General features: G+C 38.9%; 1 protein-coding gene and 1 pseudogene across 7 annotated transcripts; both read left to right on the top strand.

Moving 5' to 3' along the window:
- Window positions 1-6,100: 6,100 nt before the first annotated feature.
- LOC120105292 lies at window positions 6,101-6,198 on the top strand (annotated as a pseudogene).
- A 30,726-nt stretch (window positions 6,199-36,924) lies between these two features.
- On the top strand, window positions 36,925-48,063 carry LOC103698810 (cyclin-dependent kinase F-4-like). Of its 7 annotated transcripts, none has more exons than XM_039117625.1 (18): window positions 36,925-37,057; window positions 39,627-40,034; window positions 40,336-40,650; window positions 40,735-40,813; window positions 41,107-41,175; window positions 41,254-41,343; window positions 41,432-41,570; window positions 43,093-43,195; window positions 43,286-43,338; window positions 43,431-43,497; window positions 43,637-43,745; window positions 45,331-45,396; window positions 45,532-45,600; window positions 45,797-45,863; window positions 45,965-46,084; window positions 46,851-46,885; window positions 46,961-47,036; window positions 47,570-48,063. In XM_039117625.1, the coding sequence occupies exons 3-18, from the start codon at window positions 40,643-40,645 to the stop codon at window positions 47,818-47,820; spliced, it is 1,401 nt and encodes a 466-aa protein (XP_038973553.1). In that variant the 5' UTR covers window positions 36,925-37,057; window positions 39,627-40,034; window positions 40,336-40,642; the 3' UTR covers window positions 47,821-48,063. The 7 variants fall into 7 exon arrangements, with proteins under 7 accessions (XP_038973553.1, XP_038973552.1, XP_038973551.1 ...); XM_039117624.1 differs by having other exon boundaries at window positions 47,567-48,063; XM_039117623.1 differs by having other exon boundaries at window positions 40,553-40,650; window positions 46,851-47,036; window positions 47,567-48,063.
- The last annotated feature ends 24,026 nt before the right edge of the window (window positions 48,064-72,089 follow it).

Here is a 72,089-nt window from a genome sequence, read left to right as displayed (position 1 = left end):
GTCTCGTGAGGGTTTTCAGGGATGCTACCCACAAACATCATGAATGATATGACATGAGATTCTAATAGAAATATGAAATAAATCTTAAGCTAATACACATGTAATTAATTGATATATATTTTCAAGCATGGCAACTATCAAAGCAAGAAAATATAAAAGTGTAGTGTGCATCAAATCGCATGACTTTCTCAGAGTACTAATACCTCCACCACAATAGGGCACCGCCTGAGTTTTAGGTGCACTACTCAAGTTCACAAGTATTTTCTACAGTTTATTAGAACTTGATCCATCAAATTTTCAGAATATCACATGTTGTCTAAATTTGTCAAGAATGGTTCGCATGTAAAGAAAGAGCTATCAATCCCAACTAAATAACCCGGGTACATAGAGGTCCAAAACAATGGAGTCAAACCAGTCATTACCACATGTCACTAGGTTCAGTCCGACCAACCCTATTCATGCTTATTTTTATTTTGAAATACATATGACGATTACTATAGTCCAACCCCATTAGGCTCTAGTAAGATCCATGTAGCGAGCTTTCAGCCAATGACCCCCGATCCAGTTGGCTCAAGACATTAGGTGAAACACCCCTCGGGCTTAATTACTCGAACCAGACTATGCCACGAGGCCAGACTTGTCATCATAAGGATTTTTTTATATATATATATAATTATGCAAGAAAAGAGAAGATAGACTGAACCATATAGGTATATTTTTTTTTTTTATGTATATGTGACTGCATCGTGACTATAGGTCAACCAAAGTCGGATCATAAGGCACCTAAGTAATCTAACTGGGCTATTCAACCTCTATCTTTATGTGAAAACCAAATTCTGAACCTTATGGTATGAACAAGGATACTCGTACTTCTTTTATGGATAAGGCTAACAAAAATGCAGTTAACAAATGTGAACTCCTGAGGCTTTCCTATTATCATTAAGTACACGCGTGGGGATCTAATAATAGGTCTCTGATCAATCATAGTATGCATGTGTTCCTTGCCTTAATAGTTGCACAAACTCAATATGAAAATACATGTGCATTTGCTCAGAAAAGAAAGTAATAGAATAAATCAAATGCAAAACCAAGATTATTATTATTATTATTATTTTTATCAAAATATTTTCCTCCCCCCAACTTAAACATTGCATTGTCCTCAATGTAAAAGATGCAAGAAAACTATATATGAGAGACAATAGAGAAAATAATAGAGAGAAGAAGAATACCTTGAGCTGTTGATTTTCAGAAAAGAAGACCTACAAAATAAGAAGAAAACTAGAAATAAAAAAAAAAATTAATTCTAACTAATATACACATACCTTGGCCATCATGCTCGGTCATAAGAAGGCTCCCCCAAGAAAAAGGAGTCCTCTTCACCTGCAAAATTCTCAAGAAAAGGTTTTAATCTGTGTCCATTTACCTTAAAAATTGTGCCATCCTGTGGATTTTCAATTTCAACTGCCCCGTGTGGAAAAACAGTTTTTACAATGAAAGGGCCTGTCCATTTTGATCGTAACTTTCCAGGAAACAGATGTAAGCAAGAGTCAAAACAAAGAACTTTTTGTGCAGGTTCAAAAGATTTTCTTAGAATTGATTTATCATGCCTAATTTTCATTCGTTCTTTACAAAGTCTAGCATTGTCATACGCATCTCGTCGAATTTCATTCAACTCACTTAGTTGTAGTTTTCTGGCTAAACCAGCATCTGACAGTTCAAAGTTTAATTTTCTAATGGCCCAATACGATTTATGCTCTATTTCAACAGGTAGATGACATGCTTTTCCATAGACTAGCCGATACGGGGACATACCAAGAATAGTTTTATAAGCAGTACGGTAAGCCCACAATGCGTCAGAAAGTTTTAAAGACTAGTCTTTGCGTGATGGATTCACCATTTTCTCTAAAATTCGTTTAATCTCCCGATTGGCTAACTCTACTTGGCCACTAGTCTGCGGGTGATAAGGGGTTGCAATTCTATAGGTGATATCGTACTTTCGTAACAGAATCTCAAAAGGTTTATTACAGAAATGTTTTCCCCCATCACTAATTATAACCTTGGGCATCCCAAACCTAGAAAATATGTTTTCTTTCAGAAATTTCAAAACAGGTTTGTGATCATTAGTTCTACAGGCAACAGCTTCTACCCATTTTGACACATACTCAACACCAACTAAAATATACTCATGGCCAAAAGATGGTGGAAACGGACCCATGAAATCAATGCCCCACATGTCAAAAATTTCAATAGCAGTAATGGGCTGAAGAGGCATCATTTGCCTACGAGTTAGACTTCCAACACGTTGACATGGGTCACATGTCCTACAGAACTCGTGGGCATCTTTAAATAATGTAGGCCAATAAAAACCACATTGTAACACCTTAGCTGCTGTTTTCTTAGATGCAAAGAGTCCTCCGCAAGCACTGGCATGACAAAAAGAGAGTACACTTTGTATCTCATGATTCGGTATGCATCTTCTAAAGATTTGATCATTGCAATACTTGAACAAATAGGGGGCATCATAATAATAACTCCTTACTTCACGCAAGAAATTATTCTTATCATTCGATCCCCAATGCTCCGGCATCGGTTCGTGACAAGAAAGTTTACAATATCAGCATACCATGGCATAGTAGAAAGTGTAAACAATTGCTCTTCAGGGAACGAGTCCTTGATGGGCAACTGTGGCACCAAATCATGAACAACTAGCCGTGATAAATGGTCAGCAACCACATTCTCTACTCCATTTTTATCTTTGATAGTGATGTCAAATTCTTGGAGTAAAAGTATCCATCGTATTAAGCGTGGTTTGGCATCTTTCTTATCCAATAAATATTTTAGCGCTGCATGATCTGTAAAGATAACAATAGGAGCACCAAGGATATAAGAGCGAAATTTGTCTAATGCAAATACTACTGCAAGCAATTCCTTCTCGGTGGTGGTGTAATTCATTTGAGTATCGTTTAAAGTTTTGCTTGCATAGTAGATGACATATGGCTTATTATCCTTGCGTTGTCCTAGGACAGCTCCTATCGCATAGTCACTAGCATCGCACATGATCTCAAAAGGTAACGACCAATCAGGTGGTCGCACGATGGGTGCAGTGCTAAGTATAGCCTTCAACTTTTCGAATGCCTCTTGACATGTTTCAGTCCAATTAAATGGTGTATCAAGGGATAGGAGGTTACATAATGGTCGGGCTATGACACTAAAGTCCTTGATGAACCTCCTATAAAATCCGGCATGACCCAAAAATGATCTAACATCTCTAACCGTCTTGGGTGCAGGTAGCTTGGCGATTAGGTCAATCTTAGCTCTATCAACTTCCATGCCCTTCGATGAAACAATATGTCCTAGGACAATTCCCTTTGGCACCATGAAGTGGCATTTCTCCCAATTCAGTATCAGATTCTTTTCTATACACCGAGCTAAGATAGCTTGTAAATGTAATAAACAATCATCAAAAGAATCGCCAAAAACAGAGAAATCATCCATAAACACTTCTAAAAATTTCTCGTTCATATCTTCAAAAATACTGAACATGCATCTTTGGAATGTTGCAGGTGCATTACACAACCCGAATGGCATCCGACGGAAAGCGAATGTGCCAAAAGGACAAGTGAAAGTAGTCTTCTCTTGATCTTCTGGTGAAATCTCGATTTGGTAGTACCCGAAATAGCCATCGAGAAAACAATAGAATTTGTGTCCTGCAACTCTTTCCAAAACTTGGTCTAGGAAGGGTAGGGGAAAGTGATCCTTCCTAGTGACCAAATTCAATTTTCGGTAGTCAACACACATGCGCCAACTCGTCGGAACAGGAGTTGGGACTAGTTCACCCTGCTCATTTTTGACCACCGTCAGATCCGCTTTCTTGGGCACGACTTGAGTAGGACTCACCCACTTGCTATCGGAAATTGGGTAAATAATACCCACGTCAAGCAACTTGAGGACTTCTGCTTTAACCACATCTCTCATCGTAGGATTCAACCTGCGTTGCATTTGCCTTGTAGTTTTGGCGTTGTCCTCCAAATATATCCGGTGCGTGCAAATTAAAGGGCTAATCCCCTTCAAGTCGGCAATAGACCATCCTAAAGCTCCCTTATGATTCTTTAGAACACCAAGTAATTTTTTTTCTTGGGCATGATCCAGATCAGATGAGATGATTATAGGAAATGTGTCCTCGGGTCCAAGAAAGGCATACTTGAGTTCCTTCGGTAAAGGTTTCAACTCGAGCTTAGGTGTTTGTTCATGGGATGGTACTATCTTTGCTTTTCGAGGTGGCAACTGTTCAAATTCCTCTATTTTTGGTCTCCACCCATTGACCATCATGACATCCGAATTATCTAAAACAGGTGGGACCACATCATCAGCAGTACCTTCAGAACACCAATCTATCAAACTATTGTCGGCCGATTCAGTAAATGTTTCTTTTAACATATATTCTTCCGCAATGGTTTCAACCCATTCAACTTCTTTACTTTCTTCATGATCACTGGGTTGTTTACCTATACTAAAGACGTTCAGTTCCAAGGTCATATTGCCAAAAGAAAGCTTCATGACACCATTCCTACAATTGATCAATGCATTAGAAGTTGCAAGGAATGGACATCCTAAGATGACCGGAATCTGAGATGGTGAATTGGAAGCAGGATGTGTGTCCAGTACGATAAAGTCAACAGGAAAATAGAACTTGTCTACTTGGACCAACACATCTTCAATAATCCCTCTAGGGACTTTCACTGACCTGTCAGCTAATTGTAAGGTCACAGTTGTTGGCTTCAACTCACCCAAACCGAGTTGCTCATATACTGTATATGGCAACAAATTCACACTCGCTCCTAAATCTAGCAATGCTCGCTCAATCCTAAAATTGCCAATGATGCACGAGATAGTTGGGCAACCTGGATCCTTATATTTAGGAAGAATGTTATACTGTAAAATTGCACTCACATTTTCAGCCAGAAATGCCTTCTTCTTGACATTTAAACGACGCTTGACAGTGCACAAATCTTTTAAAAATTTTGCATAGGAAGGCACTTGTTTGATTGCATCAAGAAGAGGTACATTGATTTTTACTTGCTTAAAAAGCTCAAGAATTTCAGAGTTTGGTTCAAGCTTTTGCAAGGGCTTTAATTTTTGTGGAAATGGTGCAGGAAAAGGACATTCAATTTTTTCAGTAGATGTTGGTGCTTCAGTTTCTTCATTATCCTTTTCTTTTGTCTTGGGAGGGTCCGAATCAGGTATGACTTGTGTTTGTTCTGGGACTGGTCGGTCAATAATCTTTCCACTTCGCAAAGTTATTATACTCTTTGCTTGTTCTTTATGCGAAGTTAAAGATGATGCATTGCTACCGCCATAGACTTGAGGATTAGGTTGTGGTTGAGCTGGTAGCTTACCTTTCTCTTGAGCACTTAAAGCAGTGGTCAGCGTTGTCAGTTGATTTCTTAATTCATCATTGATTTTAGCTTGACCTTGCATGAAAGATTGCAAAGTTTCTTCGAGACTGGATTTTTGAGGGGGTGCATGTGCATAATGAGGGTGCGGAGGTGGAGGAGTTGGGTTATATACTTGTTGAGGTTGGTCATTCCTCCACCTGAAATTTGGATGGTTCTTCCAACCAGGGTTGTAAGTACCCGAAAAAGGATTATTGAAAGATTTTTGATAGGTATTCATAACATTGGCCTGATCGTGCAAGACCTCCTTAAATGCGGGTATTGTGGGGCAATCAGTGGTGAGATGGCCAGGCATCTCGCAAATCCTACAACACTCGCTATTATGTTCTACGGTCTTGACGGGTTCAATCCTTCTAAGTTCAATTTCCTCTACCTTCCTAGTAAGGGCTGCCATTTTAGCCTGAATATCATCCTGAGTATTAAGGTTGTAAAGGCCCCCGTGTGGAATGCTATTAGGCTTAGGCAAAGATTTATTCACTCTATCCCCTGTATCCCATAATTGTGCAGTCTCTGCGAGAGAGTCTAAATAGTCCCATGCCTCATCGGGTTGCTTTTCCAAAAATAGACCATTGCACATAGTCTCTATAAATTGTTTTAACTGTGGAGACAACCCTTCGTAAAAGAAACTAATGGTTCTCCATGTTTCAAACCCATGATGAGGACAAGAGAGAAGCAAATCTTTAAATCTCTCCCAGCATTCATAAAATGTTTCATGGTCTTTTTGTTGAAAATTACTAATGTGCCTTTTCAAAAAGTTAGTCCTTTGTGCGGGAAAGAATTTTTTCAAGAATTCTCTTTGCATATCATGCCATGTTCCTAGCGATCTAGGTCTCAAGGAGTTCAGCCATGTTTTGGCTTTATCCTTTAAGGAAAAAGAAAACAAGGTCAATTTAAGGACGTCTTCCGATACATTTGGCACTCTAAATGTGATACTAATTTCCTCAAAATCCTTAAGATGAAGATAAGGGTTCTCAGATTCCATCCCATGATACTTGGGCAGCAATTGAATTACTCCTGGTTTGATTTCAAAGTGTCCTACATTTTCAGGAATAATCATGCATGAAGGTTGACTAGTCCTAGTGGGATGTAAATATTGTCGAAGTGTCATAACTGGGGGTCTACCTTCATCACCATGGTGACTTCCTACATCATCAGAAAAATTTGCCATCTCACAAGGTGTGAGATACTGTGAAGGAATTTCAAGGATGTGTCCTAAGGGATGATCTAAAGTGGTACGACTTAATCGACCGGTGTCGTCCCTATTCCAACCTAGCATACAAAATTTAATTATTTTTTTTTATATTTTTTTTAAAAAAAATAAATATAAATATAAGTACCAACTAAAGATACCCTAAAACTACACCCTAAAACAAAAATCTATTCACAATCAAACATGCAACTAAACATTACACCTCAATTTCTAATGTTTTTCTTAAATTTCTAGACAGCTCCTAACTGGTTTGAAGAGGGCACCTAAGCCTCCAATCCGGTCTAATGAACCGAGTTGACCAGGTAAGCTCCCAGGTAAGTGGAGGGGTCACGATGCGTTCGCAAAGGTCCCACTTAAAACCCACTTGCCTCGAACAGATGAACTGTCTCCCTTATAGGGACAAAGCTTGCCTAGAACTCAACTAAGCCACAGAGCGAAATTGGTGCAACTTTCGGTGGTCTTCGTCCTATTGAGCTCGAATGTCCTTAGGGGCCAACGTCTAGTTGATTTTAGTTAAGCTTAGGATATTTATGCAATGGGGTGATTTTTGGGCTAAGGACGAGTGATGAAATCCCGACCTTATCTTTTTAAATGGGTTCAGCCCTTAGAATATTTTATGCTGATGCCTTATACTATATGCAACAATCAAGAGATTTTTTTTTTAATATTTTATGACATGACATTAAATTTCATTGAATAGGTGATCAAGCAAATTATTTATTTTTTTAAATTTTATGAATTGAAGTTTGAAATTTGAATTCTGAAATTTGAAATTTGAAATTTGAAATTTTAGGTTTTTTCCTTTTTTTTAATAATAATCACCCTTGATCTTATCTTAAAGTTTTTTTTTCTTAAATTTTCAATTAGCAACAAGGGTTAATGAGATATGATAACAATAAAATTCTGATTCTAAAACAATTAAATGCAGCAAATTCAAAACAGACAGCAGCAAGTTTTCGTATTAATCTGATAGTTTCAGAATGTCAATCAGACCGTTCAGATGAAAGAAACACAGGTCCTGCAGCTGACGACCAAATTGGAGTTCAATCAGACGGTGAATTACGTTGATATCAGAGTTTGATGCAGACTGTGCAGGGAAAAAAAACAGCAATAAAGATTTTTTTTTTTCGAAAGAAACAGACTAACTACTAAATTACTAATTAAATCTAAAATTATACTAATAAATCAGCCGTTCCCCGGCAACGGCGCCAAAAACTTGACGCGTTCGCAAAATTGCTTTCGCGAAACTAATCTCCCAAGTATAGGAGAATCGCACAAATAGTAAATTCTCGGGAGTCCGAGGTCGAATCCTCAGGGAACGAAATATGGATTATTAGCATAATTTTTAGATGTAATTTTCAGTTGATTTTCAGAAATTAAAAACAAAGAATGACATGCAAATAAATAAAGTTCAATAATCAGAGAAATGGTAGGGATCTGGAATCCCCCTTGATAATATTGCATTCAAGAATAAATCCTGCGATTCTTGATTAACGACGTAAAAGTAGAATAGATCAAAACATGGAATATATTTTATGGACATATGAACTCTATTTCTAAGCATTCATCGTGCCTATTACATCAACGACAAATCAAATACTAAAGCAGTCCATGTGCCAATAAACATAAACCATTAAAAATCTATCTACAAAATAGTTATGCAAGAACCCATAACACATCAAAAATATAAATCAATAAGAGCAAAGGTTCAGAATTTACTTCAAGAAAAGTAATACATCAAAGGTTCCTCCATCACCCTCCCTAAGTAATTAGCCCTCCATAAAAGACATTAGCCACTTTTCTCTTTTTTTTTTCCTTTTTCTTTTCGGAAACAGGGCATCCCCTGTTTCCTTTTTTTTCTCTCCTCTGTTTTTTTCTCTTTTTTTGAATAGCAGGGCCCTCTCCCCCAGCCGAGAAAGAAAGCTCCCTATATCTCCCGATGGACCCCTTGATCACACGGGATGCTCCTCTCGTGTTGGCTGCCGAGTATCCCGGACGCGGAGAGGCTCAACCATAGAAGATTGGAGAGGCGGAAGAAGCGGGCGGACGCATGTGACACGGGCTCGGCTGAAGCACGGATGGCTCAGAAATGGAAGGGGCCGATGGATTGCGCTGAAGATCGGACGCGTGGAGACGTGGATCGCTCGCGGACGGCCGGGATTGGGATTCGGATGACGCGTGTGACCTTTGCTGGGGGCTGAGACGCGGATCTGGAAGACCCCCGGATAAGAGCTGATCGCAGATGCGGAGGATCGATGCTAGGATTCGGATGATGCGCTGGATGGTCGCCGAAGGAAGCTGAGACGCTCGGGAGACTGCTGCGAACTGGGACTCGGATGCAGGATCCACGCGGGCGGACGCGTGGGATGAAATCGTAGACGATTGCATCGCGGGAGGGAGCTGATCGCGTGTGGAGAGGAAGCTGGGAGCTGATCACATGCGGAGATGCTCACGGGATGTTGGGCTGCACGCGGACGCTGGATGAACACGTGGACCCCTTTGAAATGAGGAAAGAGGGGAACGCGGGATGCTATGAATTCGGAAACTGGCTGCAGAATTAGATTCGGACGCACTGGATGCGGACGTGGAAATGCTCGGGATGCATTGCGGACGGCTGAATCTGGGCTCTGTTCTGCAGTTAGGAAGATGCATTCTTTTAAGATAAATTTATATAAAATAATGATAAAAATTATAATAAGTGCTAAGGATAAAATATTTAATCATGCAAATGTTAACACCTATTATTTATCATTATTTTGCTAGCATTAGGCTAAGTTAATGGGTACTTAGATCGCACTTTTGTGCTCTCATCAATGCACCTACATGGAATCTATCGACCTTGATAGATGAGGAGTGATCCTATGTGATTTACAAGACTGAGTTCTAAGACCTTGGCCAGAGCAGTATATACAGTGGAGAAAGAGTTTTCCACTCTCAAACTCAAGTCGAATAAATCTAGACATATGACAGACGACGGAATTTGACGAGTTATCCATGACCTCTGGTCTGTAGGGATTCACAATAGAAGGACTGTATCATACGATAACTGCACCTAGAGGTTTATCATTCTATTCTGCTAGGTAGCCACTACATACTGCTAGGTGTCACTGGTGGATGGTGAGACTCACAGGGATCATCTTAATGGTCGATAATTCCTGGTGAGTTGAGTTGAAATTGTTTCAACCCATTGAAATAAGTTTTCAATGATATTGTGATAGAGATTGCAGTATATCTCACTACCAGTCAGAATAGAACCTATGGGGTCACACGCATTAGAGGTATTGACCGATCCGATGGTTGAATTGTGATTAAGAATCACATATGATCAATTAGATTGATAAATGGATAACCCGCTAAGAGTTAGTGGTTAGAAGAAGGAATAATTGCAATCGGATTGCAATTTAATTTAATTAATTAGACTTGATCATGAGTCCTACTTGGAGTAGAATTCTTGAAGTCCTAATTGGATTAGGATTTTAAATTAAATTAGACTCCTACTTGGAGTAGGATTTCTAAAGTCCTAATTATCTTAGGGCTGAAATTTAAACAAGTCCTGATTAGATTAGGATTTTCTTAAGTCCTAATTAATTAATCTAATTAATCATAATTGGATTAGGATTGAAGAGTTCAATTGAGTCATGGTTCAATTAAATTCTAATTGGATTTGGATTTGGAGGAATTAAATTGGGTGCACTTAATCCTATTTTGAATAGGATTGGACCTAGAATTAGTCCTAACCCAATCCCCACTTAATTTGATTAAGTGGGGCCAACCATATGGGAGAAGAGGGAGGGGCCTACGCCCCCCCTTGACTGGTGGCGTGAAGGAAAAAGGAGGGGTCATGCCCCTCCTATTTTGAATTCACAAAGGGATAAAGATGAGCTCCTAAAATTTAGGAGCTTATCTCTATCCACACACCATAAAAGAGGGGTTCAAAGGGGCTCCGAATTTTTCATGATTTTTTTTGGAATTTTTGGCAGCAAGGAACCTCCTTCCATTCCTCCTTTCAGCCACAAGGAAACAAGGGAAAAGAAGCTCTTGGCGTGGTCTACTTCATCCCCTTCCTTGGTTCCAACGCGAAGAAAAAAGAAAAGGCTGAGGATTTTTGTTCTCCTTCCATTGAACCATCCTTCTTCTTCCTCCTCCCTTAGGCATTCAAGAGTTGATTGATAGGAAGGATATCAGCCATCAATAGCCTTCTCTGCAAGAGAGCTAGCACCCCGGAGAGATCCAAAGGCTTCGATCGACTCACTACTTCGTGTAGATATCCGTAGAGGCCGGACGCGTGTGCGGCTTCCACTGAACCCTCATCAAATACCACGTGAATCAGATTTGCGGAGACCATCTACCCGTACAAGGTGAAGATCTGATCTTCTTAATCATGATTTTAAAATGATTTAATAAGAATTTAATCCTAATCTATCTATAAATGGTTTTAAAATACGTTCATGCGATGAACGGAATATGCACATATCTTTCCGCTGCATATCTAAAAATTTTTGAATTTTCAGCGGCATGTGACAGATCCTAACAGTGTTATCAGAGCCAGGTTATGTAGATTAAGATTAGAATTAAATTTTTAAAGGCATTTTAGATCTGAAATTTAAGAGATTATGCTTGCTGAAATTTATGTATGCAGAATTTTCAGCTTGCTGATTTTTCTGCATACTAATTTTTAGATGCTTAGATTAATGATTCTAATGCTTTGATAATGTGATTACAAATATTTAGAGTCAAATCTAGTATGATCAGCAAGTCATGAGATGGAATAATCAATTAAATTACAGATCTGAAAAATAATTTTTATGAATGTGATGCGTATGGTGATGATCATGGATGGACCCTTTGAATGTGCTGAAATGTTCTGCGATGTTCTGTGATGCATGTAATTTTAATTTTTTAGATGCCCGCGTGCATCTTAAATTTATGTATTAGAGACCTGCGTGTCTCATGAAAAACGGTTGTAATTTTATTTTTATTTTTATTTAATTTTTAAAGCAATCTGGGATGTAATCTGTGATGTGTATTGCACGTCGATGGTTGATCGATATGTACATCAACAAGCTCAACATGCGCGGATCGAAATCAGGGGTTGATTGAAGATGGATCAAGGAGTTGATCACAATTGGACCTAGAGGATCAAGATCGAGTCAAGAGTTGAAGACGATCAAACCAATTGACGTGCATGTGCTTGTAAAATGATCCCATCTTGGATCCATAATCATCACCATTTAATTTTATTTTGATAAATGCCTGGATGTTTAATCTTATGTCTATGCGGGTAGACTTATATTTGCATGAGATATGAACACGCGATCAAGTGAGACCTAATTATAAACCTCCCTAATCAGTCGAGAGTGAACCAACATGAGTTAGTCATATTAGATTAATTGATCTAATTGGTGTCTAGGCAAGACTAAAAGGTGGTTACTTAATTAGTACCTTACTCTCCGAGTAAGAGGAGCCTCCCACCTGCTTACCTGGCCAATTGTTCGATTACCTCTTATAAAGAACTCAAGTTGCAAACACTAAGATACGATTATGCAATATTAAGTCCATAGGTCTTCCACCGTAGTAGAGCTGCTATGGTCTTTCCGGTGTTGATTTGTCTCGGCTGGACACAATGGGCAAGTTGCATCGGGGGACTGGACCTCTCTATTAGACATGAGATGTTGCGGGATAAAGGTGGGGTTGGGCACCAATAACTGTTAGGTGAGGACCCAATGACGACTTTATTTCTGCGGTTATACGGTGGGTCTAACTTAACTAAGTAATGGGGCCAATAACTGTTAGGTGAGGTCTTCATGACTTAGAGACCAAGTACCACTGCAATATGCTTGAGAAGCATTGTACAAGAGTTGTACACTCATCTATTTATACGTCATCAATAAGTGTTAGGTGAGGCGGCATGTAAATCGGTGAGATCGCAGTACCCACTAGAAATCCTAGTCGCGTAGAATTTTCATTTCTCCATCAGGGGAGTATGAGGGATTTGAGAAAATAGTGGGAGCATATTTGTTTTAAGAGACCCTAAAATAAATAGAGTTCAAGTACAAGTCTAACTAGAATCTTTACTCTCTACAGATCACAATGTCAGCTTCGAACCCTTTGACCCGTATCCTTGAGACCAACCAACTGACCGGAACCAATTACAAAGACTGGCTTAGAAACCTAAAAATTATTCTGAATTATGAGAAATTAGGGTATATGCTCGAGAATGACATCCCCAGATTACCAGCACATCCCACTGATGATCAGCGTGAGACGCATCAAAAGTGGACAGATGATGACATTAGGGTCAAGTGCTACATCATGGCATCCATGACTAATGAACTTCAATGCCAGCATGAGAACATGAAGACTGCTAGGAAAATACTGGCTCACCTGCAAGAGTTGTATGGTGAGCAGAGTCGCACAGCTCGCTTCGAAGTGTCCAAGAGGCTCTTGAAGGCAAAAATGCGCAAGGGGCAGTCTGTCCACGATCACTGTTTGACTATGATCAAGGACGTAGAGGAGCTTGAGAAGCTCGGTATGACCATGCACATCCCACTGATGATCAGCATGAGACGCATCAAAAGTGGACAGATGATGACATTAGGGTCAAGTGCTACATCATGGCATCCATGACTAATGAACTTCAATGCCAGCATGAGAACATGAAGACTGCTAGGAAAATACTGGCTCACCTGCAAGAGTTGTATGGTGAGCAGAGTCGCACAGCTCGCTTCGAAGTGTCCAAGAGGCTCTTGAAGGCAAAAATGCGCGAGGGGCAGTCTGTCCACGATCACTGTTTGACTATGATCAAGGACGTAGAGGAGCTTGAGAAGCTCGGTATGACCATGCATAAGGAACTGCAGATAGATCTGATGCTGCAATCCCTTCCTGATTTATTTGGGCAATTTATAGTAAACTACCATATGAATAAAATTGAATGAACTAAGACCAAACTATTGAATATGTTGGTAACTGCTGAGGGAGCCTTGAAAGGTTCAAGGGGCTCTGTTCTAGCTGCTGAGCTGACTTCTAGTTCCAAGAGAAAGTCTACTTGGAAGAAAAAGAAGCCTATAAAGAAGCAGAAGAAAGACAAGAAGCCTAAGAAGGAAGTTCATAAGAAAAAGGCTAGTGACAAGGAAAAATGTTTCCACTGCAATGTCGACGGCCACTGGAAAAGGAACTGCCCTTCATACCTCGAGAGCCTGAAGAACAAAAAGACAGACACACCTTCTGAAGGTGTGTTAGACTTGCTCGTAATTAAAACTAATCTTACGATTTCTTCTACTTCTAGTTGGGTTATAGATTCTGGTTCTAGTGCTCATTTGTGTACTACTATGCAGGATCTAAAGGAAAGTAGAAGGCCGGCGGAAGGTGCAGTGATCCTTCGGGTAGGCAACGGGGCAAGAGTTGCTGCTGTAGCTGTGGGCACCTATTCTCTGCGATTACCGTCTGGATTTAGTTTATTGCTTAGAGACTGTTATTATGTCCCTGCTGCTAGCAGAATTTGATTTCTATTTCGTGTTTAGCACAGGATGGTCATATTTTGACATTTGACAAAGTTTTATTTATTTCAGAAATTAATTAGTTGCACGTGGTTTCATGATTGACAGTCACTATCTCTTGCATGTTGATATGTCTGTGAATGTGTTTGAGCAAGTTGTGAGTGCCATAGGATCTAAAAGATCCAGAGATGAGATAAATCAGAAGTATTTGTGGCACCTCAGGCTTGGCCATATTGGAGAGGACAGAATGAACAAAATGAAGAAAGATGGGCTTCTCGGCCCATTGACTTCCGAGTCATATCCAGTATATGAGTCATGTCTTCAAGAAAAAATGGCTAGATTATCTTTTGTAGGACATGGGAGAGGACCACTGAAATACTTACCTTGGTACACACTGATGTGTGTGGCCCATTTGATGTGTCAACCAGGGGTCGTTATTCGTACTTCATTTCCTTTACCGATGACTATTCACGATATGGGTATATGTATCTTATGAGATACAAATCTGAGTCTTTTGAAAAGTTCAAAGAGTTCAAAAATGAAGTAGAAAAACAGACCGAAAAAATTCTTAAGGTTCTTCGATCAGATCGAGGAGGAGAATACCTTAGTAGAGAATTCCAGGACTATCTCAAGAAGAATGGCATAGTCTCACAATGGACGCCTCCGGGTACACCTCAACTCAACAGGATGTCAGAAAGGAGGAATCAGGCTCTATTGGATATGGTCCAATCCATGATGAGCTTCACTGATTTACCTATGTATCTTTGGGGACATGCCTTACTATCCGCGATTTATTTACTGAATAGAGTTCCCTCTAAATTCGTTCCTACCACACCGTATGAGATATGGCATGGTAAGAAACCAAGTCTTGGTCATGTCAAGATTTAGGGATGTCCGGCCCACGTCAAGCGACAATAGGCGGACCAGTTAGAGCCTAAGACCATAAGTGCTCGTTTTATAGGATATCCTAAAGAGTCATTATGATACAATTTTTACGTCTCAGAGGATCACAATGTGTTTGTGAGCCGACATGCCATCTTCTTGGAAAAACAGTTTATCCTTGATAGAGGCAGTGGGAGAAAAATTGAGCTTGAAGAGAGAGTCTCTGAAAAGCAACTAGTAATGGATCCTATAGAACCTATTCATACAGAGCCAGTACACGTATTACCTCCTCCACCTCGAAGATCAAGTAGGGTCTCTCATCCTCCTGATAGATACTTAGGTATGCTTATAGAAGATACCGAGAAAATGTTCGTCGTGGGAGATAGGAACATGTAAATGATCCCAATACCTACAACGAGGCGATATCTGATATCGATTCCGAGAAATAGCTGGAAGCCATGAAGTCAGAAATAGACTCCATGTATTCCAACCAAGTCTGGACCTTAGTAGATCCACCAGAAGATATAGTACCTATTGGATGCAAATGGATCTATAAAAGGAAGATAGGTTCGGATGGAAAGGTAGAGACCTATAAGGCAAGACTAGTGGCGAAAGAATATAGTCAGCGCGAATGCATTGACTATCAGGAGACCTTTTTACCTGTAGCCATGCTGAAATCCATTCGAACATTGCTTGCCATTGCAGCATTCCATGATTATGAAATATGGCAGATGGATGTGAAAACTGCTTTTCTGAATGGATATCTTGATGAAGATATCTATATGGAGCAGCCTCTGGGTTTCACTTCCAATGATGGAGATCACAAGGTCTGCAAGCTGCAAAGGTCCATCTATGGACTGAAGCAAGCATCTCGGAGTTGGAACACTCGTTTCAATGATGCGATCAAATCGTTTGATTTCATCAAGAACGAAGAGGAACCGTGTGTTTACAAGAAAGTTAGTGGGAGTGCTGTCGTGATCCTCGTACTGTACGTAGACGACATCCTCCTGATAGGGAATGATATTCCCATGCTAACCTCGGTCAAGGTCTGGTTATCAAAAGAGTTCTCCATAAAAGACCTTGGGGAAGCATCCTACATTTTGGGGATTAAGGTCTTATAGAGATAGATCTAAAAGGATACTTGGCCTTCACAGAAGATGTACATAGAGGAGGTACTGAAGAGGTTCAGTATGGAAAACTCCAAAAGGGGTCTATTACCCTTTAGGCATGGGATTCATCTCTCCAAGAAGATGTGCCCCAACACATCTGAAGAGATTCAACGCATGAGCAGGATTCCTTATGCTTCGGCAATAGAAAGCCTTATGTATGCCATGCTGTGTATGCGGCCTGATATAGCCCTTGCTGTGAGTGTCACCAGCAGATATCAGTCAAATCCAAGCGAAGAGTACTAGACTGCTGTGAAGAACATTCTTAAGTACTTAAGAAGAACTAAATATTTATTCTTGATTTTTGAAGGATCATCAGAGTTAAAGGTAGAAGGATACAAATATTCAGATTTCATGACTAATATTGATGATAGAAAGTCTACATCTAGATATGTGTTGTTGTGCAATGGGGGTACGGTAAATTGGAAGAGATCCAAACAACTGATCATTGCTGATTCTACCATGGAAGCTGAGTATATCGCCGCCTCTGTAGCTGTAGAGGAAGCCTTCTAGTTCAAGAAATTCATTGCAGAGCTAGATGTAATGCCATCACACTCTACTGCGATAATAATGGTGCCATAGCTCTTGCTAAGGAGCTAAGGTCTCATCAGAAGTCTAAGCATATAGAGCGGCGCTTTCACCTCATACGCGATTACCTCGAAAAGAAATATATCGAGGTGCAGAGAGTAGATTCCGCGGACAATGTGGCGGACCCGCTCACTAAGCAATTAAATCAGCAGAAGACTGAAGCCCACCTTGAGAAGATGGGACTTAGATATATGTCTGATTGGCTTTAGTGCAAGTGGAAGATTGTTAGATGTATGCCCTAGAAGCCAATATGGCGGACACATTATTAATTTTGGGACATAAATTTGTACTTGACTTTATTATTGTGGAGTGATTGATTAAAATCCTATTTGATTTTGATGAGACTGAAGCAATTGAGATCAAAGCAATTCGTTATTGTTCATATTGCCATTTATCTGCTTTTGAGAAGCTGTATTTTTCTGTTTGTCTCTTTTATCTACACCTTTGTCTTTGCTTGGTTCAATCGGGGCATTGAATCAAGAGTATTGAGGTTGGTTGGTGAGCCGAGTGTAAAACCAACGTGTAAGGGTTCGATTGTGATCCCGGGAAAACAATCGGGGTTGGTTCTAGTCGGTGAGCCTGGAAAAACCGACCGAGTTCGTTGTAAGCTCGTAAAACAACAAGTTTGGTTGTGAGCTTGGAAAACAACCGCTGTAATCCAAGGGGTTATAGTGAATTCCCAAGAGAGACTTGGGGAGTGGACGTAGGAGCAAGGGTTAGCTCCGAACTACTATAAAAGCTTTGTGTTTGTGATTGCTTGTCTCTTACCATTACTCTCATTTCATACACATCACAGCAACTAATTAATCATCTTGTAAAAAGCATTAATTAGTCACCCACAAACGCTTTAATAGTTAAAATTATTTTAAAACCCAATTCACCCCCCCCTCTTGGGTTGTCTATCTGGGCAACAAGTGGTATCAGAGCCTAAACTCTTCCACCCAAGAGTTAAAAGATCAAAATGACAACCCCATTTGGATCTTCCCACATTGAGGGTCAGTCCACCCAAAGACCCCCTTTCTTTAATGGATCCGACTACTCATACTGGAAGGCTAGGATGAGAATATTCATCCAAGCCCAAGACTATGAGATGTGGACCATTGAAGTAAATGGCCCATACATCCCATCCACATATGTAGAGGGTATCACGGTACCCAAATTAGAAAAGGATTGGGATGAACATGACATGAGAAAGGCACAACTAAATTCTAAAGCTATGAATGTGTTTTACTGTGCCTTAGACAGAAATGAATTCAATAGGGTCTCTACTTGCAACTCTGCAAAAGAGATCTGGAATAGACTTGAAGTGACCCATGAGGGCACAAATCAAGTTAAAGAATCCAAAATTAATATATTGGTTCATAAGTATGAACTATTTAAAATGGATTCTAATGAGACAATCACTAGCATGTTCACTAGGTTTACTGACATTGTCAATGGCCTAAAAAGCCTTGGCAAGAACTATACTAACAGTAAGCTTGTCAGAAAAATCCTTCGGTGTCTACCAAGGTCGTGGGAAGCTAAAGTGACGGCAATCCAAGAAGCCAAGGACTTGAACAAATTACCACTCGAGGAGCTTCTTGGATCCTTAATGACGCACGAGCTAACCATGAAGCAACACAACGAGGAAGAGTCCTCCCACAAGAAAAAGGTAATAGCTCTGAAATCTACTTCATCTAACAAGGAATTATCTTGCAGTAGCAGCAGTGAAGGAGAAGAACATGAGGAAGATGATGGTGAGGCACTTCTTGTGCGCAAGTTCAAAAAATTCATCAACCACAAGAAGGCTTATCATCAAAGGAGAGGCCCCTCAAATTCCTACCGCAAGGACAAAGGTAAGGAAAGGGAAAATGAGGGGATTGGATGCTATGAGTGCAAAAAGCCGGGACACATCAGAGCTGAGTGTCCCTTACTAAAGAAGGGCAGCAAGTACAAGAAGAAGAAAGCCCTTGTCACCACCCTATCGGACTCCGACACATCATCTTCATCATCGGATGAAGAACAAGAAGAGAAGGCCAATTTCTGCTTCATGGCCAATGAAAATGAGGTAACTTCCGAAACACAGCTTGATTTTACATTTGATGAACTTTATGATGCTTTTAATGAATTAATGATAGAATATAAGGCAATAAATCTTAAGAATAAAGAACTAAAAATAACTAATCAATCATACCTACATAAATACGATAAATTAGTTAAGGATAAGGATTTAATCACCAAAGAAAATATAGAACTTAAGACAAGCAACCAACTTTTAACTCAAAAGACTAATACCTTAACTAAAGATAATGAAAAACTAACTAAGGAATTTTCAGAATTTAAAAACCATAAACAAATCTTAAACAAGGATCTAACAAACAAAACTAAATGATCTAAAAACAGAAAATCAAACACTAACTAAAGAACTTAACAAATACAAACCCTTAGTTGAAAAATTTACATATAGTTCTAAAAAGTTAAATATGATACTCAATAGTCAACGAGCAGTATTTAATAAAGCGGGTTTAGGATATAAACCAAGAAATAAACAAAAACTTCTTAGTAACTTCTTTGTTAAAGCTGGAAAAACTAAAACTAAGAAAATAACCTGCTTTTGTTGTGGAACTATAGGTCATAAAGCAAATGTGTGTAATTTTAGGAAAGGTAAATCAAGAAGAAAAATTAAAAGGGTATGGGTTCCAAAAGGAACCAACTTGACTAACCATGAAGGACCCAAGAAAACTTGGGTACCTAAGTTGACATGATTTGCTTGTGTAGGAGTGTCTTGCAGCCAAGGTCAACAAAAACTGCTGGTATTTGGATAGTGGCTGCTCAAGGCACATGACGGGTGATAAGGATCAATTTTTCACCCTTGAAGCTAAGAAGGGAGGTGCTGTGACTTTTGGAGACAACAACCAAGGTCATATCATTGGTATTGGTAAAGTTCAAATCACCCCTTCAACTTTTATAGATAATGTTAGATATGTTGATGGTCTTAAGCATAACTTGTTAAGCATTAGTCAATTATGTGATAAAGGATATGATGTTATGTTTAAACCATCACTATGCATTATAACAAACCCTAATGACAGTAGTTTAGTTTTTAAAGGGATTAGACGTGGAAATGTATATGTTATTGACCTAGAAGATCTTGCAAAACATAACCAATGTTTAGTTGTTAATGAAACTAAAGATAATGATGCTAGTTGGTTATGGCACCGTAAGTTAGGTCATGCAAGCATGGACACAATAACTAAACTAGTTAAAAGAGATTCCGTGATAGGTTTGCCAAAATTAAAATTTGAAAAGAACAAAATATGTGAAGCATGTCAATTTGGCAAACAATCTAGGAACTCATTTAAATCCATAAAATGTGTCTCTACCTCTAGACCTCTAGAATTATTACACATGGACCTATTCGGACCAACTAGAACAACAAGCCTAGGTGGAAATAAATATGGTCTAGTTATTGTAGATGATTATTCTAGGTACACTTGGGTTATGTTCTTAGCACATAAAGATCAAGCTTTTTCAGTATTTAAAAAGTTTCATAAGGAAGTAACCAATGCTAGAGATACTTCAGTAATAGCCATTAGAAGTGACCATGGTACCGAATTTGAAAATCAGTTATTCAATGAGTTTTGTAGTAAAAAGGGAATAACTCATAATTTTTCTGCACCTAGGACACCACAACAAAATGGAGTTGTGGAAAGGAAAAATAGGACTCTAGAGGAAATGGCTAGAACTTTGTTATGTGAAAGTAATCTTCCTAAGTACTTTTAGGGAGAAGCCATTAATACTTCTTGTCATATATTAAATAGAGTTTTATTAAGACCCATTATAAAGAAAACACCTTATGAACTTTGGAAAAACAGAAAACCAAAGGTAAACTACTTTCATGTTTTTGGATGTAGGTGTTTTGTTCATAATAATGGAAAAGATAATCTAGGCAAATTTGACTCTAAATCTGATGAGGGCATATTCTTAGGTTACTCTACGACTAGTAAAGCCTATAGAGTCTTTAATAAAAGAACCCTAGTTATAGAAGAATCTATACATGTTGTATTTGATGATTCTAGTGACATCTCCTCTAGTAAGAAAGTTAACCTTGATGATGATGCTGAAATTCTTGAAGAAAAGATAGATGAAATGACATTACAAGATGATAATCAAAAATTGATTGAAGGAGCATCATCAAGCCAAGAGGCTATTGTGGATCATGGGCTAACTAAAGCTTGGAGGTATGCTCACGGGCATCCTAAGGAACTAATTCTAGATGACCCATCTCAACCGGTTAGGACTAGAGCATTCCTTAGGAATTTAAATAACCATCTAGCGTTTGTCTCACACTTTGAGCCCAAACATATAGAAGAAGCCGAAAATGATGTAAATTGGATAAATGCAATGCAAGAAGAATTAAACCAATTTACTAGAAATAAAGTGTGGAATCTAGTTGAGAGACCTTCTGAATATCCAATTATAGGTACAAAATGGATTTATAAAAATAAACTAGATGAAAATGGAATCGTAATAAGGAATAAGGCTAGACTAGTAGCAAAGGGGTATAATCAAGAAGAAGGTATAGATTTTGATGAAACCTTTGCTCCTGTAGCTAGACTTGAGGCTATTATATTATTATTAGCATATGCATGCTCTAAGAACTTCAAACTATTTCAAATGGATGTAAAAAGTGCATTTTTAAATGGGTATATTAATGAGGAGGTATATGTAGAACAACCTCCTGGTTTTGAAAATCATCAATACCCTAATCATGTTTATAAATTGAACAAAGCACTTTATGGTTTGAAACAAGCACCTAGAGCATGGTATGAGAGACTTAGCAAATTCCTATTAGAACATGAGTTCTTTAGGGGTAATGTAGATACAACTCTTTTTCTGAAAAAGAAAAACCAAGATATGCTGTTAGTACAGATTTATGTTGATGATATTATTTTCGGTGCTACTAACAATCGTCTCTGCGAAGAATTTGCTAACTTGATGCAGAGTGAATTTGAGATGAGCATGATGGGAGAGCTGACTTACTTCCTTGGACTCCAAATCAAACAATCTGAAGGAGGCATCTTCATCAATCAAGCCAAATATATCAAGGAGATGCTCAAGAAGTTTGATATGGAGGGAAACAAATCAATCAGCACCCCCATGAGTTCATCATGCAAATTAGACCAAGATGAATCAGGTAAATCTGTAGATCAGAAACTGTATCGAGGTATGATAGGATCCTTATTGTATCTTACTGCAAGTAGACCTGATATTATGTTTAGTGTTTGCATGTGTGCTAGATATCAGGCTAATCCTAAAGAATCACATATAGTTGCAGTTAAGAGAATTTTTAAATATTTAATAGGAACTAAGAATATAGGGCTATGGTACTCTAAAGAATCTAGCCTAAACTTAATAGGATACACAGATTCAGACTTCGCTGGATGTAAGCTTGATAGAAAAAGTACCAGCGGGTCGTGTCAATTTCTAGGAGAAAACCTTATCTCATGGTTTAGCAAGAAACAAAACTCGGTTGCATTATCTACTGCTGAAGCTGAATATGTTGCAGCCGGGAGTTGTTGTGCTCAAATCTTGTGGATTAAACAACAACTAGAAGATTATGGCATTAAACAAGATAAAATTCCCATTAATTGTGATAATACAAGTGCCATTAATCTAACTAAAAATCCAATTCAGCATTCAAGAACTAAACATATTGAGATAAGACATCACTTCATAAGAGATCATGTATTGAATGGTGATGTGACACTCCAATTTGTTTGTACTGATGATCAATTAGCAGACATTTTTACAAAACCCCCAAGTGAAGAGAGGTTTAGTGTGCTTAGGAGGGGATTAGGAGTGATTGATCCATTCTAGTGGTAGTTTCCACTAGATTCATTGATTTTGATGATTAGTTTGTGGTTAAAATAGAGTTTCTCTTCAATGATCATCAAATCAGATCCTAATTTAGTGATTTTCCCTCGTTTGGCACAAACGAAGCATGATTTTTAGGTGCGTGCCAAAGTTAGAGACGACTCGAGTAAGTTTCAGAGTCGGCTCCTAAGGGAGAGTCGACTCGCGCATTTGCGGGAGTCGACTCGCAAAGATGGCAGCAGAGGGGGAGACGACTCGCATATAGTCGGGAGTCGACTCGAGGTCTACAGGCGCATAAGAAGAGTCGACTCGCGCATATTCTGGAGTCGACTCGAGGTCGAGTCGACTCGCGACTCAGTGGAGTCGACTCGCAGTCGGGATCCGACTTTTTAACCCTAGCTTTGTCATTTCGAAAACACTTTCTTTCTCAGCCGCCACTGTTCACAAGCCCTAGAGCCGACTCCTAGGTCGTCCCCGATCGTCTCCAACCCCTTTTCCGTCGATCTTTCACCGGTTCTTCGGTTTTTTCATCCCTTCCTAGGTCGCCCCCGGTCGGTCCCAAGCCTCTTCCGTCGACCTTTCTCCGTCCTTTAGGTTTTTCATTCCGTCTAGGTCATAATGCCGCGTAAGACCGTTGTCCGGAAGAGGTCCCGACCCGAGGCCGGTCCCGAGCGGCGCTCCAAGGCGCGGCACGATCCCGCGAGGCAACCACCTCCGGCTCGTTCCCCGCCTAGGGCGGTTCCCGCGAGGCCATTGGCCGGGAAGGCCGTCACCACCAGGAGATATGTCGACTTCGACTATCTCTCCCGAGAAGGGTTCACCATAGGTGATAGGCTTAGGGCACAGGGATTAGAGTACTTCCTCACTTTAGATCTCCCCACTTATCCTGGCCTTGTTAGAGAGTTCTATAGTACCGTCCATCGGGGAGATGGGGGTATCGAGGGCACAGTAGCCGGTGTCCCTCTGTTTGTTACGGAGGATCTTATTGCCCACATCCTCCACCTTCCATTAGTAGGGGTGGCTCCCACACACCCTGAGGACAGGGTTGAGGCCCTTACGGCCGTTCTAGGGCATCCACCCCAGTCACCTCTAGACGAGGTTTCTGCTAGCTCACTTCCGATTGAGGTGAGAATCCTTTTGAGTATACTGTCTAGGTCCATCTTCCCTAAGACAGGGAGATTTGATTTTGTAAATGAGAGAGACCTAGCTCTTATGTTTTATATTCTTCAGGACACCCCGATCAACTTCCCCAAACTCATCTATAGGTATATGTGTGAGCCCCTAGATAGACCTAGGCTCACCCTCCCATACGGCATGATATTCACCCTTCTGTTTAGGGAGTACGAGATTCCCATTCCTGAGGGAGAGCCCTTTCGCGCATTGCGATGGACTGATCGCACGCGTGCAGGGACCCTACACAGGATGGGGTTTCGGAAGAGAGAGGGGATCTGGGTTAGGAAGTCGTCCCTCACCTCACAGACCACCAGACCTTCCCCCAGTCCTGAGCCCGATTCAGACTACCCAGACCTTCCAGACCATCCAGATCTTCCATCCACTCATGCTCCTACCACCTCAGCCGGACCCTCCTCCTCAGCCACTCAGCCTATGGAGGTCCGGATCTCGTCTGAGCAGCTCCGGGAGCTGCGGCAGGAGATAGTCCGAGATCTGCTCCAGGAGCTCCGGGGTGCGGTGCCTACTCCCTCTCCTGCGCCCACATCTTCCGCATTGGTCCCTTCCCTGACAGCCGTGACAGACATGACGGCTGAGGTGCGGCAAGAGATATACAACATGAGGACCTTGATACAGGCCCAGTTCCACAGCATGAGTGAGGTCACGAGCACCACTCGACAGATGCGGGATGACATCGGCCGTGACATGTCCACCACCACCGCAGGGGCCGAGCGTTTGTCGAATGTGCTCATCGACAAGCTGGACGGACTGCAGAAGTCAGTACTCGAGCTGGATATAACACAGAGCAGGGCCATCCAGGCCATCATTCGCCAGCTAGAGAACGTGACCAATGCGGTCCAATCACTCGTGGAGCGCATGCCTCGAGGAGATACATCCTCGAGAGGAGGAGCCACATCCTCGAGAGGAGGAGTCACATCCTCGAGAGGAGGAGATACATCCTCGAGAGGAGGACCTACATCCTCGAGGAGACCGTAGCTACTTTTTGTATTTTGCTTTGACATGTATTGCTTTACGTTACTTATTGTATTCTGAAATGTACTTACATACAAATTAATACAATGAGTAGCCGCATTTTTCTTCAATAATGTGCCTTTTGATCTATGTTTGATTGTGTATTCTGTTTACCTCCTTTTTGATATGATGACAAAAAGGGGGAGAAATATGTAAAAGGAAGAAAAATATGTATAAAATATGTAAAAGGAATCAATGGAAATCAATAAAAAGATAAAAAGATAAACTCTTAAAACACACAAATTTGTTCTAAGTGGATTCGGTACCCCGAGGCTCATTATCTCTCTTTTGGGGCTCCTAATGGAGTAATCTCCAGAATCTATTCAAGGGATATTCGGAGATTAGCTGAATCCTACTCAAGAACAAATTGACAGATTTTTCCTCTAAAAACCAAAAAAAATTCAGTTCAAAAACTTCAAAGCATTAAAAGAAAATTCAAAGAATCAAAACATAGTAGAATACATATGTTGAGGGGGAGAATCTGAATTTTAATCAAGCAAAATCATTAATGACATATAAGCCAAACAATTGATTGTATAATATGAAGGCTTATATAATTCCAAATAAAAGGGGGAGCTTTAACTCCGAAATTTATTGTTTCACTCCTTTCAAGCTTGGATAAATTGAATTACCAGACATTTGAATTCATTTATGGATTTTATTTCATTGTTTATTGTGCAATTCACTTTACATATACTCAGTTTTTTGTCATCATCAAAAAGGGGGAGATTGTGGAGTGATTGATTAAAACCCTATTTGATTTTGATGAGATCAAAGCAATTGAGTATATTTCTTGTTTACTAATGAATTCAATTAAGTGTTTCAGTGAAAATCTTGTCTAAGTGTCTCAAGACTTGGTTCATAATTTTTGGATAAGTTAAGAAGTCAGCTTGAACCAAAGTCTGAGACTCGAGTCGACTCCAGAGTATCACGAGTCGACTCCAAGCGTATCAAGTTCACTGGCACGGGCTCGAGTCGACTCCAGATCTGTACGAGTCGACTCCGACTGAGAACAGACAGAAGAACAGAAAGCTTCAACTCAGAACCTGTCAACGAGTCGACTCCCAAAGTGCGCGAGTCGACTCCGATGTTCACCGAATCGACTCCAGGATAGTAAGAGTCGACTCCAAGAGGAACACAGAAAAAGTCAGAGAGCAGTTTTCGGGTCTGAGATTCGAGTCGACTCCAGTGAAACGCGAGTCGACTCCGATGGATGGCAAGTCGACTTCAAAGAAGGTGAGAGTCGACTCTCAGAGGAACACAAGAAAAAGTCAGAGAGCAATTTTCGGACTCTGAGATTCGAGTCGACTCCCGCAATATGCGAGTCGACTCCAAGACTCCGCGACCATCAACAGACAGAAGACCAAGTTACTGCCTCTGAGATTCGAGTCGACTCCCAGACAGCTCGAGTCGACTCCAAGACAGCTTCACATCAAAAAGGCAGAAGACCAAGTTTCGGAAACTGAGAGCCGAGTCGACTCCGAGGAAGTTCGAGTCGACTCCAAGACTGGACGAGCCAAAAGACAGAGAATCGGGAGTTCGGACTCTGAGATTCGAGTCGACTCCCAGGATAGTCGAGTCGACTCGAGTGGATCAAATTCAAAATTGGATCCACGGACTTCAGTGGATGAGCCGACTCCGAAATTGCCAAGTCAGCTCCAGAAGTTGGCGAGTCGACTCCAGGTCAAGACGAGTCGACTCCCAGTCGTGAAGGCAACTTTAATTCAAATTTGGAACAGTTGCCGAGTCGACTCCGGAAAAGCTTGAGTCGACTCCCGCTACAGCCGAGTCGACTCCTGATCGCGCGAGTCGACTCTAACCCACCAACGGACACATTGTCAGGCTGCGCAGAGTGTGCAGAACGGGCAGAAAAAGCTCTCTAACGGCTAGTTTCCGTGGGGGTTGGTTTAAATAGCCACAGAAGACTGTAGCAAGGCAGAGAAGAACCATTCCACTCCAACTAATCAAGCATTCAAGCTCTGCAACGTGTTCTTCAACGAAAAAGAGGAAGATCTGCATTTACTGCATCCACCTACATCTTCCCAGCAATTAAAAGCCTTCTCCTCCTGCATTCAAGTCGACTACTCACTCAAGAGGAGACCAGAAGTTTAAGAAGCCCTTCCTCTTCTCCAACTTAAAAGCGTTTGAGGGCTCTTAACTTCGTTATTGTTCATATTGCCATTTATCTGCTTTTGAGAAGCTGTATTTTTCTGTTTGTCTCTTTTATCTACACCTTCATCTTTGCTTGGTTCAATCGGGGCATTGAATCAAGAGTATTGAGGTTGGTTGGTGAGCCGAGTGTAAAACCAACGTGTAAGGGTTCGATTGTGATCCCGGAAAAACAATCGGGGTTGGTTCTAGTCGGTGAGCCTGGAAAAACCGATCGAGTTCGTTGTGAGCTCGTAAAACAACAAGTTTGGTTGTGAGCTTGGAAAACAACCGGCTGTAATCCAAGGGGTTATAGTGAATTCCCAAGAGAGACTTGGGGAGTGGACGTAGGAGCAAGGGTTAGCTCCGAACCACTATAAAAGCTTTGTGTTTGTGATTGCTTGTCTCTTACCATTACTCTCATTTCATACACATCACAGCAACTAATTAATCATCTTGTAAAAAGCATTAATTAGTCACCCACAAACGCTTTAATAGTTAAAATTATTTTAAAACCCAATTCACCCCCCCTCTTGGGTTGTCTATCTGGGCAACAATTATTATTGAATAATAAATGAGCATCTTTTCATTCATATTGTTTATGTGTCTATGAATCGTCCAAGGACTTAATAAGATGATGATACATATTCTCAAGAGTTGAGAATTTGAGCCATGTATCATTGGTGATTAATTTCTAAATGGTCCTGATCAATGGATCATCATAAGGATGGTGATCGATCCGATCAGTGCACAGATCGCTTTTCTTATGGATAGACGAGACTCGAGTCCACAGTGTAGGGACACTGAAGTGATAGTGCAGGTGCTTGTTAAAGAACAAGAGTACTGAGCGTGACCAAGACAAGAAGTCACTTGGATGTTCATCTACTCGTCAGTGACTTGCTTGATGTTGCAGTAGTGTGACTGGTCCTTTGACCTGCGGTGCTTCGGCTACTCACAGTGAGGTTATTGTAGTTTGACTACACATATACATGGTCTCTAGTCATATGGGTCCTTGTAGTGTAGATTGGCTGAAGTAGGTTCACTATAGGAGTAGGGTATGCACCTACATGGAATCTATCGACCTTGATAGATGAGGAGTGATCCTATATGATTTACAAGACTGAGTTCTAAGACCTTGGCCAGGGCAGTATATACAGTGGAGAGAGAGTTTTGCACTCTCGAACTCAAGTCGAATAAATCTAGACATATGACAGACGACAGAATTTGACGAGTTATCCATGACCTCCGGTCTGTAGGGATTCACAATAGAAGGACTGCATCATACGATAACTGCACCTAAAGGTTCATCATTCTATTCTGCTAGGTAGCCACTACATACTGCTAGGTGTCACTGGTGGATGGTGAGACTCACAGGGATCATCTTGATGGTCGATAATTCCTTGTGAGTTGAGTTGAAATTATTTCAACCCATTGAAAGAAGTTTTCAATGATATTGTGATAGAGATTGCAATATATCTCACTACCAGTCAGAATAGAACCTATGGGGTCACACGCATTAGAAGTATTGATCGATCCGATGGTTGAATTATGATTAAGAATCACATATGATCAATTAGATTGATAAATGGATAACTCACTCAGAGTTAGTGGTTAGAAGAAGGAATAATTGCAATCGGATTGCAATTTAATTTATTTAATTGGACTCGATCATGAGTCCTACTTGGAGTAGGATTCTTGAAGTCCTACTTGGATTAGAATTTCAAATTAAATTAGAGTCCTACTTGGAGTAGGATTTCTAAAGTCCTAATTATCTTAGGGCTGAAATTTAAACAAGTTCTGATTAGATTAGATTTTTCTTAAGTCCTAATTAATTAATCTATTTAATTAAATGACTCCTAATTCGATTAGGATTGAAGAGTTTAATTGAGTCATGGCTCAATTAAATTCTAATTGGATTTGGATTTGGAGGAATTAAATTGGGTGCACTTAATCCTATTTTGAATAGGATTGGACCTAGAACTAGTCCTAACCCAATCCCCACTTAATTTGATTAAGTGGGGCCAACCATATGGGAGAAGAGGGAGGGGCCTACGCCCCTCCCTTGACTGGTGGCGTGAAGGAAAAAGGAGGGGCCATGTCCCTCCTATTTTGAATTCACAAAAGGATAAAGATGAGCTCTAAAATTTAGGAGCTCATCTCTATCCACACACCATAAAAGAGGGGTTCAAAGGGGCTCCGAATTTTTTTATGTTTTTTCTTGGGATTTTTGGCAGCAAGGAACCTCCTTCCATTCCTCCTTTTAGCCACAAGGAAGCAAGGGAAAAGAAGCTCTTGGCGTGGTCTACTTCATCCCCTTCCTTGGTTCCAACGCGAAGGAAAAAGAAAAGGCTGCGGGTTTTTGTTCTCCTTCTATTGAACCATCCTTCTTTTTCCTCCTCCCTTAGGCATTCAAGAGTTGATTGATAGGGAGGAAATCAGCCATCAATAGCCTTCTCTGCAAGGGAGCTAGCACCCCGGGAAGATCCAAAGGCTTCGACTCACTACTTCGTTACCCGTAGAGGCCGGACGCGTGTGCGGCTTTCACTGAACCCTCACAAATACCACGTGAATTAGATTTGCGGAGACCATCTACCCGCACAAGGTAAAGATCTGATCTTCTTAATCATGATTTTAAAATAATTTAATAAGAATTTAATCCTAATCTATCTATAAATGGTTTTAAAATACGTTCATGCGATGAACGGGATATGCACATGTCTTTCCGCTGCATATCTGAAAATTTTTGAATTTTCAGCGGCATGTGACAGATCCTAACAGGTGGAGCCCTCCGCAAGCTTTATAAGAGCTGCCAACCTCCTCTAATGTGTTCAGTTGGGGATTAGAAGGTGTTGGCTGCGCCTTTCGAAACTTCATAGTGGCAGAAAGATGAAACCTCCTAGGATGGTATGAGCCCTTCCTCTAACACCAATCTATTACCGCTGAGAATTGATTGGCCCTAGGCACTATGGTGAGAAGCACAACGCTAGAGAGCTCGATGGTCAGCTGCTTTAGTTGAAATTGGAGAAGGCCAATAACGCTCGGTCGCTACAGTCGAGATCCTCCTTGAATGGCAGTACTCCGACTTGAAACAGCATAGAGCAAAGAAGCCCTCTGGCCAAAACATATCCAGTGGGTAAGGCTGTAAATGGGTCGGGTTAACCCATGATCTGATCCAACTTGATCCGCTTAGACCCAAACCAACCCAAATTGGAGGACCCATGGGGCCGGGTCGGATCCTAAAATTGGACACATTCTACTTTTTAGGTCAAGTCTGGGTTTACTGAATCTCAACCCGACCCAATCCATTTTTTTGGATCAATTTTGGATTATTTTACCCAACGACTCGACCCAACCCGAATCTGAATTATCCGTTTAGGCCTGTAGCCTGCAGGCTCACAGTCTACTGGTAAAAACCAAGCTAAAAGTATTTTTTATTCAAAAAATAAAGAAAAGATGCAAAAGAAAAAGGGGGGAGTGGTACAGCAGTACTTACCTCGAGCCCTAGATCACGCCTTCCCGCTCCTAAGGCAATAGTTGATCGTCATATAATAGGTGGCAGAATGTCATGTCACCCTTAATGATGATGGGATGGCTATAGATACGGGCAACCCTTCTCGCCCCTTCCCATACGAAATTGGGGTGACCTTTTCTGTTCTCACCATGAAGTAAAAATAAAAAAATAATGGCTTAGCATATGACAGGTGGCGGAATGTCATGTCGCCCCTTAATGATGATGGGACAGTTATAGATACGGACGGCCCCTCTCCCCCCCATCCCATGCAAAATCGTGTGGCTTTTTTTGTTCTCACCACGAAGTAAAAAAAAAGATAATGGCTTAATATTTTCTTTGGGTCGTACCCGACCTAGATCCGACCCGGACCTGAATTTTTTGGGTTGAGTTTGGGTATACACGGACTCGACCCGATCCGAATAACTCGTTGGGTCAAAAATTATAGTCGTGGACCTGATCCGACCCGATCCTCAATTGGGTCGGGTCTCGGTTCAAAATTAGGACCCAAACAAGAAATCGGGTCGAGTTAGGGTCACTCAAGACCCGACCCAACCTGGCCCATTTGCACCCCTACCGGTGGGAGACTCTCTGATGCCTAAATTAGTGTGGTAATCAGAGAATAGGACGAGGTCGTTTTTTTAGTCTATTAGGGCATTCTTCTTTCTTACCTCCTCTGCCCCTCTCCCCCTTTTGTGTATGTCCGGCAGAGGATCCTACCTACCACAAAAAAATTAGGGCATGTGGGTCGACTATTAGAAGTGACTGGCTCAACGTGGACATCAGGCGTGAATGCTTCGCACGTAGATGACGTCTTACTTGTCACATCGGTGAGATCTTGATTATCACTAGATCCCTCGATTAGAATGTGGCCAACTATGGAGAGCCCTTATATGCAAGATTAACGGTATGACACTGGACCCGCCTAGTGGCCGCTCCCGATCCACCACATATTGGCATTGTGGCATGTTTTAATTGATTGGACCTTCTGATGAGCTGTAGTCAGTTTGGAGTGTATCAATACCTATGCTAGTTGTAACTCTAAAATGACTCACTACTTACACTAGACATAGATATTAATGTTATACTGTAAGAAACTCAACTGATTTGCAAGAAAAGTAGACCATATAGCAGCCGCTTTAGAATACTGATCATTATATTGTCTCATATACTTGTATGATAGGTACAACACTTAAGAGGACACATCATATCATAGATGAAAGGAATTAGAACATTAAAAAAAAAACAGAAACGATCAGCGTCGTATGGCTAAACAACACCATATATGCTCCAAAGACATGGTTTATATATCATGCAATCCTAAAGAAGAAAAAAAAACTAACTAGCAATCTTCAAACAATGATGCACAAACCAACATTTCGCTTCATATATAAGCCTTACAATATAATTTTCACTGAGGAATTCTCTGCAGCATACCTTTAGTGCCCTTGTGCCAAGTAGAATTTTAAGAATAAAGAAAAGGAATAGTTTTGTACATTAGAGGGGATTAAAGAATGGAGGAAAATGACAAGCGAGAAAGTAGAGGAAGAAGGGTTTTGACTTTTATATTTCAGCATGCGGAGCGCATCCTTAATTTTTATTGAAATATTAAAATGAGATAAAAGCATCATAATGACTAAAATACCCATACATAACTCATAACAAATGATGATCCTCCTTGTGTGCGATAATGCTGACCCAGCAATAAGAATAGAAGCATCAAAAACAATATAAAAAACAAGGCTCGCAAATGTAATCTTGAAGGAGAAAATGAGTTTTATTAATAAAACTTTGAAAATACAAACTTGACCTCTCTCATGCTCTATTCCAATTGAAGCCTCACCAAAACTCTCTCCCATATCAGACTATACTGTTCAACTATCACATATTATAGAAGAGTTTTCCTAAGATAAAGTTACCATCGCCTTGTATACATTTTTTAACAATTTATGAAAATTTAATATTGCAACTGAACTCGAACAATAGTTAGTAATCTTTGCTACATGTATTTTGGTAGTTTCTAATTAGTAATCATCAAAATATAGTGATTTTTTTAAACGTATTGCATGTTTTATAATATATAGATCATGATCTATAGAGTAGAGTTTCAATACCATATCATGTATATTACTACACTAGTAAAATTGATATTATTTATTTTTGTTCTACCTTGGTGTATAGGTTAGAGACCACCAAATATATTATTTATGAGTTTCAAATATTCTCTGCAGTATAGATAATATTCAATACTTTGGATCTTTAATTTGGATGGCTTGTCATTGATTTTTAAAATCATTAACTCCTTTTAGAAGGAGTTAACATAAACTATATAATCCAATTGTATATATGTCTATATGCATAATATGTATACAAACATATATGTGTGCATGCGTACATATATACATTACATACATCCATTTACATGGGGTTTTTGTTCTTCCTAAATGAAGCTAGAAGCTCTCATCTTGTATATTGTCTAAGAGCTCCATGGAAAGGAGAGAAAATAAAGTGAGAAAGTGTTGCCACCCTTTCCATCCTGTTGTGAGTAAGCCTGGAAACTTAGAATTTGGGGAAAACATAGTCAGTCAGGGCAAAAGACGCATCAAGTTTGCTTGGGCGAGGTCTAAATATGTGCGTGAGCGTGCCACTGACGTGGAGCTAGCCAAAAAGGTATAGATCAAAAAGGATAGAGAGTAGCATGGGTCCAAGTCCCTTAGCTTTCAAGGACTTTTCCTACCATCACGTCACCATTGGAATGAAAATGGATAGGGATGGAGCGTTAGGCTATGCTAAGGATGTAGTACCAGACTATGGTAAGAGTATAGTGATAGGCTACAGTAGGGATGCAGTGATGAGCTATGACAAATAATCTAAGTTGCCCCTACTTCTAGAATAAAAGACTAAAATAAAGATAAAAAAAATATAATTTTATTAAATTGATTGTGGAATGATCTTTTTACATAAACAATTTCACTATTTATTGTAATACATAACAACTACCCTCAAACACAATAACAGTCAATTCTAACGATTGCTTCCCATGTCTGGTCACTATTATTAGTTTTGGTAACTATTGCCAACCATCTTGCTATTATCCACATATACAAGCACAACTATTCTGCAACTATTAGACTGATAGTTGTCCCATCAGCTTTTATCTTATTCTAACATAACTTGTGTTAATCGTCTCCCCTTATTCGGCTTATAATATAATTATCTATTCTTGAGAATCTGGGATCAATATGATCTTCTCGATCTCTTACCAACCAACGGCTAAGACTTGATTTTTCGGCCTGTATATCTATATTATGGCCGAATTCTCTTTATTCGGCCTGAGTTAACATTCTTAGTATGATTTCACAATCGATCTCTATTCAGTCTCAGTAAGAGTCAAGCAATTTCCACATGTTTTGATTCTATCAAACTTAATCTACATGGTGCTTGTTTCTATCTGCCAGTTAGATTGTTGAGATCGATATGGTGTAAATAGAGAGAGAATAAGGTAAAGAGGAGGAGGAGGAGAAGATGAGACAAGGAAAAAGAGGCTTGTAAGCCCTTCTATTCCATATTAGATTCTTTGACTTAAATATTTTAATCTCTTTGAGATTGCTTTGTGATGGAAACTAATTAAGGCTTCTACATTAGAATATTGTGAGTTCTATATGCTGAAAATTGGAAAATAAAGCTAGAAGTCTGCTAATTAGAGTGTCTTTGGGAGTCAATACCTAGCCTCTAAGGCCTAAAAGCATATACTCTCTTTGAAAAAATATATATAATCTGTGTCCCACTGCCCACTCTTCCCCAGCCCCACTTTTTCCTAATAAATAAAAAAATATATATTTTTCTCACATGGCCTCTGCAGTAAATTCTTTCCTTGTAGAATCATAGGGCTCCATACATGCATGTGAAGCTTTCATGGGAAGTATAATGGGTAAATTGGTAAAAACATGAAAAACTCTTGTGAAGCTTTCATGAATGCTTCACATGAAATGCATAGACAAACATGATTAACCCATGAATTCATTATTGCCATGATTAGGAAGGAGTAAGTTTAAAATGTCGCAGCTAGCCGATGAATGAACTTATAGATATGATTTCCTTATATAGTGGAAGGCTTTAGTAATTATGATTATGTTATTAGATGGTAAGTATAAATTCTTTATATTTTGATGGTCATATAATTACAATTTTTTTATTTTATTGGAGAGTGAAAAATTGTTTTGCTTGAACTATTAAAGTTGAATGTTAGTTAATAATCACCTCTGATCTATATTTTATTGATAAAAATTTGTACATTATGTTCTTATCTGTTGTTTAAGATGCATGAATTCTTACTAGCAAAATCACTTTTCTTGGATGGATTTCATACCATTGGTTTCTTACATTTATGCCGCTTTACCACATCTCTTTCTTTATTCTTCTTCTAGATATTTTGTCATTCCTCAGGTTTAGTGGTCCTTGCTTGTGAACGGCATGTATCGACTTGTTATTGTCAACTCTATTGGTTACGTCAATGAGGCATGATCGAAGGATTTTTTTTCTTATCTTTTTGGTAGAATAGGTAAAGGAACTTGTCATAGTCATACAACCAAGTTGGTGATTATTTAACACAAGGCATTCTCACAACCAAAATTCACAAAGTTATCTCCGGGATAATTTCATCCCTTTGACGTTAGCTCCCATGATATGCTTTGCTTGCAAGGGTCCGGGTATCTTTAGTACGAAAGAATGACCGACCTTCTTTCACATCGGATAGCACTTCTCATAGATCTCAAAGCATTCCAAATATTTTCACTTATTAGGCTGCATAGATCTCGATGCGACCGTCGCAAGATCCAATGGTGGAATTATGCAAAGGAAGGCAAATCCTCTTTTGCGGCTAAAGATACAACCTCTATACTTCTTCCGAACCAACTTCATGCTAAATCTAAATCAAGAGACAGCAGACAACTGTGGTCGTAATTTATTCAGTACAATTTATTAAGCTCCATGTTGCAAGCCATCTCTTCATTCAAACATTTTACTACTGCCATCTTTTTCTTAGTGGCCTTTTATCTTTCTCCTATGTGACAACAAGATGAACAAACTCAAAAATATTCTATTCTTTTCAAGCCAAAACTCCTCTGTGATTTAGATAACTCCATGCAATACAAGTCTCTCTCTGTAGAAAGATACAATTTTGTTTTTGAATTGATATTGGATCAATAAACGACCTCAATATTGCCTATTGGGACTAAATTTTATGTTGGATTTTTCAAGCTAAGTCTGTAATTTTTCAAACTTAGTTAAGGAGAATTCCATTTCCATTCCAATTTCAGAAGAAAACGAAAATATTCAAATACTTCAAAATTCAATTCCAACACTTTTCTATTTTTCAAATTTACTTAATAAATTGATTTTTTGAAAACATCTTTCTATTTAATTTATTTTTAAATAAATATTTAAAATGTTCTAATTTTAATTTTATTTTTTATTTTAGTTATGAACTATATAGGTCGAAAAATATCACTATTCTCATATTTATTCCAACCCATTCCAGCCTATTCCGAACCAAACTTACCCTGAGCATGGCCTCTCTGCATCATCCTTCCACCGGTTTCGTTTTGGTTACCTAATCGTGTTCAGACCTTGCACAAGTTGGCTTTTGAGGATACAAAAAATATTCAGTGAACATTCTTCTAATCGCTGTCATGAGTTTTTTTTTTTTTTTTTTTTTTGCTAAAGTGAATATATCATACATTACTAATATGGTACGACTAAAAAATAAAAAATAAAAAATAATAGATTTCGAAGCGCACCGTCTCTCTCTCTTCCGCACCAAAAGAGTTTCTCGAATCTTAGTTTTGGCACGTTAATCGACGCATGCCTGATGAGGTCTCCCTCACATAGGTCTCCGGTAACCTCCGTCCGCATAAAATTACCACCTAAATATTGCACGGAAAGTTCTATGCGGATGCTAGATGGCCGTTCATCCTTCCCCCGGAAGGCATCCAATGGCACATCCAGCTTTCGCTTGGAATTGACATTTAAGACGTAACGTGAACGGGAAAAAATAACTAATCGTGGTAACTTGGGAACCGTCGTATTATTATAATTAAATGAAATAATAAAATAAAGAAGAACGATTTTGTTGCTAAAAAAAATAAAGAACAATAATTGTTCGGGGTTCTTATCCTACACCGCTCCCACCGCCCGGACTTCCCGAGGCTTATCCACACCCGCGAGGATTAAATAACGCCGCAGGAGAGTCCCCAAAGGAAAGCGTCCAAATCCACGTGCAATAGGACAATTTTTTTTATTCGGTGAGGTGCTCGATGACGTCACGTCGAGTACTTAGATAGCTAATACCACGGGTTCCATTTAAGCAGGACGTTCCGGTGGAACAGCATATTCAAGACCTAGGATATAAATAGAGTTCCTCGGCGACGAAGGATTGCTCCCCTTCCATTATTTCCCTCTGTTGTTGCGTTGGACGACCACGCTTCGGCCCTGGAGTCGGTCTGCGCTCGTGGCGGGAGGCGAGGGAGGTTATGCCGGAAGGCGTCAAGGTATCTCTCTCTCTCTCTCTCTCTCTTTCTGTCTTGTCGCTCCTCCTTTGGATCTTGTCTTCGTGTTTTGGATCTCGTATTCCTCTTTTTTTTTATCGGCGGTGCCGCCCCCTACGATTTCGTTGATTTCGAGGGTTTTGGGTGATGAATTTTGGAATTTGGGTTATTGTTAGATCCTAGGGTTTTGATCTGAGTGGGCATCGGGGCGGGTTTCAGGATTTAATTTGGTGCGAGGACTTTTTAACGATTCTAGGGTTTCTGATACATGAATTTGTTTTGTTTCTAATTCCTTTCTCTTTCAGTGTATTTTTGCTGATTCGTTGATCGATTTTATCTTGGTGTGTGGATTTGAAGGGGATTCGTGTTTGATGCAGTATTCTTTATTTTATTTTATTTTTTTTCTTTTTGGGGGGGATGACTAAGGGGTTTCAAGGATCGGACGATTAGGTTATCAAGCATGTGTAAATTATTAGGATTTGTGAAGATTATGCTTTAGATAAGCTTTGTGGATAAATAAATTTCATACCAGGATTATTATTACAGTTATCTGTGATTTTGAGTTATTTACTGTCTCTAGTTCTTTTAGTAATTGATTTTCTAATAATTTACTAATGCTAAATCGTTTTTATTGCTGATCGAAACCCAGCTTATTGTTTAATTGCTATGAAAGATGTGATGTAGTATTTATGGGTTTATGCTAGGTTGAACCTTATTGGATGACTCCAACTAATTATCGAGAAAGTTTTTGGGATATTTGATCATAATAATGGGAGAAATTTACATTCAACAACGGGTTGCAGATTATGGAACCCATTCCAAATCTGACCCTAGAACATGATTTTCAACAACAACGTGGACTTGGTCTCTTGTGACCAAAATCAGAAGCAATTTTTAGATACAACAACTTTTCAATCAGTCAATTTATAATGCCAAATACTTGCTGCAAGCATGCCCATCTACTAGTGGAAAAAAAAATCACTGACCATACATCTTAAAGAAGGATTTGTTGAGATAATGTACATCGGAATATAGCATCCCCATAAATTTGGGCTAGCCGCGCTTTGTTGATGGAAAACCATTCTAAAATTTGACAAGTTAGGCTGGAATTAAGTGTAATTCATTAGACGTCTCTGCATTATTTATGTAGATGTCGGATGTTATGCTGATAACACTTCCATAACATGATCAAGGACTGTCTAGGTCTGGAAGGATTGACACACTATAAGTATTGATGATGCTACTCTTATATATTTATATTCACTTTCCTATGATGAAAGTGAATCTTATGTTATTGCATTGGATGTTAAAAATCCTGTGCTAATTATTGCAGGGCTGGGGCAAGGCTTGCTTCTTACTGTCGTATAATTATAAAAGGAAAATATGAATTGGATGTTCCTATAAAAAATGGAGTGGAAATAATAATGTGAGGATGCTGATTATATCTTGTTCATATATAGAAATTTACCTACCTATGCTGATTTGAGGTTTATCAATGTCAAGCAATTTCACCCATAAAATGATTTTTAAATGCCTTTCTGATAAAATAATGTAATCCTATTAGGTAGTATTGATTACATGGATTGTATTTTGCATGTGCAATGCATATGGGAGGAAGCATGGTTGGGTTCTATCCATCTGATTAGAAATTTTTTCCCTATTATTAATGTAATTTGATAACCTCACTCACACTCTTGTTTCACACACCAGCCCAATGCACGAGGGTCCTAGCAATATAGGGTCTAGGAAGGGTCAAGTGTATGCAGCCTCACTCTCGTGTGCGTTGAGGCCATTCTATGTTTCGAATCCATGACACACATGTCACAACGGAGCAACCTTACCATTGCATGAAGGCTTGTCCTCATACACTATCTTGTCTTCCTCTTAAACAAAAAAAAGGAAGGAGAGAGAGAGAGAGAGAGAGAGAGAGAGTTAATCATGATGGATGCATTTAGTAGAGAAGCAACTATTTATAAAGTGCCTTGAGGAAGGCGGGAATAGTTGAATGTCCCATGAGAGTTTTCTTTCCATAATATAAAGTAGATCTTGGCATGTGCATTCCATGCGAGTGTAAGCTTGAGTGGCTGTAATCCCCTGTCTGATGAGAACTTTTCTACAGTTTATCTAACATAATAATGCAGTCCCACTTTGGCAGTATGCTACTATTATCTCTCTTAAAGAAAGAGAGAGAGTTCTACCAAGGTAAACAATATTTTCGGAAGAATGATGTAAAAAAGCAGTGAGGAGCTTGCTTGAGAGAGAGAGAGAGGGAGAGTCCAACTAAGGTTGTTGCTTTTAGCTTAAAAGGATGTATTTGTAAGAATGCCCTTGAGAAAGTGGCAAGGAGCTTACTTTTTAATGTAGCATGTGATGACAATAATGAATAAACATGCTTATTAACTGTGAAGGTATCATTCGCCAAGTTTTGGTAATTATGATGTTAAGCACATTTAAATCGATTTCTATTGGTCACTATTTGTATTGTATTTCCTTTTGTTCTTCTGACAGAAAGTTCAACCTGTGGCCTTATTATATCTGGATTTAGTAACATGTCTGTACCTTCCTTTGCCAGGTTGCACCTTTGTGTACTTGCGTGGGCTTAACTTTTGTACCTAAGATATGGAGCAAGTGCCCTTTTGGTCAAGTTGCTTTCAGTGCGGAGTCTTGTTTCTCCAGGAAGTTCTTGACTGGCGGTTCTTTGTTCTTGGAGACTTCCTTCTCATTTCCTTCGTTAACTGTACTTAGGGCCCAGCTACTGTTTTATGACCATCAAGGGCTGCCTGATGCAATTGTTTTCTGAAGTTGGTGTTGGATTTATAGTGTGGTTTTAGAAACCAACTTCACTCACTATGTTGAATATGATGTACTTGCTGCCATCATGCTCCAACATTTTTGGTGTTCGCAGTTCTTCTTCTGCATAGCTTCTGCTTGAAGTTTATGTGCAGTCTAAAGAGCTTGTTACGAAAGAATTATTTTGCAGGTGTGTCATTGACTTCTCATAAATTATTTGTTATTTGAATTGTGAAATTATCTGTTATTTGAATTCTGATCATTATGTTTTGGCTTTCTTATCCGTGGTTAAATTCTAATAGCTCCTATCTGTCTTCTCTGATTCTAGCTATTAGACTTGCTGCAGCTCCATCTATAGTTTTTCTTTTATGTTCTATATTCCTTCCTTGTGTCAAGTGTAGAGCAGGCTTGACAAGTTCTTGAGTGATTAAAAATCTTTTGAACAAGTTATATGGGGAACCCTAATCATGCTCAAACTTTGTTTTCTCCAGTAGTGTAGAGCAGTAGAGGGTTCATTTTCCTATTCTCCTGCTAAGATGAGTTGCATTATTTTGTCCGCTGTACTACTGAAGGCAGATGATCTCAGAAATGCAATTTGGAAGTTGTCAGAAATAACGAATTTGAAGTGCACCTGTTGGAATGATCTAGTGCTTGCGTACCTGGCTTGACGTTCCAGTTATTTTGTTCCCTGAATTTTATCTTTTCCAGATACACTTACAGTGGGATCTGCAGTATATTTTTTGCTTAAACATCCTTTTCTCAAATAAGCCGACTGTGGGTGTATTTTCAGCTGAAAACATGGAAAGGTATATTTTTGTAATTGTATTTCAGTTGATTTGTCATGCTGTAGTGTCTAATTATTCTGAATGGTACTTGTACCGCTGTTACAGGTACAACTTAATCAGAGAAGTTGGTGATGGAACCTTTGGGAGTGTTTGGCGAGCAATAAATAAACAGACTTGTGAAGTTGTAAGTATCCTGTTGTGCATGCAAAGACATTTCTTACTTCTCTGGGGCTTGCTTTCATGTAACTGGAGGTCAATCAGTTACTGCAGAGTCACATGTTAACAGTTTTAAGAAACCAAATGCTTCAGCTACATCAACTGCAAATTAAGTTGCTGAGGCCTTTGGGGCATCATTAGGGTCTCATTTGTCTTTGATGGAGTTGTTGTGAATCCTGCTCATCTTAAAGGACCATTGTCAAATATATTGTTTCTTTTGTCTCATGTTACTACATTTTGTAACTGTATTGAATTTGACAGGTTGCAATTAAGAAAATGAAGAGGAAATATTATTCCTGGGAAGAATGCATGAATCTCCGGGAAGTGAAGGTAATCAGAATATTATTACCATTTTTGTCCCTTTTTTGGGTTGTTCTTTTCTCACAAATGGAGTGCTTGTTTTTCCAGTCTTTGAGAAGGATGAACCATCCTAATATCGTGAAGCTTAAAGAGGTTATTAGAGAGAATGATATGTTATACTTTGTATTTGAGTACATGGTATGCCTCTGTCCTAATCATAATCAGATGGTTTTCTTCAGCATGAGCATGTTATGACATTAATTTTTGATTACTTTGGTAACTTCAGGAATGCAATCTTTATCAACTTATGAAAGATAGAGGGAAATCTTTTTCAGAGGCTGAAGTCAGGAATTGGTGCCTTCAGATATTCCGGGCTCTGGCTTACATGCACCAACGCGGTTATTTTCACCGTGACCTTAAACCTGGTACTGCTCATATCTGTTAAAATGTTATGTTTGATATCTGTTCAATTCTTGTTTCGCATAGTTGTGTCTATGTTGCAGTTGTAATAGTTCCTCATTCTTATTGTCGAGTGCTATAACTATCTAGATCACTTATTGTATGTTTGTATGACAAATTAGAGGCATAATTAGAATCTGGCAGTTGGAAACCATTTGCAATATTGCCAGGAAGTTAGGAGCACTGCTGCTTGGATTAGTTTGGGCCACATTGAGCTGAGTTTCTTGTTTGAACTTGTAATATATTCTGCATCTTTTTTCTGCCATTCATGTTTCCTGCACTAGCCTATATGAGCAAATGTTCATGAATATGGATGAATATTGACGCATCTGGTTGTTTTTGGTCCATGTTGGATTCAAGCTCCAGACCAAGGACTTGATAAATGTTTCTTGAAAGTTAACCCTGGACTAATGCAGCACATGTGCTTCCTTTAGCACTTGACTGTTAGTTATGATATGCACGAATTAGTTGTATCTGGTACTAGTACCAAACTGGTATGATATGGTACACTCCGTTCCGTCCGGTTCGGGCCGGTACCTTAATATAGAGTATATTGAAACAGTAGTTTTCAAATGGACCGCATATTGTAGTGCAATAGAAGTTATGTCCGTTTTATCGTTAGTATTTGTATTATGTAAAGAACATGTATTGCATGGAAGCAAATATTTTCCTCGTATGATCACTGAAGTAATCGGAGTATTGCTTGCTAAATGAAGTTTGTTGAATATGTATAAGACTCCCAAGTCCCCTTCTCATCCCAAAATTCTTTGTTCTTTTGAATTTTTAAGACCGGGGAATTCTATATATTCTGAAATCTTCCTGAAAAAACATGGATGTGGTGAATGTCTGTCTTCCTTTATCTAAAATATTAGACATCTCTTCTGTTACATATTCAACAACATTTATGGATCCTTTCTATATATAGATTTTTTCTGTTGCATATATTCCATGAAGCTGGCAACTGTTTAATATATAGATATTCCATGCTATGTAGATTTATTCTATATGCTATATATGTATATTGAATTTTTATATATATGTGATGCCATAATATATATAACAGAAAAAATGGAAGACAGAGAAAGATTTTTTATGTATATAACAGAAAACATGAAGTCCATAATCTATATATAGAATTCTATATGTTTCATGTTATATATGTTATATATATATATATATATATATATATATATATATATAATTTTAATATATGTTATATAGATGTATACGTAATATATATATATATTCTTCATAATATATGCATTTTTTATATATGATTACATTTATATATGTAACATATATATTCTATATATGGTGATATAGATTTTTTGTTTTTGATACATGGAGAAAACATGGAATATCTTTAACACCTCTTTCTGTTATATATATGTTTCATTCTCTTAATTCAAGACATGAAGAAGGCAATTGCTGAGCCATCTTTTCTTGTAAGTTATGCCAGTGGTTACATAATGTTGACATCCTTTGCAGAAAACTTATTGGTTACGAAAGACATCATCAAGATAGCAGATTTTGGCCTTGCTCGTGAGGTTTCTTCAGAGCCGCCATATACAGAATATGTCTCCACTCGCTGGTGAGTCTTGAACATGGTTGTTTTAATATGTATTCTGTTGGTTCACTTCGTACCATGACTGTCAATTTTCAATATATGTGGATTTTGTAGGTATCGAGCTCCAGAAGTTCTGCTTCAGTCTTCTGTTTATGGCTCCGCAGTTGGTGAGTTAAGAATGAATCTAATCATTACATGAGTACTTGGTCAAATGTGTTGCTGTTTGTATATATCATGATTCTCTTTATTTCAACTCTAGATATGTGGGCGATGGGTGCAATCATGGCTGAACTTTTCAGTCTCCGTCCTCTTTTTCCAGGCTCAAGGTACTTGTTTTACAGTGTTGTATTTTTCTGCCTTTAGAGCTTAACATTCGAGCATTGACATACACCGAAAACAATTTTTCAGTTTTCTGTTTTTCCTCTCCCTATATGTTCACATGTCTTATATATTCTTTTTATTCAGTGAAGTAGATGAGGTATACAAAATCTGTAGTATTATTGGTACTCCCAATCAATGTACCTGGGCTGAAGGACTGCAGCTTGCAGATGCTATCAAGTTCCGGTTTCCGCAGGTTTTTTTCTCCCTTTATTACTCATAGTGCTCCAAATGCTATGCCTTCTTTACTTCTACTGTAATCTATTTTGTTTACCCCTTCTGACTATATTTTGTTTTATAGTTGGAAAAAGGCATTAAATGTTGTGGATACCTGGACAGATCACTTGCATTTACCATTTGAATGTATATTGCCAGCACAAAAGTAGATCTGCAATGGAGTTGTTATTTTTTAAAATTTTTCTCCAGTATTTTTTTTGATATTATATCTTGTTGTCATACAAAAATGACAATTCATTTGAAGGTGCGGGACTCCTGAATTAACATTGTTACATTTTTGAATCTTCACATATCAAAATTCTTTCATTGCTGTAATTTATGCGCACTAACTTGTCTGGGAACCTTTTTAGTGTAATGCCAATATTTGTCTAAGTAGTTGCTGTCTTCATGACCATTAGACTTCTTTGGGGATTTTCATTTGCATCAGTTCTAGGCATTCTGTAAAAGGTCATATGCTACCTGTTTACAAATATAGGTCTTGGCATTTTTTTTTTCTATTCCTAATTTTCTTTTTATTGGGCCATCTTTTGGTTATAGTAAGTCTTGTTGTTGTTTTATCTCAATTTACTGTGAACCTGAACAGAGAGCATGCTAATATTGAAGGGAAAAGAATAAAAGAAATCCATGGTTGCTTCACTTTGTTGCTGTTCGCATGTGTTTTCTCTAAAGATATGTGGCAGCATCCAAGTACTTATCTTGTGCTTTGATGAGTGCGGAAAATCTTATGTATGTAGCTTCCAGATCATTTTTTAGAAATTTTGCCTGGCCTAAAGATTAGGTAGTCATCACCATCATCACCATAATAGTAATGCAGGTTTTTTCTCATCAAAATGTGTTTTCTATGATGGAAGACACTAACAAAGAAGGCTACAATGCCTTCACGAATGTTTTTAGTAGTCAGGTTTATTTATATGTCATGTATGCATTGGTGACCTTTTGTTGCTATGCTTTGCTATTCAAGTGGGTCTGAATAGGATATGGCAATGCTTGTGGGTTAAATAATGCTGGAACCCTCTAATTTCTGCACCTTCTTGAATCCATCCTGGAGAAAGATCTAAATTGTGCTCATGTTAGATCTAAATACAACTAGATAGAATTAGTAGTTATGCTGGGGTTCTGTGGATTCCCAATTGGTTGATGTATATGATGGTTGTATCGTTTCCAATATATACTCAAATGAATGGATAGCCGTTTATGCAGGCATTTGTTTTTTTGGTTCCACACTGTTTGGATTAATTAAGCCATCTTTGTTTTTTCACTGAGCTGAAAGAATTCTAGCACTGGGTAAGATATTTTTCACGTGTATGAACGTTTACACATGTAGCATTTAATTTCTTAGTTTGACCTTAAAGAGAGCATAAAACTAATGAAGTCTTTGGTGTTGCTGGTGGCGGCCATGTTTTTGTGCTGATTAAATGTGTCTTTATCTCCCTTATCATGAAGTGCTGCTGCTAGATATCCTGACATAGTTTCTGTTGTTTTTTAGTTATTTTTGGAATTAAAACTATTTAGTATTATTTTGTGTTCTTCTCCTTATTTTACAGTTTGCGAGTGTCAATCTTTCACTGCTAGTCCCATCAGCTAGCAAGGACGCAATCAACCTAATATCGGTAAGCCATGCATTTGTAGATAACTGGTTTAATTTTCAGATTGGATTTTCGTATGCTTGAGTAACTCAAAAGAGTTATCGTATTTTCCTGAAGTATTTTGTATGCTATAGTAATTGTTGTCTTTTACATATGCAGTGGCTTTGTTCTTGGGATCCCAGCAGAAGACCTACAGCAGCAGAGGCTCTTCAGCATTCTTTTTTCCAGGTGAGATTAATTGAACATGCATATGCACATTCAAAGATAGTCATATTCTTCTTCTTCTTCGCCGCCTTCTTCTTCTTCGCCGCCTTCTTCTTCTTCATCATCTTCGGCATTTCTTCTTCTTTGTCCGCTTCTTCGTCTTCTTTTTCGTCCTCTTGTTCTTTTGGTGATGATTGTTATCTTCACTCTGATATTGCAGCCCTGCTTTTACATCCCACCATCGGTTTGTCTGAGACCAGCAGGAATGCCAGCAACACCTCCATCTGGTTTGTTTCCTTTCTGCGACTTACTTTCCTACTTTTTTAAAAAAAATTTATTGGTAGCGTTGCGCGAACCTAAACTGGAATGTTGCTTTTCATTCTTTTAGTTGGGATGAAAGGAGCTTTTGAACAGAAAAACACTAGGAGATATTCTATAGGAGCTTTATCCAATACAAAGCCAGCAAGCAATTTGTCATCTGCAAATGTTAATGCTTACATGAGGACAGGTAATTGTTTATGTCTAGTTCTGCGTACATTTTGTCCTAGACCAGAACTAGGGGTGTAATTGAGCTGAGCTTTGATTAAACTTGGGTCTGATCAAGCTCGGTATGAAATTAATTTCAAGATCGAACTCTGAGGTCGAGCTTGATTTGTTTATTATTATTTCAAGCTCAAATTGAGCTTAATTTCATATTGAGCTGGACAAGAGCATATTTGATCAGCTTCCGATGATCCTAATCTGAGCTAAAATCAACTTGAGATTAAACAAAGCTTGGTTTTCATGCTTGAATGAAAGCTCAATTCTTGATTTCAAGTTTGGTTTAAGGTTTGGCCCTGACCTAAATTAACATTTAATCCAAAAAATTAACAAAATTGTACCAATTAAAATGTTAATCCAATGATCTGCTGTATTTATATATTTCTTTAATAAAAGCTGGGGGTCTTTTGCCCCTTCTATTTCTTCAAAAAAAATTATTTTAAATAACTCCAGCCTTTTCAAGCCTAACCTGATGGAGCTGAGTTAGTTTTTGGCTCCACTTGAAATCAACTTTCAGCCTATTTTTGCTGGTTCAAGCTTTTGGTTCATTTAGCTTCAAACCAAGCTTGATTTGAGCTCTTTAACCGAGTTCGATCTGCCCTGTTTATTTGACACCCCTAGCCAGTTTAAGGGCCATGTCATTGTGTCACCATTAATTCCTTTTTTTAAGGAATTTGAAAGATTATATGTCTACGAGTCTCACATGTATTGCTGTATGATTCTGTACATTGTAGGTGTGCAAAGGAAGCTGGAGATGGAGAATCATCAGGTAAGTTCTCCTATGCTGATACTCAATTGTCTCTGCGTGTGTTGTGAATGTCTTAGAGAAATTTACAATCTTCAGGAATCCAAGAATGAAAAATCCACCAAAATTGGTCCGAAACAATCTCGATACCGACCACCAGCAAGAAACAATCCAGGTGTGCTATAATTTTCCCGTGCTTTTAAAGGTTTCAATTAATGATGGTGTAACAAGGAGTTTCAAGGTTCTTTAAACTTGCAGTGGGTTGCTTTTGTGAAAGGATTTTTTATGTATTATCCCCCTACAGTATGTGCATATTCGAGCGTACTGTTTCTACTATTACGCTTGCAGGCAACAATTTCTAGAGTTCTGATCTAGTTGCAGGGGGAATGGAATCCTCAATCCTGCAATTTCTGGGGTCCTTTTAAACTCTAAATCACCTTTGAAACAGGTTTCCTTATACAAGAATTTCAGGATTGAAGGATCCAAAGTCCATCAATCAATTTGCTTGCTAAATTTGGGATCCTTAACAAGGATGCCTGGCAAGCATCTTCGAAATAATATCAAATATTTTAGGTGCTTTTTTTGTAGTTATTGCTGTTGCAACAGGCAATAGCAAATATTTTAGGTGCCATGTTGAAGTTATTGGTGCTATAATTGTTTGTCGATCTTGTCCTGATTTTGTTGCTGCTGTTTCTGCTTGAGTAGCAGGATATCTGGGTAGGGACTCGCGTAGAGTTTCTGACGTCACTGAGAAGTTGGCTTGCCTGAAAGTGAGCTCCAACAAAGTTTCAGATGCCTCTGAGAAGCTGCCACCCCTGAAGGCTGCCGATCCTCAGCCAGTGAGGCAGCAGCCACCTCGCATGAAGGCTGGTGGATGGCATAGCCATACTGATTTCCTCGCTAATCCTGATGAAGTACCCGCGCCCAGAAGCTACTATCCGAGGAAAGTTGCAGGCTAAAGAGAGCGGTCCCTTGGCCTTGCTTATGGAGACTCTTCACGTGATCCTTCTACCGTGTTGGTTTGATTGTTGGACCACCTACATCTATTAGTATGTTTGCTAAATAAAGGAGGGATTTGCTTGTTTATCTTCCTTTTTCTGTTTTGTTTGGAATGTTGGACCACCTATTATCTCTTGGCATGTTTACTAAATAAAGGAAGGATTTGCTTGTTTAGCTTTCAGTAAATAATGCTGGTTAACTGATTCATTGTCCACAGGATTGCCTGGTATTTTGATATTAGCTTTCAGGATTTTGGTTTTCTAGGGCTTAATTTTCAAATTATTAATCTAGTTGGTTTATTAATCAATGTTGGGGGTGTGGGGTATTACGTTGCCTAGAGGAGTTGGAGATAAAAGTTTTTGTTTTTTAATTTTTTTTAAAAAATGCTCGATTGGGGTTATGCGATCATTTAACTCATTTAATTATGCTAACAAAATCCGTCGACTCGGAAACATGATAGGAAGCAAAAATTTATGGGCCCGCTCGGACGGGCAATTCTGTCATCTGGGTTTGGTTTTGGTTTCTATCTCTCCTCGGTTGGATCTGCCATCCTGAGTGTGGTTTGTGCATATCTCGGTATGATTGCATTTTGCCTAGATGATTCTCAATAGCAAAGCTTTCATCCAGTAGTTAGCATAAACATCAATCAGCATAAATGAAGAACGAGCACGAATGGTAAACTAGAGGTGCATGCAAATAATTAGAATCCTGACATTTTAAGGAGGAATTGATCTGTTACATAGTCATGAGAATTTCATGATTTTGCTTCTTTTTTTTCAGTAGAATATTTTTTTTAAAAAATTCAAATAGATGACTTCATGTGTTCTAGAATTTAAAGAACCTGCTAACATGCAGAATGAAAATCCTATTTTGAATAAAATTTTTAAATTTACACAATTTTTCCATGTTTTTCTGTCGAGTTCATAACTCCCTTCCAATAGGAAATCGTGCATATCTTCTAAAGAAGTCTCAGTTAAGAACATGTATAATTGCCACTTGGGAATAAGCATAGAAACAGAAAGTTTGTTATCTAAAAGTAAATGCAAGTTGACTGTTGTTTCCTTGCATACAGTACTTCTAAGCCATGCTAGAACTAAGCTACAGTTTGCTACCTCCATGGTGCTAAGAATGGGAAACAGGGGAATTTAGTACAGTGAGGAAAGTTCTCAACTCAAGACTAATCTCCTTGTATCAGATGACATGGAAGTAAAGACATACAAGTTGACTGATCTGTTCGCAAGGATAAAATCATATCTTATAGAGGATACAAATGCATTACTAAGTGATCAGCTTTCTTTAGTAAGCAAATGAGAAGGAACCCATCCATGAATCAACAATCACTCTACTGGTCATTCATGCTATCAGTAGAAAGAAGGGCACATATATTCATGCTAAATTAATTGATGCAGGAAATCCAGTTTGGCCAGAATAAACTATATTCCTATATCTTGTTGACTTGGAAAAAGAAGAGCATGGGTAAAGCATATTATGCTTTTGATCAGGGGGAAAAATAGGCTGTATGGTTTTCTGAATAAAGTATGCGCATATGTTATTTTGAGCTTGGAAGTCAATCATTCTGATTTGTATTAACTGAGTGAGGTAGATCAGATAAAAACTGCTAGGAAGAAGCATAGAGTAGAAAAAAGAGAAAAAAATTATGCCTCCCCTCTCTCTCTCTCTCCACCTCTTAACTATTCTATCTGTGGTGCTTCTCCCTCACCCATAGCAAGCACTCTATCCTCCCTATGCCAGCTCCACCTAAACCTCCATTTTCCTCCTCCTCTAATCCAACAATCTCTTCATGACCTTTGCAGATACTGCTCCCAGCTGCCCACATTCTGGTAATTGCTTGGTGTACAATTATTTGGTGAGTGGCCAGATCATATCTCACTGAATTTTGGTTTCTTATCTTATAGTTGGTATAACTAAATATTCAAACACACACACACACACACAAAAAAAAAAAGTAATCCAGCAAATACAACTACATGCATGAATGCACCCTACCTGAAGCTTAATGAAACTTGCACCAATTTAAAGGATTAACATGATGCTCAGTGTCAGTCATAAAACTTTCTCATACTTCGGTGGATCAAGACTTAATTTATATGGCTACCACACATAGATAGGATAAACATAGATGGGATAAGGAGGCATTTATTTATACGCATGTGCAAACACACACAAACATATTTTATATATGTCTAGAGAGAGAACAAAATAATTATTTCTCCACACCTTGCTTGTACATAAAGGCATATATTTTATATATGAGAGAGAGAGAGAGAAAGAAAGCAACAATAATTACTTCTCAACACCTTACTGAGGCATAAAGTGGCTCTATTAGTTCTTCAAAAAGAATAATTACACAAAATCATGCAATCATGTGACTCTCATTTTCTCTCTCTATGTTTTCTGTCTAATGTGGTAAATCCTCTTCCTGTTTGCCCAGTGGAGATGGGAAACTTGGGATTTAGGAGCAGGAAGGTAATTAACCTCACCAAAAGGTTATTGACCCAACCATTGTTTTTCTTTACATAATGTTCATAATAACCTTAAAAACCTGAAATGAACTGACATTTCTCAAGCAATGAAGCACAAACAAGGCAAAACAGTGATGTTGCTGACACTATCAGATTCATAGCTTTGGTCTTTCAGAATTGAATAGGTGTGGTAGGACTTGTAGGTTGTGATGGTTTAATTATCTTTGACCAGTTATCAAGAGGGGGAATATCACTGAGGAAGGTGAGGAATGGATCATTAGGGGCTTCATAAGCTACTTGGGTCTCAATAATTTCTTTTCTAACATTCATGTCTGTCTTCGAGCTTTAATAGCCCATGAAGGCAATCATCTACACGGATGACCCATAGCAAGATTCATCTCTTTTGATTCATATGATGCAAAATAAATAATTCTTGTCTTATTTTTTTGCTTGGAAATAATACTACAGGAAAAAAAGAGCATTGTCGACGTTAGATAGAAGCGTCGGCAATTTTTTTCCAATGAGAAATCTTGCCGACGCTTCTAAAAAACGTCGGCAAATAATGGGCTCCGCCAACGCTTTTGTCAGCGTCGCGGGAATCTTCCCATTACCGACGCTTATAAGCGTCGGAAGGGTTAATCACCTCCCCACTCTTTGATCCGGCAATGGTCTCCGGGGTGTGGGCAAAGAAGCAGACGTGGCGACGACACGCGGTGCCATCCTTGCATGGTTGGGTCCGGTAGCCCAACGCGTAGGGAGAGTAGTGCCCATTGTTGCGGTGACCTTGCTCACGGGGAGGTTGTACGCGACCCCCGTTGTCAGATCGTTGAAGGGGGTCCACGGCAGGACGTAAACCGTTGGATTCTTGGAGTCGCATGCTTCGGAGCATCGAAGAGAGCCTGGGTGTGGGGCAGTGAGGGAAAGGAGCCGACGACGCTTAAAAGCGTCTTCGGACACCTAACTACCCTCGAGGCTCACTTGGGCCAGACGACGCTTAAAAGCATTGTTGGATGCCTAACCACCCTCCAACTGTCCCTATAAAAGGCCAAAGCGATGGAACCCTAGCCGCGGTTAGAGAGAGAGAGAGGAGAAGGAGGCGTTCGGGATGCTGATCATCTCTGCAGCCGTTGCCCGAGGGGACGCCGAGCGGATGGGCTAGATCGTAGTTCGGTAGTAGGTAGAGGTTTTTCTGTATTTTTTTTTTGTTATTGGTTCTTCTGTGGTTCTTCTGTATTTTCTCCATGTTTTCGGAAATGGAAGAAGGCGCTAAGGAGCGGAGTAAAGAAGGGAAAATAGAGTCGACGTGTTCTCTTCACAGCAATGAAGGGAAAAGAAGAGATTAAGAGCTGAGGAGCAGACTAAAGAAGGGAAAATGGAGTCGAGGTGTTCTCTTCACAGCAATGAAGGAAAAAGAAGAGATTAGGAGCTGAGAAGCGGACTGAAGAAGGCAGAGCGGACTGAAAAAGAAATTAGGAATTCTGAAATCCTTTTTGTAATTTGTAACTTGTAATTTGTTGAAGAGCGGAATGCGGAGGTTGGAGTTCAGGTTGGGGTTGAAGTTAGGAGATTACTCTTTATAATTTTTGGAGTTATTTTTATTGTAAAATTTGTGGGGTTATTTCTATTGTAAAAGATAATTTTACAGAAGAAAAATAAACATTAGTGTTCTTCTTGTGTTATTCTTTTTTAATATTATTCTTTTTTTTAATTTGCTGGGTTATCTATCTTGTGCTATTAGAAGAAGAATTAGAACGAATCAGTAATGGAGAATGTCAAGAGTTGTTTTTTTTGGCCTAGAAAAATTAATTAGGTTATTTATTTTTTTTAAAAAATAACTCTAATCTTTAGTTTTCGCCGATACTTAAAAGCGTCAGTAGACTCCAAAATAGTCCGACGTCGGCATAGCTCCTGGTTTTCAATGCTTTCCAAAAGCATCGGTAAAAAAGTTTTTTACCCCACCTGCCCGACGCTTTTGAGAGCATCGGCGCAAAATTTACTGATATTTATAAGCGTCCGTACAGGCTCTAAAAAGCGCCGGGAGAGGCTATTTTTTTTGTAGTGTAACTAAGATGTCCTGGTATCAGGAAAAAAATTTGCAGATCTCTTGATCAATTGGCTGGATAATAGAAATTAGGATGTCTTGTGAGTCCTTGTATGTATCCAATTAAATGACACTTGTCACCTCCATGAAGGCTCTCTAAGTCTATATAAAAAGTCGCCCATGAGAGGAGAAGTGGAGGTTGGTGAGAGGTTGAAGTGAGACTTCTTATCTTATTCAATTTCGAGTTAGCGTCGAAAACAGCTTATTCGAGAACAGCAAAAGCTGTGCCGTAGGAAAAGAGAAGTAGAACCGATGCTGGCTCCATACGGATACATCAAATGTGTGGAAAACAATCTCTTCGCGAGCAGGAGAGAGTCAAAAGGCAGAAGAGGAATCGGTTGTGCTAGAATTAGATCTAACCGTATCCGGTGTTTCGAAAGAGAGTAAGCTCTTTTGTGAGAGTTCGATAGGGCTTGAGGTCGATCGGTCCACCACTAAGGATCTATGGTAGGTACAATGGTTAAAATGACATAAAGTGGTAAGTTTACTGTATGCCGAAAAGATTAAAAAGTAGTTAATTTCAGATTATTAATCTACATCTGGTAAAGACAACTGTTTCATGCTGAGATAAACTAGGTATATTCTAAGAATGTCAATCAATTTATTGATTTTGTATTGGCATACTCCAATATAAATTTTTGCCAAATGGGAACACCTACTACCTCCCTTTCTTATAAATTTTTGGATCAAATTGGTTTATAGCTATTAAAGACTTCTTTCACTATATTCCTGATGAGCATAAGCTAGGCGAGGAGAAAACAAAGCAACCATGATGATTCAGATCGGACTAAATGAAATCCTATCAACACAACTTAAACAAATCAGAGTGTGTATGTTGCATGATAATTAGCCAATCTCAGCAGCACAATTAGAAATATGAGATTGGTTCATCGTATATCGTCGTATCGATATAATGTTGCATTGGAAAAATGATCAAGAGAAGGTATGATATTGTGAAAAAAGTTTTACCAAATGCAAGATCTTATTAGGATTTTGTGGAGAATGATATGCAATTGGACCGATCCATTTCAGCATTTTGATTTGTCTCACGCTGTCATGCAGCATAATTTTAAGTTTTGTCCAATCCACCTAACGCTTTGTGTTGTGCAGATGGTCTTTGATAGCAGGAAGACTACCAGGGTGAACAGACAATGAAATAAAGAACTATTGGAATACCTATCTCAAGGAAAAATGTCTAAAGAAGCAGCTCTGAACAACAGGCTTCATCGAGAATTAGGACAATACCATTCCAAAAGTCGAACTCAGGGCAGAAAGAGAGCCAAGAAGTTAATGAAATCATGAGCAAGGCCTTATGATGCACTAGAGTTTTGTTGGCTGATCAAGTTCCTGAATAAGTTTCTTTTTTTTTTTTTTTAAGATTAGTTCCTGAATACGTTAAGAATAATTTTCCAGATGTTTTCATGAAAAGTTCTATATTTAGAGCCTATTTGGCTATTCCTACAGAATTGCGGTGAAAATCCTATAATATTTGTCGATTGAACCGTTTATTTAAGCATGACCTTATATCAACCAAATTCTATGGAGATAGCCCAAAGGCTAGGATTTGGGCTGGGTTTGGACAGGCTCTTAGAAAATGCAAGCTAGATGGATCAACATACCCGATTCCTGTAGGATCCTGTAGGAATATCCAAACAAGCCGTTAGCAATGGTTTTGTTCTATATTTCGTTGGGCAGGCTGCTTCTTAAAGAAAGATGAATTTGGAACTGAAACTATGGAAATTATGCAAAACTCACGTTTCTCTGAAGCTGCCATGGATGGTTCTCATATAACTAACAATAACTTACATGACACTGGTAGTGCTGCTTTGGCCAACAAGGACCATTACTTAAAAGGGATATACATTTGTGAGAAAGAGGAGGGTGGTGGGCCACACACTTTTCTGGATAATGATGCATGAGACTGATTACTTATGCCTCCAAAGTTGTAGAACTCCTAGTGTGTCATGTTCGTCCTTTCCTGTCCACCTAAAAATATGCTAGACGGATCGTTGTTAGAACCGACGAACAAAAGTTAAATTTAAATTCTACTCTTACCTTTCCTACTCGAAGAATAGTGGTTGTAAGAGGTCGATCCACAGGGAGGCGATTGGAGTTGCATAAAAATTAGAACATTCACTCGGATTCAAAATCAATTTTTGAATGATAAAAAAAAAAACATTATTTTGAGAATGTTGAATGATTCTCTAGTCTATTAGAGAATGTTTTCCATTTGAAAATAACGAAAAGACAAATACTTGGAATAGAAGAGCATTTATAAATTTAATAAAATATTTAACCATTCAAAGAAAACTTTGGCATGGATGAAAACAGTGCTTAGGAAGATTGAAGCCTGGAACATAAATTGCATAAAGGAAGATTTAATGTATTGCATCAAAGAAGAATTAAAAGATTGCATTAAAAAAAAAATAGAAATTAACTTGAACCTAGAACAGGGATTGCATGAAAGAAAGTTTGCTAGATTTTATAAAAAGAAAATTGATTACAAATAAAAATGGAGATTAGAGGCCTAATACTCCTTCTATTTTGCAAATAAAATAAAGAAAAGAAAACAAAAACAAATTACTTTCTTTTCTCTCCCACGGTGGACTTTCACATAAAACACTCTTTTCTCTTTTTTTTTTTTCTTCTTCCCAAGAGAAACAGAGCACTCCCTTATTTTTCTGGTTCTTGGCTTCAACCCCAACCGAGCACCCTTCTTCTTCCTTTGGACCAGCCGGCCACTACCCCCCAACTCAGCTCTCCTCTCTTGGCCTTCACCTCCCTTCTTATAGCCCTTGGAGATGCTGAAGGTTGGGAGGAGCGGATCCGTTGACTGCTGAAATCGGGCACGGGAGGCTGGGGAGGCTGCGGGATCGACGGGATGACTACTTCTTATTTCCTTCTTTCGGTGATTTGGGAGGTGTATGCGGACGGGATGCTGGCATGGAAGCGGAAGGTGGGGACGCGCTGGCAGTGACGGCTCCGAGATGGCTGGGCTCACGGAAGAGGGGTTTCCTTCTTTGGGTGCCGGATTGGGGCGTTCATGGCATGGGAATCACTGGGGGCTGATGCGGAAGGGAGGCGCTGGGATCTTCCTTGCTGGGAGGCGAATTGTCCGGGATTGCACGCGGAAGAGGAAGGATGCTGGGTCTTAGTTCCGTAAGGTAAGGCTGAATCAAAAGGGTAACCTCTTCGCGCAAGGGTTGGGATAAAGGCTGGTGAATGTGCTTCTTTCATCGAATTATTCAACCAACTTTCACCGGTCGCGAGATAAAAGACCGTCGAACTGCCCGTCGAACTGCCTCCTTACGAAGTGGTCCTTCGTCTCTCTATAACTAGCCGTATAATTCAGTTCAGGTGGACTCAACCTTCCCGCTATCAGAAAGGAGCAAAGAAGAGGACTGGTAACCAAAGACTGCTTAGGCGAAATGTTTGGTTAAATGAATGTAGGAGGAAATGGTTTAGAGATTTCCAGTCGGTAAATCCTGAGACTAGTTTACTTCAGACTTTCCCGGCTAGTCTAGGGCCCTAGACCTGGCGGAGAACTACTTCAGCAATAATAAATCCTAATCCATCAGTGCCGTAGATAAATGGGTCATTAGAAGGATTTACTCGGGAAAGCTTTTTCAACTAGGTGATACATGTTCAGATATTATTTTTATGTTAAAAGTCATGCACGGGTCTTTGAATGAAAATTCCTCTGCGTCTCCACCTTGAGCAAGATCCCAAAGGGAGAATGAAGGAGTTCGAATCTGTTTTTGGTTCAGAGATCATCATGGTGGTTGTTCTCTTTTTTTTTCAATGAAAGTCTAGTCTGGATCTGAAAGGTACCTACGGATATCCCCCCAGTCTCGGTCTCAAACTAAAGCAACACAGGCGGCTTAGTTATGAAATTGACAGTTGCGGTAAGCAGTTCGGACGTGGGATCGCTGGGAGCGTGATCGACGGGGTGACTTGCTGGCACGGATGAGGGACCGCCGGGATCACGGAAAGGAAGGAGACGCGGGCTGATTGGGGTGAGCCGAAATGGAGCTTGGCTGCGTTCGAACGGGCGCTTGGATCTCGCTATGGGTCATGTGCCAGTTTCTGCAATGGAATTGAATTTTGGAAGAAGGTCTGGGACTTCCTTTGCCCTCGTGAGATGGAGCTGGGAGACACCAATTTCCATCCAATCAGTCATCTAGATAATAATAAAAAAATAGTGTGATATGAAATTTGGCTTGTAGACGGACGAACTTGGTTTGTCGCGGGTCATCTGTTGAGGTCAATTGCAAGTCTTTCAAGTCATGGGTTACCCAGCACCTCGTAGTTATGATATGGCCAAATTAGATTTGCCCCAAAAATTATTTCCCAAAAGCACCAAAGAAATGGACCTGATTCGGATCCGAACCCGACTCGGACCCGACCCGATCTTCAACCGGGTCGGATCTGGGAAGGGATCCTTCTTTAGTCAAATTTGTACTCAATGTGCATTTTATCTCTAATTTATGAAAATCTGTGCCAAATCCAAATATAATATTAATCCAGTGAATTTATCATTATCGGTTAGTAATAATACTAATTTAGGTGACATGTAGGTCGCACTTTTGTGCTCTCATCACACCCCCCAACTAGCTTATTGCTAGTCTCTAGCAATTCAGTGCGAAAATGATAAAATGAGAGAGCAAAAGTGTTATTTATTATATAAATATCCTAAGATAAATACTCACTTTCGTAGAGCATTACGATTGCACTTAGCATGTGCAACAAGCCGTTAAACCCCTAGGTTACCCTAGTGGACGAGTGTTGTCTCGTGAGGGTTTGCAGTGAAGTTACCCACAAACTTCAATCCCAAAATAAAATTTGGTTTGTGAAATGAAAGTCTTATTTTAAGTACATAACTGATAAGAATTTCAAAAGCACACAAGGTTTTAATTACTAAGTAGCCCAATTTCTAGGTTAGTATGCACTTTAAGTTGAAGTTATTAAGTTTTCCGTTAGGAAGTTGTAAGACTTATTTATACTTGAGTGCTCAGTGAAGTTTGGACCATGCACAAGCTAAGGTTTTGGATCTCCAAAATATCGCTAATATTAGTAGTTTCCAAGAATTGGTCGGACAAGACCTATTTGCTGATTCAAAATCATCTTTTCTGCAGGATTTCGAGAGCTGTGGATGTTTACTTTAATACCTCATAGGCTTTATCTGTAATATTCCAGTTTACTCGAATTTTTACAACGACGGCTTTCGCACTATTGTCTTTCTTAAGGTCAGTATACATTTTTTTTTCATTTTTTTTTTTTTGCATTAAAGAGAAATGATAATGTATATATTGTGCACTTTTACTCCTGTGATGATTCCTCCATGTAGCGAGCAATTAGTCGACAATTCTCACACCAGTTGGCATGAGGTGTCGGGCATCAAGACTCTCCTACGGACCTATGCTCGGGTTCCTCATCACAAGCCCGCTGACCTTTGACAGTAGGTAGCCCTTTTCGATGTACCTGACTAAATCCACCATTTTTTTTTTTTGGATCAGAAAAAGATGGTTCATCAGGATTCGAGGTTGCTACCATATTCTCAACACAATGTCGAACCTATACCTTAGAAAATGCAGGCCATATGTGTTGTGAAATTCAAAGCACTAATTAGCTTACAACTCACTAAAAGGAACTTAATAAAAAGAACTCACTTTGCACTACTTCCAACTAGTCATTGGGCTCTTAGATTTTATATACCTTGTGTGTTGTATATTTTTTTTTTTCAAAAATTTTAACTAAAAACTTTTTTTTTATAAAATGCGTAAAAATACCCCCAAACCTAAATCTAACATTGTCCTCAATGTTAAAGAAAATTTAAAGCAGTAAGAGGACAGAGGAGAAGTACCTGATATGGGTGGGTTAATTGAAAGTTGGGGCAAAATCCCCCAAACCTGCATGTTAGTAATTTATTGATGTTTTTTTTTAAAGAAACTTACATGTTGGGTTGCCTCCCAAAGAGTGCTAAGTTTTATGTCTTCAGCCAGACAATTCCGATTTACTCATAATAGATAGGGTCGGTCAGAAGTGTCTCCTCAACTTCTCGACTCAGATACTCAAGGTATGGTTTTAAACGATGTCCATTGACTTGAAAGGTCCTACCATCCTTGGTGTTGCATATTACTACTGCACCATACGGGTGTACTTTCTCTACTGTGTATGGGCCAGTCCAGCGAGATTTAAGTTTTCCAGGGAATAGATGTAATCGAGAATCATATAAGAGAACTTTTTGTCCTTGGTAAAACTCTTTACGAGTAATCATTTTATCATGCATGACTTTCATGCGATCCTTGTACTTCTTAACACACTCATAAGCATCGTTCCTAATTTCTTCAAGCTCGTCGAGCTGAAGCTTTCTATGTTCTTCCGCCTTGTCGAGATTGAAATTTAAGCGTTTGATTGCCCAATAGGCCTTGTGTTCTAACTCGACAGATAAATGGCAAGCCTTGCCATAGACAATCCTGTATGGGGACATTCCAATTGGTGTTTTGTAGGCCGTACGATATGCCCACAATGCATCTGTTAACCTAAGGGACCAATCCTTTCGAGATGGATTGACAGTTTTTTCAAGGATGGTCTTGATTTCTCTGTTGGAAATCTCAACTTGTCCACTCGTTTGTGGATGATATGGTGTACCGACCTTATGGGTGATGTTGTACTTCCTAGCAAGGGCTTTAAAAATTCTATTGCAAAAATGTTTCCCCCCATCACTAATGATAGCACGAGGGGTGCCAAAGCGAGCGAAGACAGACTCCTTAAGAAACTTGATCACTACTTTGTGATCATTGGTCTTACACGCGATAGCCTCAATCCACTTAGATACATAGTCAACAGCTAGGAGTATGTACTGGTGCCCAAATGACATAGGAAAAGGACCCATAAAATCAATACCCCAAACATCAAAAATTTCTATAATTAAGATTGGGTTTAGGGGCATCTCATTTTTTCTTGAAATTTTTCCTAGTCTTTGACATTGGTCACATGCTTTGCAATACTCGTGTGAGTCATGAAATAGTGTGGGCCAATAGAATCCGCACTGCAAAACCTTTGTAGCCGTCTTTTTACCACTGAAATGACCACCACAAGCGTGGTCATGACAAAAGGAAAGGACATTCCTTTGATCGTGTTCAGGGATGCATCGTCTGATGATTTGATTAGGACAGTATTTGAACAGGTATGGTTCATCCCAAAAATACCATTTTACACGAGCTAGGAAGCGAAATTTCTCTTGTTTGGTCCAAGAGCTGGGCATTTGTTTCAGTAACAAGGTAGTTGACTACATCAGCATACCATGAAACATTGGTATGGAAAATCATCATTAATTGTTCATCAGGGAAGGTCTCGGACACAGGCATGGATTCTCCAGATGATTCAACAATTAATCTGGACAAGTGGTCAGCTACGACATTTTCAGATCCCTTTTTATCACGAATTTCGAGATCAAATTTCTGGAGCAATAGGATTCAATGAATGAGCCTTGCCTTAGCATCCTTCTTTGTGAGAAGGTACTTAAGGGCGGCATGATCGGAATAAACAAGAACCTTAGATCCTATCAGGTAGGGACGAAATTTATCTAGGGCAAAAACCACTGCCAACAATTCTTTTTCAGTGGTAGAATAGTTAAGTTGGGCATCATTCAGAGTTTTGCTCGCATAATGAATCACATGGGGAAGCTTCTCTACTCGCTGACCTAAGACAGCACCTATGGCATAATCGGATGCATCACACATGATTTCAAAAGGACGACTCCAATCAGGACTCCTTATGATGAGTGCTGAAGTTAGTTCAGACTTTAGTCTTTCGAAAGCAGTTATACAAATTGGCGAAAAATTAAAAGTAGCATCTTTCGCCAACAAATTACATAAGGGTTTCGACAATTTACTGAAATCCTTGATAAAGCGGCGGTAAAAACCCGCATGCCCTAAAAAGGATCTGACTTCCCTAACAGTTTTGGGAGGTGGCAATTTAGCAATCAATTCTACTTTGGCCTTATCCACCTCAATTCCCCTTTGTGACACAATGTGTCCTAAAACAATACCTGATTCTACCATGAAATGACACTTCTCCCAGTTAAGAACTAAGTTTTTCTGTTTACAGCGTTCTACAACAAGTGTCAAGTGGTGTAGACATTCCTCAAAATTTGATCCAAATACAGAAAAATCATCCATGAAAACTTCTAAAAATTTCTCCACCATGTCGGAGAAAATACTCATCATACACCGTTGGAATGTAGCTGGTGCATTGCATAGCCCAAAAAGGCATGCGACGATAGGCAAAAGTGCCATAAGGACAGGTGAATGTGGTTTTCTCTTGATCCTCACGTGCGATAGGGACTTGGTTATATCCAGAATAACCATCGACGAAACAGTAATGGGAGTGGCCAGCTAGCCGTTCTAGCATTTGATCGATGAAGGATAGAGGAAAGTGGTCTTTCCTAGTCATGGCATTAAGCTTCCTATAGTCGATGCATACTTGCCATCCCGTTTGGACTCGAGTAGGGACTAACTCATTGTGATCATTTTTCACCACAGTGATGCCAGACTTTTTAGGTACGACTTGAACTGGGCTTACCCATTGACTATCAGAAATAGGGTATATAATCCCTGCATCTAAAAGCTTGATGACCTCGGCTCGAACTACGTCCTTCATGATTGGATTAAGTCGCCTTTGTGGTTCTCTAGAAATTTTTGCATCTTCTTCTAGATGGATTTTATGTTGGACCACAGAAGGACTAATCCCCTTAATATCAGCTATAGACCAACCGATAGCTTCCTGATTCTTTCTAAGGATACTTAACAGCTTCTCTTCCTGTTCTTTAGTTAGATTCGATGCAATTATAATAGGTAAGGTCTTGTTTTCTCCAAGAAATGCATACTTCAAGTTTTCTGGAAGGTCTTTGAGTTCTAGTTGTGGAGGTTTGACATTGGATGACACTAGCTGAGATTCCGAAATAGGCAATGATTCAAACTTGGTGGCCCATCTGCTAGTATCCATCACAGGAATGGAATCTAACAATACATTAACCTCTTGACTTGACTCACAATCTTGACCAAAATTAGCCAAACATCTTTCTAATGGGTCAGAATAACTCGATTCTCCAAAAGAACTGCTATTGTATTCTCAATCATGTGAATTTCTTCCAAATCGTCCATCTCAGTTGACTGACTACTACTATGAAAAACATTGAGCTGGACAGTCATGTTCCCAAAGGCTAGAGTCATTATTCCATTTCGGCAACTAATCACAGCATTTGAAGTGGCCAAAAATGGTCTACCTAGGATCACCGGAATGTGACTTTCTGGATTTTTTACTGGTTCAGTTTCAAGGACTACAAAATCCACAGGGTAGTAGAATTCATTAACTTTTACAATCACATCCTCTACAATTCCTTTGGAATACTTCACAGTCCTATCTGCTAATGATAAGGTAATGTTTGTGGGTTTTAATTCCCCCAAACCTAGTTCGGTGTAGACAGAATAGGGTAATAGGTTTACACTTGCTCCTAAGTCTAGTAGGGCTCTCCGAATGATGGTGTCTCCTATTTTAATTTCAACAGTGGGGCAACCAGGGTCTTTGTATTTTGGGGCAATCTGTTGTTGAATAAGAGATGAGGCTTGTGCCACCATCACAGCTTGCCTAAGAATACTGGTTTTCCTTTTCACCGTGGTTAGGTCTTTTAAGAATTTTGTATAAGAGGGGATCTGTCTGATGGCATCTAGGAAGGGTAAATTTATTTGAACATTTTTAAAGACTTCCATGATTTCATCGTACTGAGATTTTTTTCTTGAGTCTTGTAGTCTACTAGGAAAGGGAGCCTTAGGTGTGTAAGTTCTATTGGTTTCTCCTCTATTCCTTGTGTTCCCTGTTCTTGTGTCTTTTTCTGGGTGGGGTTTGGTTCATGCTTTTCTTCTTTTTCTTGCACAGGAAGTTGGACTTTGGTTGTCCACTTGCTTGCCAGACTGTAAAGTGGTAATTGCCTGGACTTCATGGGTAGGGTTTCCATTAGAATCAATCTAAAACTGGCCTCTCGCCCTTGATTCTGTGGCCTACCAGGGTTAGGTACTGGCTTGACTTGGCAATTCACCTCTCTTCCATCCCCCTAGAGAGTTAGCAATTTGGCTCAGCCTAACCTCAAGTTTGCAATCGCTTGCGCATGGAATTGATTAGTCTGGGTTTTGAGCTATGTTGGTCTGTTGTTGCTATTGGATGAAGTCTTGTTGCTGCTTCATCATGTTAGCCATCATTGGCTTCTAATGATGTAGTTTGCTGAGGGATAGGGGCACTATAAGTAGGAATAGGTGGAGCCAATGATTGGTTTATTTGTGATGGACCTATCCTGGAAAAATTCTTCTGAAAACCTGGTGGACCACCTTGATGCTGAATAGGTTCATTTTGCTTGTATGAAAAATTTGGGTGGAACCTATTATCAGGGTGGTAGACTGGGCTGAATGAATTGGGAGTGGGCTTCTTGAAGGCACTATATGAGTTAAGAGCATTTGCCTGTTCAGCCTTAATGTTGGGTAAACTAGGACAACACTCCACTAGATGCTCAGAACTATACACAAGATACATAAAACTATGTGACTCGTGATCCACTTTCATGATGGGATTTAACTCTTTATATGAATTCGGACTAGTGGAAACAGTGAAAGCATCAAACTTTTTGCTTAAGTTGTTCATTCCAGTCACCAGATTGGACATGATATTTTTTAGTTCTGGGTCTGCTTTCATTTCATAATTACCCGGTTTTCTAGACCCGAACTCATCTCTATTTACTTCCTCACCATAGCTACTCCAATTTTGGGCGTTCTCAGCTAAGTCAACAAGAAATTCATAGGCTTGATCCGGGGTTTGGTTCATGAACCTACCTTTGTGCATGGACTCAATCATGTTTCTATGTGCCGGAGGTAGTCCTTTGTAAAAGAAATGTACTAGGTTAGCTTTGTCAAGCCCATGGTGCGGGCACTTGACCAAAAGATCATGGAATCTTTCCCAAAGTTGGGAAAATTCCTCCTCAGATTTTCCTCTAAAAGTTCTGATGGCATCCTTAATTTTTTCAGTCTTTACCATGGGATAGAACTTAGCCATGAACTTCCTAGATAGTTGTTCCCATGATGTGATGGAATTTGAAGCAAGGGAATATAGCCATGCAGCAGCACGATCCTCTAAAGTCATGAGAAACAATCTTAATTTAATATCCTCTTCATCTAAGTTTTGATTTCTAAACGTTTGACAGATTGTCAAAAATTTGTTTAGATGAATGTAGGGTTGTTCACTCTCGAACCCATGAAACTTGGGTAACATGTTTATTGTTGCAGCCCGAATCTCGAATTGGGCTGCATTATTTATTGGCAATACTATACATGTAGGTGGACTAGCGGATGCAGGAGCGAATAATTCATTCAGGGTTCTAATATGTTCACCCATTGTAGAGATCGACGGTTGGTTTATAGTTCGCAGGTTATGATGAAAAGTTCTGTTAATCTCAGGATCAAATGGGGTTAACTTATCTCTTAATGACCTTCTACCATGCATACATTTTCCACAACTTAATTAGACTCAATTTTTTTAAACGAAATCCTAAAAGATAAGAAGAAGGGCTAGACCAAGATGACCACAATCAACACCACACAACAATTTGATCTATTAGTCTTAGAACTAAGTGAGGTTTAGTAGCTTCTTAAATCTAGTTGCACAGAGACTTATCAGGTTAAAAAAGTTCCTGAAATTCTCTCTAGATTAGACAGCTCCTGATTACGCCCAAAGAATAACGCGGCTATCGCAGTATATATTGGGGTGTCGATTCCACAGGAAGAAGGTAGGAACACTAAAAGGAACTACAAAACTAAAAAGAAATATCAAAGCAGTAAAATGTGATGTGAATGTTTAAAAGTAAATTGGCAATTAGATTGTAGTAGTGAAAAGATGTGACCAGAATTAATGGCAGCAAAGCATCGGGAATTCCTCACTTGAATCAGGTAATTCCATTCATATTTGATCCATTGGATAACTCAATTAGAGATCATAGCACCAGATTCTCTAATTGGAGGATATAGCATTACAATCAAAATATTTAGTGATAATTCTAGAAAATCATTCTCCTCTTTTAAAACCAAGGATTGTTATCCTTTTAGACTCAGATTCAAAGACAAAAATATACCCAATGGCAATATTTCAGCAAAAAATCATACTAACTGGATAAACAATCAAATCTAGATATAATCAAGCACCTCAACAATTCTATAGAAAAGGACATGGCTGAATCTATGAAAAGAATAGGTTCAAGATTATTCCAACACAAGAAAGATCTATGGATGAGAAATGATAAACAAAAATTGTATCAACATGAGAATCTATTACATAGATCAAATATAAATGAAACTACCATCATCCAAGCGAGTTCATCCCTAGCTTCACCAAAGAATTAGCTCTCCATGAATTTTTGGCTCCTCTTGATGATTTCTTTGTAATGCAGCCTTTTTTTTCTTTAGAACGGCGTGCTCCCCAAGTATATATATGATTTTGGGGCTAAAAACCCTAGGAAACACGACTTAGACACGTTTGCATGTGTTTTTCCGACTTTACCCTCGAGCACCAACGTCAGCATGAGGTTCGGAAGACTCTCCAGATCGCATCTGATCTTCAAATTTTATGTTCTTATAGTCATTTGAAAGCTCTGGAAGTCTAGTTTCCAACAAAATTTGAATCATCTCAATTGGACTTCTGTAGCTCCCGAAATCATTAAAATACTACACAAATGTCTGATCTGTCAAGGCCCAGGCTGGCGGTTTAGGGAAACCTAACTTTGCAACTTCATAACTTTCTCTCTGGAGCTCCAATTGACCTGATTCTTGATGCATATGAAACCTCAACATGTCTACTTCATCTCCACTAAGTTTCATTTCATTCAGACTGCAATGGGATATTCAATCTTCTTAACTCCATTCCTACAATAAAATCACCAAAATCAATTAAGACTTGGACACTTTGTGAAGTAAAGTTCAGATTAGAAAAATATCATAAAAATATCCAAATCATGCTTAAGTCTTAACAATTTAGCCTAAAGTGGTAGTGTTAAAAGGTACATTTTCATGCACCTATCAGCTCCTAATCTCCCTTTCAGATTAAGCTTGAGCTTACCAGTTAAGTGATCTAGTAACCAGTGACCAGGAAAGTCCCGGGGTGTGTGGTGGTGCCAGAAGGGATACACCAATACCACAATACCCGTAACAGTTCTCACTGTTGTAAAACTTTCCTAGACATCACCAATTACTAAATCCTCACTGGAGTGGCTTTCAGCCGCTTCTTTCCAAGAGCCTAATTGAGCTCGAAAACCCTAAGGCCAATATCTAATTTGATTTTAATTTAATTTGGCTTAGGATAAGTATGCAAGGTGGTGATTTTTGGGCTAAGGACAGGTAATGACTTCCCGACCTTATCTTTTTAATGGGTTTTGCCCTTAAATTATTTTATGCAAATGCTTAATACTAAATGCAGCAAATAATCAATGTTTTTTTCAGAGTTTATGCAATGTCATTAGGTTGTATTGATTAAATGAGCAAGCAATTTTTTTTTTTTTACTTTTACTTTTTTTTTTAGCAATAACTTGAATGTAAACTAAACACAATCCTTATGTGTCAGTCAATCTCCGAATGCCCGTTGAATAAGCTCTGGAGATTACTCCGTGAGGAGCCCCAATAAAGGTATGATAACCTCGGGGGATTGCACCTTATCAATTACTAGCAAAAATAATATTTTTTTAAATTTTTTAATTTAATTAAAAAATTTTTAACTTTTTTTTTGAATTTCAAATTTCGAATCACAGAATTCAAATTTTGAATTTAAATTTTTGAATTTTTTTTTAAAAAAAATTTTTTTCAAATTTTTTTTTTTACTTTTTTTTAGAAAACTTTAATTTCGAATTTCAAATTTCAGAATTTAATAACTACGAAATTACTAACTGAAAATAATCAAAATAAGAAAAATTAATAAAAATAAAAACTTACTACCGGAGTGCGTTCACTCCGGGCATCCAAAATCCGATTTGATCTTCGTGATCGTTCTTGCTTCTCGATTTGCCTCCCCGGCAACGGCGCCAAAATTCTGTTCGTCCTTTTCTGTCCACCTAAAAATATGCTAGACGGATCGTTGTTAGAACCGACGAACAAAAGTTAAATTTAAATTCTACTCTTACCTTTCCTACTCGAAGAATAGTGGTTGTAAGAGGTCGATCCACAGGGAGGCGATTGGAGTTGCATAAAAACTAGAACATTCACTCGGATTCAAAATCAATTTTTGAATGTAAAAAAAAAAAAACATTATTTTGAGAATGTTGAATGATTCTCTAGTCTATTAGAGAATGTTTTCCATTTGAAAATAACGAAAAGACAAATACTTGGAATAGAAGAGCATTTATAAATTTAATAAAATATTTAACCATTCAAAGAAAACTTTGGCATGGATGAAAATAGTGCTTAGGAAGATTGAAGCCTAGAACATAAATTGCATAAAGGAAGATTTAATGTATTGCATCAAAGAAGAATTAAAAGATTGCATTAAAAAAAAAAATAGAAATTAACTTGAACCTAGAATAGGGATTGCATGAAAGAAAGTTTGCTAGATTTTATAAAAAGAAAATTGATTACAAATAAAAATGGAGATTAGAGGCCTAATACTCCTTCTATTTTGCAAATAAAATAAAGAAAAGAAAACAAAAACAAATTACTTTCTTTTCTCTCCCACGGTGGACTTTCACATAAAACACTCTTTTCTCTTCTTTTTTTTTTTCTTCTTCCCAAGAGAAACAGAGCACTCCCCTGTTTTTCTGGTTCTTGGCTTCAACCCCAACCGAGCACCCTTCTTCTTCCTTTGGACCAGCCGGCCACTACCCCCCAACTCAGCTCTCCTCTCTTGGCCTTCACCTCCCTTCTTATAGCCCTTGGAGACGCTGAAGGTTGGGAGGAGCGGATCCGTTGACTGCTGAAATCGGGCACGGGAGGCCGGGGATGCTGCGGGATCGACGGGATGACTGCTTCTTATTTCCTTCTTTCGGTGATTTGGGAGGTGTATGCGGACGGGATGCTGGCATGGAAGCGGAAGGTGGGGACGCGCTGGTAGTGACGGCTCCGAGATGGCTGGGCTCACGGAAGAGGGGTTTCCTTCTTTGGGTGCCGGATTGGGGCGTTCATGGCATGGGAATCACTGGGGGCTGATGCGGAAGGGAGGCGCTGGGATCTTCCTTGCTGGGAGGCGAATTGTCCGGGATTGCACGCGGAAGAGGAAGGATGCTGGGGCTTCTTTCACGGACGCGGGATCGCTGGGAGCGTGATCGACGGGGTGACTTGCTGGCACGGTGGCTGGCACGGATGAGGGACCGCCGGGATCACGGAAAGGAAGGAGACGCGGGCTGATTGGGGTGAGCCAAAATGGAGCTTGGCTGCATTCGAACGGGCGCTTGGATCTCGCTATGGGTCATGTGCCAGTTTCTGCAATGGAATTGAATTTTGGAAGAAGGTCTGGGACTTCCTTTGCCCTCGTGAGATGGAGCTGGGAGACACCAATTTCCATCCAATCAGTCATCTAGATAATAATAAAAAAATAGTGTGATATGAAATTTGGCTTGTAGACGGACGAACTTGGTTCGTCGCGGGTCATCTGTTGAGGTCAATTGCAAGTCTTTCAAGTCATGGGTTACCCAGCACCTCGTAGTTATGATATGGCCAAATTAGATTTGCCCCAAAAATTATTTCCCAAAAGCACCAAAGAAATGGACCTGATTCAGATCCGAACCCGACTCGGACCCGACCCGATCTTCAACCGGGTCGGATCTGGGAAGGGATCCTTCTTTAGTCAAATTTGTACTCAATGTGCATTTTATCTCTAATTTCTGAAACTCTGTGCCAAACCCAAATATACTATTAATCCAGTGAATTTATCATTATCGGTTAGCAATAATACTAATTTAGGTGACATGTAGGTCGCACTTTTGTGCTCTCATCATGTCATGTTCATGAACATTAAATGAGCTACTACTAATCATCACATGACTACATTTTTCTCCTCTAATAACTCTACTTGCAGCCAGTAGTTTTTGCCAATGAGTAATTAACAAATACCTGGGAATAATTCATGAGTAGTAAACAATATTGTCAAATTCTTTCCTTTGGCTTATATGATTATTTCATTTCTTGTTCCTTAGTTCTTTTGATCTTCGTCTTCTCAAGACCCCCAAATCACCTAAATAAGTCTTGAAACACATAATGTTCCTAAATGTAGCTTCCTTTACTACTAGGTACAGGTTTGAATGGTTAAGAAAAATTAATGATAAAATGATAGGAAGAGAGCTTCTGAATAATGAAGATATGTGAAGATCCTTAAGAATGTCATATTAGAAAGCAATAACCAATATTACAGGTGATTGTGGTGAGACTGGTCAATTTCGATTCATCATGGGCCAAGAACAAAGAATTGATCCTATAAACAAACTAATCTACACTTGTTGTCGATAGATTTTGCTACTTATGTAAGAGAAAGAATAACAACATTTTTTTTCATGATATAATGTTAATTGATGAAATTGAAAATAATATGTTGTTAGTTGATGCATGTTGTTTCGGATCACCATGTGAAAATATCCTTAACTAGACAACTGCAGACAAAAGCAAATCAAATAAAATATGATTGCATTCAAATTTGCAGTCAATTACGCTAATTTGCTTCAGTTTGAGGGGTGCTAAATTAGTTATAATCAACTATGCCAGTGTCACATTCTAATTTATTCTTATAGAGGCTTTCTAACACTTGAACTGGTTACAACTAAGCAAAGTGTCCAATTTAAAACAAGCCAATGAAAACAATAAATTAGTTACATGCAACTATAAAAAACTATTAACTGGACTATTAACCACTAAACATTACATTTCATTTAGAAGAGGCTTTCTGTCACATGAACTAGTTATGACTATCATAGATCTTGAAGATGAAGATAATGCCAGCGACTTCAATGTTTTAGTACAAGGGAACTCTTCTGATCTATCACCAGTATTTAGTGCTCCTGGAAGAGCCAGTCATATAGGTTCGAGCAATGTAACTTGCATTTGAATAAAAGCAATTTTAGTTACTTGTCTCATAGTTTTATATTGAAATTGAAAGTGCATATATATCAGATGGGCTTCTCAATAAGATGGCTTTACCCACATTCGACATGAGCAAAATTGTAGCCAAAATATGTTTGTCATCCAAGAGCATTGGGGTACCTCATTTACAACCCTGCTTAATTAAAGACACAATGAATTTATTTAGTTTAAAGTAATTTCATCAGTTGCATTAGATGTAATCTTGATGAATGCTATATAGACTCACTATAATCCTCAAATGGCTGCACAAACTCAAAGAAGTTGTTATACCATGGGAACTTTTCCATTCTCTCCACTGAAAAATCTCCTCCAGTTCCCACTGTCACGCCCCGAATTCGATTCATGACACGGCCATGTTATTGCCAAGTAAAGCATACAATAACACGCAGCCACTTTAAAACTTCAAATTGTTAACAACTATATTCATGAAAGTCATTAGATGTTCATGTATTAAAATTCATACAAAACTTCTAAAAATAATATCAACATTTAACATTTGTCTTTCCCATAACCCTGGAGCATGTTACACTCCTTGTTCCTAGCATCTCCTATTCATCTGTAAAGACATAAATGAAATGGTGTGAGCTATAAAGCTCAGTAAGTAAACAAGCATAATCTTATCGGATCAAGCATAATATTTTTGTATGCCAATGCACTATTTGAAGAACAAACAGTTGTAATAAAGAAAGCATTTTCCAAATCAAACCAGACGTAAACCTTTTGTCTTTATTCCCTGCTTTAAAATCCGTACTCATCATTATTCTTGCTTTGAAATCCATACTTATCATTATTCATGCTTTGAAATATGTACTATTATTATTCATGCTTTGATATCTGTGCTTGTAATAAAGTAACATTTCATATAATCAAACCTTTACCATAATCAAACTAGTTATAAAACTATGCCTGTCCATTCATGCAACTTCATAAATATGATTATGCATCATAAAACTTTTGCCATTTATGCATCGTAAAACTTTTGTCATTTATGCATCATAAAACTTTTGCCATTTATGCAACATAAAACTTTTGCCATTTATGCAACATAAAACTTTTGCAATTATTCCATACTTTGAAATTCATACTCTCAGATGGTAGTGTAGCTATGGCCGCTCTTATTCCCACGGCAAGGCCTTTACCACTGCAGGGTCATCTTCCAGTTACTATTACCCACTGGCGGGGGTCGTAAAGCCAAGTTACTTTTACCCACTGGCGGGGGTCATATGCCTAGTTACTGTTACCCACTGGCGGGGGTCATACATAGCGATCTGAGAGTTCTTAAAACATATCATGCTTTTCATAAATCTTTTCTCATAGATACATTGGAAAGTGAATAATGGCATCATGCTAATAAAACTCATGATCATGCTGAAAACTTTATTTTTCCATTCATCTTTCTACATCATCATAATCATGTGTACATAATATAATAATAATAATAATGATGGATGCTATGTATCCAAAATCATGTAATCATTTGCTAACACATGCTTGATCCTAATTTTGTGAAAACATAAATAATCATATACAATTTCATAATTGAGTAATCACAAGTATTTGATAAAACATAAGATTATATCAGGTACTTTTTCCACAATTCTTATACATAATTCCAATTGCATAAATAATACTTTTTCATTTTATAAAACGTGATACATGATCCATAATAAGATTAAGACAGGTTACTTACCTTAATTTGCCCATCAAATGCCAATTCTCCAATACCTAGCAAAATCATTAAATTACATGTCACTTACATATTTAATTTCTATTAAAGTCATTTACAACCCATCCATAGGACTCAATTTCATTTTCGGGTCCATAGCCCAATTTAATTTCTGGTTCAGGCCCATGGCCTAATTCAATTTCTGGTTCTGGTCTAATCTACTTCCTGGTTCGGATTTGATTAAATTCCTGGTTCAGGTCTGGTTCACCTTCTGGTTCGGGTTTGACCCAGTTGCTCTCTGGTTTAGGTCAGGGCCCATTTGCATTCAGGCCTAAAGTTTAATTAGTTTCTGGATCAGGCCCGTGGCCTGATTCAATTACTGAGCCCATTTGTATTCAGGCCTAGAAACACAATTAGTTAATTTATAATTAATCCTTATCAGTTCTAATTAATTTAAAAGGGAGCCTAGTCTCAAACTATATTCAATTTAGTCCCTATATTAAAATTTGAGCTCTTCAAGCCCAGTTAGTTTTGGTTTTAAGAACACTGGGCTCGGACCAGGGCCCAGCCTGGCCTCAGGCTTTTAAATTTATTTGAAGCCCACTCCGAAATCAAGCCCATTTCGGCCCACAGCCATTTTTTATTTATTTTTCTTTCTTCTTTTCTTTTCTTTCTTTTCTTCTTTTCTTCTTTTCCTTTCTTTTCCTTTTTTCTTTCTTTTTCTTCTCTTCTCCCTTCCCGAACCTTCCTCCCTCTTCTTTCTTTTCTTCTTCTCTTCTCCTTCTTTCTTCTTTCTTTCCCGAGCTCCTCCCCCTCCTCTTCTCCCATG

This window comes from Phoenix dactylifera, unplaced genomic scaffold (assembly GCF_009389715.1).
Source record: "Phoenix dactylifera cultivar Barhee BC4 unplaced genomic scaffold, palm_55x_up_171113_PBpolish2nd_filt_p 000253F, whole genome shotgun sequence".
Lineage (NCBI taxonomy): Eukaryota > Viridiplantae > Streptophyta > Magnoliopsida > Arecales > Arecaceae > Phoenix > Phoenix dactylifera.
Note: the sequence above shows the minus strand (reverse complement) of the source record. Positions and strands in the feature narration are given on the sequence as shown.

Coding starts and splice junctions, on each gene's coding strand:
- LOC103698810 (XM_039117623.1), top strand. Junction 41,571..43,092: donor TCACCGTGACCTTAAACCTG/GTACTGCTCATA, acceptor CATCCTTTGCAG/AAAACTTATTGGTTACGAAA. Junction 45,601..45,796: donor TTCAGCATTCTTTTTTCCAG/GTGAGATTAATT, acceptor CTGATATTGCAG/CCCTGCTTTTACATCCCACC.